This window comes from Cannabis sativa, chromosome 5 (genome assembly GCF_029168945.1).
Source record: "Cannabis sativa cultivar Pink pepper isolate KNU-18-1 chromosome 5, ASM2916894v1, whole genome shotgun sequence".
NCBI lineage: Eukaryota > Viridiplantae > Streptophyta > Magnoliopsida > Rosales > Cannabaceae > Cannabis > Cannabis sativa.
Window position 1 is genome coordinate 69574387 of NC_083605.1, and position 72089 is coordinate 69646475.

General features: G+C 33.7%; 4 protein-coding genes across 5 annotated transcripts; 1 reads left to right on the forward strand and 3 right to left on the reverse strand.

Annotated features, from left to right (window-relative positions):
- Positions 1 to 7492: 7492 nt before the first annotated feature.
- LOC115715891 (uncharacterized) lies at positions 7493 to 10394 on the reverse strand. The gene is made up of 2 exons (XM_030644568.2): positions 9483 to 10394; positions 7493 to 8036 (listed from the first exon to the last, which is right to left on the reverse strand). The coding sequence occupies exons 1-2, from the start codon at positions 10108 to 10110 to the stop codon at positions 7831 to 7833; spliced, it is 834 nt and encodes a 277-aa protein (XP_030500428.2). The 5' UTR covers positions 10111 to 10394; the 3' UTR covers positions 7493 to 7830.
- Positions 10395 to 19723: 9329 nt separating this feature from the next.
- Positions 19724 to 23648, reverse strand: LOC115716970 (deSI-like protein At4g17486). The gene is made up of 4 exons (XM_030645898.2): positions 22929 to 23648; positions 21282 to 21569; positions 20821 to 20901; positions 19724 to 20171 (listed from the first exon to the last, which is right to left on the reverse strand). Exons 1-4 carry the CDS (start codon positions 23074 to 23076, stop codon positions 20023 to 20025), a joined length of 666 nt encoding a protein of 221 aa, XP_030501758.1. The 5' UTR covers positions 23077 to 23648; the 3' UTR covers positions 19724 to 20022.
- A 6072-nt stretch (positions 23649 to 29720) lies between these two features.
- Positions 29721 to 33759, reverse strand: LOC115716428 (nudix hydrolase 8). 2 transcript variants are annotated; one of them, XM_030645217.2, is made up of 10 exons: positions 32958 to 33755; positions 32665 to 32865; positions 32312 to 32553; positions 32033 to 32098; positions 31731 to 31868; positions 31362 to 31439; positions 31219 to 31269; positions 30884 to 30918; positions 30623 to 30731; positions 29721 to 30355 (listed from the first exon to the last, which is right to left on the reverse strand). In XM_030645217.2, exons 2-10 carry the CDS (start codon positions 32804 to 32806, stop codon positions 30149 to 30151), a joined length of 1068 nt encoding a protein of 355 aa, XP_030501077.2. In that variant the 5' UTR covers positions 32807 to 32865; positions 32958 to 33755; the 3' UTR covers positions 29721 to 30148. The 2 variants fall into 2 exon arrangements, with proteins under 2 accessions (XP_030501077.2, XP_030501076.2); XM_030645216.2 differs by having other exon boundaries at positions 32665 to 33759.
- A 32110-nt stretch (positions 33760 to 65869) lies between these two features.
- Positions 65870 to 66907, forward strand: LOC133038470 (uncharacterized). Its single transcript, XM_061116635.1, has one exon. It carries the CDS (start codon positions 65870 to 65872, stop codon positions 66905 to 66907), a length of 1038 nt encoding a protein of 345 aa, XP_060972618.1.
- Positions 66908 to 72089: the final 5182 nt, after the last annotated feature.

Sequence of the window (72089 nt, forward strand, 5' to 3'; positions counted from 1 at the left end):
TGCAAACTAGTCATAACTCAGCCTTGGTATTCAGATCTAAATGCCTTAAGGTTAGTAAAATCGTTCCTCTTTAAGTTAGATTGTATGATTTGGGATTGCATTATTGGGGGAATAATTGTCTAATTGTCTTAGTAAGCACAATTAGAAAACCATTTATGGCTGATAAAGTAACTAAAGAACGTTCAATGGTGAAATCTGCATCACTTTCCCAGCCTTGCTTCTGCGAGCGTCATTCGGTGTCACCTGCGTGACAATGGCAGTCATGCCATCAAAACTTCAAACTTTCATAACTTAGTTTTGTAAAAAGCAAACTTTCATAATTTTTCACCAACTTTCTTTATAATATAATTTTAGAAGCAAATTTAGCAATAAAGGTTCTATTAATGTCTTTAAATCTTCAAAAGTCTAAACCACCACAAGCTTTAGGCTGGCAAATGGAATCCCAGGCTTTAAAAACACATAAATCTCGACTGCTCATTGCCACCCGTCCACCAAAACTTTATAATTGAAGCATCCATCTATCTACATTTTTTCTTAGGAATTAAGTTTGAAGCCATAACATAAGATGGCAAGCTCTGGGCGACTGCCTTAATGAGAGTAGATCTTCCATCTTTAGTAAGTAACATCGCCTTCCAGCCTGATAATCGATTTGACATTTAGCTTGTCCAAAAGAAACTTGAAATCCTTACATCTTGGTGTAGACCTCAACAAAGGGTTGCCAAGGTAAATCTCATCAAAAGGTAAGATATTCATTTGAAGAGGTCTAGTCACCGAACGCTAATTGTAAAGAGTATTGTTGGAAGAGAAAAGAGCCCTAGATTTCTGGAAATTAGCCATGGCCTGACCACTGTTGATATCTCAAGATGCAATCTTTAAGAACCAAGGCTTCACCTCTATTTGCACAAAAAAAGAGAAGATTGTCATCTGCAAACATAAGATGAGACACAAGCAAGTTATGGCGGGAGATTTGGATGTCGTGGATGTTCCCATCAACTTTCTCTTTATGCAAAAGTTTAGACAGAACTTCACTACATAAAAGAAAAAGAAATGGGGATAAAGGATCACCTTGACGAAACCCTCTTTAAAGAAATAATCTTTTTAGCACATATCTATTAAGAAGGACTAATACACTAACTAAGCTAACACAAAACATAATCAATTTCATAAACTCCTCAGAGAAACCATTGCCCTTAAGCACATGAACAAGAAATGACCATTCAATGTAGTCATAAGCCTTACTCATATCTATTTTGATTGCCATCAGACCACCCAAAACTTTTTCCTCTTAAGGCAATGAATCACTTCTTGGGCAAGGACCAAACACTCTCCAATCCATCAGGCAGAGATAAAGGCAGCCTAAAATGACTTATAAGACGATACGTAATGCCTCTAAGATGGTTAGAGATATTTTTTACCAGGACCTTATAAAGCAAAGTTACATAGAGTTATGAGACGATAGTGATTAAAACTTTAGCATTATGCTTCTTAGGAATAAGGCATATAAAGGAATGATTTAAATCCTTGTGAAACTCGCCACTTTAAGAAGCCTCCTTAATGAAAGTAATTAAAGAACCACCCACAAATTCCCATTGAGATCTATGAAAATAACCATTCATATTGTCTAGCCTCAGGGATCTAGACATATTCAAAGCCCATACGACCTTCTTAATCTCCTCAGTAGGCATCACCATTAACTTCTCATTCTCAGCACTTGAAACAATTTCCAAGAAAGAGTCTCAAAATTATCAAGAATAATAGGACAGGAGGAAGTAAAAAGATATAAAAGTTTAAGATTGAAGTATTCCCATATGTCCACTCGATTGGAAATCCAAGACCCGTCATTTTTTTTGATCCCCCAAATATGATTTTTCTTGTGTCTAAAGGCATGGAAGAACTTCGTATTTTGATTACCAAGTCTGAGCCAAGAATCACGAGATTTCTGTCTCCACATTTTTTCTTGAGTTTCCCACAGCTCCTACAGTTTCTCTTTGATCACAAATTTCTCAAAGTCAAAGTCCAACAAACTAGAAGGACTTTGAATCGCTAAAAGACGATCTTCTAAAATGCAGATGGTCTCTCTATCTTTGTCGAAGGTGGCCCTGCTCCAAATTCTAAAAGCTTCTTTAGCGAATTTCAAACAAGAATTGAGTTGTTTCCCCTGATTATCATAAGCCCCTTTGCCCCCAAGAATCTGTAATGATCTTCCCACACTCTGAGTTCTCAGTCTAGAAAACAAAAAGCAATAGGGAGAACCCCTTTTATCTTTGTCCAGATGCGTATCTAGAATAATAGGGCCGTGATCAAAGCCCAGAATAGGAAGATTAGAGACACCCGCCTTGGGAAAGTCAGTACACCAAGCCGACAAGCAAATAGCCCGATAAATTTTTTCTCGCACCAAATTGTTATTTTGGCGGTTATTTTCCCACGTAAAGAGACCCCTAACACTCTTTAATTCCACACCACCTACTTTGAACATAAAAAATTTAAGGATCAAGTGACCCTTCTTCCTGCTCCCTATCTTATCGTTGTCATTGATGGTTTCATTAAGATCACCAATAAGAACCCAAGAAAGAAGACATATAATGATTCTAGATTGAAGAGAGTTCCAAAAAGACTTTTTGTGACTACTATAGGGAGAGTCATGAGCCAAGAAGAGACTCCAATCCTTAGAACCTTGTTCTCCAAAAATAATTGCTTCAATGACTGAAGAATCAACCTAAAGAACGCTTATTTGGATGCCAGCCTTCCCACACAAACAGAGGCCTCCGACCAAACAATTATTTGGAACAATAACTGAGTCAACCAAACCAAATCTCTTGACTTTAGAAAGCATCTGATAAAACTGAATTTTAGTGTCCATTAGAAAGAAAATATCACGATCTCTCTTTCTCAAAGTGAAAATAATAGCATTGATTGCACGAGACTAAGCCAAGCCTCGGTAATTCCACGCCAATATTTTCATGAGGACGGCGGGGGCATGTTGGGGGCTGCATCCTCACCCTTGCTAAAATTGGCTGGTATTCCACATTGACTTCCACTAAGTCTTTAAACTTTCCAGGTAAAGTCAAACTTGATCATTTCCTTTGACTAGTAGATGAAGAGCCTTTACGAGTACCCATCCATCTTTTAACTGTTAATTCATTAGCATTAGCCTCCATTGCACTTGGAGAGAAAGAATGTTCACTTATCTCCTCCGAAACTCCTTCAAGAACTACTGTCAAGTTGATTTGAGAAGAAAGGGAACATAGGTACAATTCACTCCTACCAAAAAGGGGCCTGAATCCAAAATAGGTAAGGGCTTTCCTTTTTTTGGAACCAAATTGATAAGAGATCTTATCCGATAGAGAGGTTGGGTTGTAAATTAGAGTGTGGTTGGGTCAATAAATAGGGACTTCATTTGGGCCGTAGACATTGGCCCAATCAATTGGGCCTATGAATGTTTCCAACTTAGTTCTAACAAAAGTAGTAACATGAATCGAAAGATCAACCATCTAAGGGAGAGATTGGGGCTTAGTGGATAAACAAAGATCTTTGTGGGGTAGGTCCACCATTTGAGCTAATGGGGGCCCAGTATTTGGAATAATTTATATTTCTTGATTATTATCCATTTCTTGAGTGCCAAGGACATCGTATAGGTTAGTAGAATTCCCACATTCTTGAATTTTGCCATTCTATACTTGATTGTCAGAGAATCGTGCTCCACTATATTGTCCTTGGTAGTACTATTCCCACTCTAGACCTAGCCACCGATAGGAGGCGCCGTCCCCAGCAAATGCACGGGGCCAGGAGCAGAAATATTTCTTAAATTCGACGAAGCAGGGGCCTTACCCTTCAAAGATCTAGAATTATCGGAATCCATAAGGCTACATTTGTTTCTTAGGAGACACTTCTTGTTTTTGTTCCAGTGAGAGAAGATGAAGGATTTACGCCGAGCAGTGGTATCCTCTAGTAATTAAGTCAAATGTTGAGCAAAATACGAGAAGCATAAGGAAATCGGACTCTCAACATTTATCCAGTCTTCATAAATTTTGACAGTATTGCCCACCGGAGGGTAGACCATGGCAATGACAGCTGTGCATCTACTGGACATGTGACCAACATCACCATAGTTGAAACACACTAAAGGAAGCTTTACAAATTTAAACTGAATCCATCTCTTTGGCTTGTCCTTCCTGTCAAGAAAAAACCCAATAATGATAGGTTTAGATATCATCATTATTTCAACAGTAAATTTCATGTAACCTTTCCTTTGCATCTCTTCATTAGAAGTTGGGTCTGTATCACGCAGCACCCCCACCTGCCACAAGAGGAAAGTTAGAATGATTAAGACAAGGGGGTGGTAAGCCATGAGCCTAAACCAAAAAAGACCAAAGTCAAACTCTTCCAGATCCCAGATACCATCCTTTGTCTATTCACGGATATTGAGAAGTTGACGATTCACAATCCAGGGCCTGAAATGCAAGACCTTAGCACCGTCCTGTTCAGAATTGAAATCGAATTATAAAATACCATTTTGGAGTTCTTTTACGTCCTAGGAATCGAGCATTTGCCATACCTCCACCAGAATATTTTTTAGAAGACCTTTAGAAAAGAACTTATGACCCATGAACTTTCCTAATACAATTTTTTAGAGTTAACTTCTTCTCCCACCTTGACTTCAACCAGTTCAATACATTCGAAAGGATCAAAAAAACCTGAAGGAGGCAGCGCAGAGGAAAAAGCATTCATAGAAAAGAAATATGAAAGAGAACACTACCAAGAGAAATAGAGAAATGAAGGAATCCTAAACCCTCAAATACGAGAGACTCCAACAGGGGAGAGAAAGCAATTCGTATTGGCCGACTCATTTATGAAATAGAATGACAATGGGAACAGGAATAAGAATAGAATGAAATTAAATTTAAAATGTATTAAAAAAATTGATAAAAAAATTATATAAAAAAAGGGTAAATGGCGGCAAAACCTCCAAAACTTTCATTTTGGTTTCACTTAACCTCCAAAACTCAAATTTGGGCGGTAAAATCCCCCATACTCGTGTTCTGTTAGCAATTTAACATTTCTATCCATTTTAGGTGTTAAGTGCCATGTTGGACTGGACACAGTGTACACACGACACAATTTTATTGGTCCACGTAAAAAATTATTTAAAAAAATTAAAATAAAATTAATTTAAAACTAAAAAAATTATAAATAAAAAAAATAATTTTTCTTGTTTTTTTCTTTCTTTTCCTTTTTCTTTCGTCTGTTCATCTCTCTCAATCTCCCTTTTCTCTCGCTCTATCACTCTCTCTCTCTCTCTCTTGATCTCCTCTCTCTGTCTCTCTTAGTCTCGATCTAGGGTTTTCAAAACCCTTGGGCAGCCACCACAGGCCACCCCAACAGTTCTCTGACCACCCCAAGCCACCTCAACATCTCTTCTCTCTCTCTCTCTCTCTCTCTCTCTCTCTCTCTCTCTCTCTCTCTCTCTCTCTCTCTCTCTCTCTCTCTCCCTCTTAGTCCCGATTTAGGGTTTTTAAAACCCTTCTGCAGCCACCACAGGCCACCTCGGTGGTTGTTCGACCACTCCAAGCTCTCGTGACCTCCTCTCTCTTTTAGTCTGACGGTTCTCCGACAACCCCCAGCCACTTCGACGACTCTCTCTCCCTCGGCGCTCTCGTAAGTCCTCTCCTCTCCTCATTTCTCTTATAAAAAATGTTGTTTTATTTTTCCAGATCTAGGTGTTTTGTGATTTGGAAAAACGCCTATTTTGGTTTGAGAAACTACATTTCGGTGTTTTGTAATTTACATTTTTTTCTGTTTCAGGTGAGCTTTGATTGGGTTTATGTGGTGCTGGTTTTAGTGAGGTGTTGGTGGTTTTGGTTAGGTGATGGTGGTTTTTGGGGGAGAGAGAGAGCTGTAAATGATAGATCGAGAGAGAGAGAGAGAGAGAGAGAGAGAGAGAGAGAGAGAGAGAGAGAGAGAGAGAGAGAGAGTGATAGAGGGAGAGAAAGGGGAGATTGAGAGAGATGAACAGACTAAAGAAAAAGGAAAAGAAAAAAAAAAGAAATAAAAGAAATAAAAGAAAAAGAAAGAAAGGAAAAAAAGAAACAAAAAAGATTATTTTTTTATTTATAATTTTTTTTTAAAAAAATTAAATTAATTTTATTTTAATTTTTTAATTTTTTTTAAATAATTTTTTTACGTAAACCAATAAAATTGTACCATGTATATACTGTGTTCAGTCCAACATGGCACTTAACACCTAAAATAGACGAAAATATTAAATTGCTAACAGTATTGGAGGTTTTACCGCCCAAATTTGAGTTTGGGGGTTAAGTGAAACCAGAATGAAAGTTTTGGAGGGTTTTGCCGTCATTTACCCACAAAAAACTTATCTTATATTAGAATGGTTTTTCTTTCCGTTTCAAACAATTTTTATCTTAGGACAGATCATCTTTTTTGTTAAAACAATTTAATTATTACTTCGTATTTAATTAATTAAGTTATTTAAAATAATCAATTAGATTGTGATTGGTTGATAGTAATGAAATAGAAAAACTTTTTCCACAGCCATTCATATGATCATGTCAACCAATCAAAACATATAATAATTTTGTAATAATTTATTTAATTTGTTGATATTGAAATCTGTAGTGGCGGAACTACTTGTATCTATGGAGTGGCCATGGCCCCCTAACTTTTTTTTTAAAAAAAAATATGCATAATATATTAATAAAATTACGATAATTAGATTTTAATTATTTGAAAAATGTGATAATTCTCTTATTGCTAAGCCTAATAATAAAGTGTGAAGTTGAAATTGAAAAAGAAGCCCAAACCCAATAGCACATTCAAATTAGTTATCTATTTTATGGTAAAAAGTGACAAAAAAAATTATTTGTATAATTTATTTTTGAAGAGTAATTTTGTATGATATATATTTATATGTCTTTATATATGTATTCTTATGGTATCTAATACAATATTAATATGACATTTTATAAGTGGTTAGCGGTTTCTTATATTATTTATTAAATCAAAATATTTAGGACTCGATATTATTTTACACCAATAACAATATATCACTTTTTATAGTACTTGGCATTATAAAGTGTCCTTTATTATTTCTCATTATTTTATATATGTTGTATAAAGCTAATTAACTTTTTATATTGATTTATAAAATACTACATATTAAAAAAAATTAGGTGAAAATACATTTTATTTGGCCCCTCCTTATTTCGTCGGTTCCGCCACTGGAAATCTGGATAAGTTTGATTCTTGATCTCTTCAAAATAGTTGCATAACTTGTTGTGAGTGCGGTGGTAGATTATTACTAATCACAAGATACATGTGATTGCATTTGCATTACAAATTTCCTATGGGGAGTTTAATCACGAGACTATTCTAAGTTTACAAAACATAGCTACATATGACCAATGACATTTCATGAGAATTCCATGCTTTTAGCCAAAAGAATTAATGAGAATTATAAATTGGAAAAGTTTAACAATTGATAATAAATTTAATTCTCTCTTCTTTTAAACCAACAAGTCTTTACATAAACTAAACAGTTGAACCATAGGAAAATTAAAAACAAAAAGCTATATGTAAATGTAATATGTATACCACAAAATTAATGCCAATATTTTCCCAAGCTAGCAACTTAAAACTATGTATTATGAGTGTATACATTCCATTGTTTGTGTCTTGATTTGAAGTTTTTCAATAGAATTCAAGTACTCTTCACAATCCATCCAAAATAATCATTTTGGGGTTTAAGAAAAGCTTGAATCTGAAAGTGTTATCAGTTCCTTTAATCTCTGGTTGGTACAATTATGGTAAGAAAAGTCAACATTGAATGCTGACTTGGTCAACTTGAGTTTCACCAGTTGAGAAAGCTTTATAATCTCCAAGAAATTTCTCAACCTCTACTGTTTGATTCCCTAATTTGTCTTGAGAAGCTAGTTTCTTCATGTCATGTGCTATTCTGCTCCTGATTAGTAATGCTGCTGCCACAATTGACATTGCCATAACAAAGATTCCTATGCTGAGAACTGAGAACAAGAAAACACAAGATAAATTAAATATTACTTATATGAAAAGGTAACAAATCCTTGAGTTAATTATGAAATATAATTCTGTTTACAGATAATAAATATATATATAATATAACTCGGCTACACAGGAGCAAGGTTGGACCAAAGCTAATATGGACTTAAATCAAAATGAATTTATGGAACCATTTTCTAAAACAAATTATGATATTTTTTAGGGGTAAGTTGAAAAATGCCTCTTTTATTCATCAATTAATCAAATTTACCTCTAATTTTATATTTATTTGAAACATACCTCTTTTTATATGTATTGTACCCAAAATACCCTTACATAAGAGAATCACATGGAGAGTATCTTGAAGTGGCAGGGGTAAAATTGGTACAATGTTTAAAAAAAGAGGTAAAAATGATAGATTTTAAAAAAGAAGGTAAAAATAAAATAGGACAATATAAAAAGGGTATAGAGTGTAATTTCCTCTATTTTTTAAATAAAACTAAAATAGTGTTATTTTTGAAAGTCAATTTTGTTTTTTGGGGGAATATTGAAGATAATTGAAGGCCCTAGATAAAGATTTAGCCCACCTAGGCCTATAGCCAGCCTTACATAGGAGTATGGGGCATCCTCGTTAACACATAGTAGGTCCATTGACTTTTGAGTCAATTTGCAAGTCATTAGAAATTTTGAACACATAGTCTAAAAGAATAATAATAAAAAAAAAATAGCTCATAAGTAGTATTAGCTAGATGTGGCTAAAGGATTTTAGATTTTAGTGGTTCTTTTTTAATTTGTGAAATATTCAAGAAATTAAATTGTAGGATGTGAATGAGACTTAGAATTATAGCAAGTTGGAGTAGGTCAAGTCTTCGTTGGTTTTCCTAATATTATATATGCTTATTGACAATGTCACCAAAAAAAACAAAAAAAATAACCTTGAATCTTTCATTTCTGATGACTAATTACATTAGAGAAAAAATAAAGAGAAGAATTTACAAATGAATTATTGAATTATTGGCAATCATACAATTTGAAAGAGAAAGAGCTTCATAATTTAAGAAAACAAGTTGTTCTTTCTAAATCTTTATGCCTAATTTTCTCTTTATCTAAAAAAGATACTTAAACTAAAATACACTCTTGTACTTAGATTGAGACTTTTGAGAGTTTTTAAAGTTTAAACTACGTGCCTACAACACCTCTCTAAAAAATGTAGTTAGTGTTAAGCTTAGGTTTAATTAGTTACTCTATAAAAGTACTTAAAATGTTCATTAAATTAATTTGCTTTTATGTTTTGATTGAGATTTGAACTATCTTTTTCATAGTCTTTCCACATTAAGATATCAACTACTACAACAAGAAAAGAATCTCATACCACAGATTACTTCCCTTAACAAACTAACCAAAAAAAAAAAATAAAGCACTAAAGATAAAGAGCCAAAAAAATCACATACCTTGAACATGTCTAACTCTGAAGCCATCTTTTTGATCAAAATCTTGGGCACTAAGAAAACCCCAAGTCAAACTCAAGCCAAAACTATTATCAGCCAAATAAGGACTGTATGCAAAAGGGATAGCTACGGTTTTGATGGGTTTGCAGAAGCTTGGGATGGCTGCCATGGCAGAAGGCTCAACAGTATAAACAAAATGATGTGAGCCACTCAAACAGGGGACCTCTGCCAAAACAGGGGAGAGTCTGTCCGTACAGTTGAGATAAGTGTAGTTTTTTAAAAGATAGTAATAATCGAATGTGGTTTTGGAAAGGTTAAGGTTGAGAAAGACTCTGTGGACACAGCTTTTGGGGTCAAGAAGATCGAGTCTTTTGGTGTCGTACGAGATTGATTTCACCACTAAATCACCATAACCATGGGATTGGAAGTTGATTATGGTGGATTTGTTTCTGCATACGACTTCAAAGAGGGTGTCGTTTTGTTGGGTTTGGCCTTCTATGTGGAAAGGAGATTGAATTTCAGGACCCCATTTGGAACAATACTTCGAAGGGTTGTTGTTGTGAGCTTCTATAAAGATTGTAGTGGAGGATAAGAAGAAGAAGAAGAAGATGAAGGTGAAAGAAGTAGCCATTTTTAAAGAATGCCCAGAAAATATTTTCTTGGTTTGTATAGATTATAGAGTGTTTGTATGTGTAGTTTTTTTTATATGTAAAGATTTGAAGAAAGAAAGGGTAGTTTGTGACTATATATATATATAGCACACCTATAAAGACCATCACGTAAAGAGAGTGAAAGTAGACCCTGCAAGCTAAGAAACTTCTTCAGTCTTGGTTTATGTAATTCGATTCTAAAAATAATAATAATAATAATAGTAATAGTAATAGAGTAATGAGATTCTTTAATCTACTTTTCCACGTTTTAGAGACAATGATTACAATTAAGAGTTTAAATATGAGTTTTTCTATTTCTTTTTTTTCCACTTGACATGAGAAGAAATGGCTTCTTTGAAGACTTGACTAGCAAGAGCAACTAGTGAATATGACAACTCAATTAAAATATTATTATCAGTAACACATTTGCTAACATTGTTCACCAACTAGTTTTGTTCGAATTTGTATTTTTTTTTTTCTAACCAAACTAGTTTTTTTTAATACTTATTCGAAGATGAGTACAAATGATAGAGGAATAATCTCCTATTATAAAAGAAAAATGTTAAAAGATATCAGTGATATCTAACACTACTTACAGTATTATATCGTTATTGGATTAATTAAACATCTAATTCTACATAATTTAATTTAATAATTATTATAAAATATATTAATTATTTACAAAACACTACATGATGCCTTATAACAATATTCTTTATAAAAACACATTGTCAATCAAGCTAAACAAAACTAATTTAATGCTCAAACTAAACTAAGTCAATCAACTTGACAAATAAATTGATTTGGTTTGATTCAAAACAATTTATACTCCATAATTACTCTAATATTTTTTCAAAAGAAAGTAACCGTTCTTTTTTTTTTTACATTTATAATTGTTAACTCTGAAATTTCACAAAGGTGCAATATCGAAATTATTTTAAGCGAAGTAATCTCTAATTATGAAGACGCCACTTGACAATGATATTTGAAGGCTAATGGTGCAATTTAAGTTATTTTGAGAATCTTTGACACTTATAGATAGGAACATGAAATGATTGATGACTCAAGTTATAAGGCATAACTTGTTGGTGGTCTTAAGTATCTTTAAATCAGAACTGGGTAACATAAAAAAAGAGTAGATTTATTTCTTAACTTTCCAAAATATCTAAAATCTTCAAAATTAGAGTAACATTGAACAAGTCATGATCAAAATACAAACAAATCTTGTAGCAAGTGCTCTCCCCCTCCCCCCTTCTCTCTTTACAACGGGGTATGCTCTCTGCCCCCCTTATGAGAAGGACTGTCACTCCTCACCCAAGAGAGCCTCCCCTCATCAAAGGGGGTCTCTCATTGCCTAAGGGAGGCTTTCCTCACAAAAGGGGAAAGTATGGACACTAAAATTTACTAAGTGTAAATTTCAAGACTCCCAAAATTTGCCAACTATAAATATTGACGCTCTTCCTAAAATATTTTGATACTTAAATACCCACTCTAAAAGACTTAAAGAAATGGCTCTCTCTCTCTATCTCTCTCTCTCTCTCTCGCTCTCTCTCTCTCTCTCTCTCTCTCTCTCTCTCTCTCTCTCTCTCTCTCTCTCTCTCTCTCTCTCTCTCTCTCTCTCTCTCTCTCTCTCTCTCTCTCTCTCCTCAAATTTTCAAGTGTTGCTCCATCTCCCAACACTTAGCAAAATTTTTAAGTGTTGCTCCATCTCCCAACACTTAGCCAAATTTCCAAGTGTTGCTCCCTCTCCCGATACTTAATTAGTCAAAGTTTAAAGCGTTGCTCCATCTCCCAACACTTAGCCAAATTTTTAGGTGTTGCTCCCTCTCCCAACGCTTAGCAAAATTTTCAAGTGTTGCTCCCTCTCCCAACACTTAGAAGTGTTGCTCCCTCTCCTAACACTTAGCAAGAGTTCCAAATGTTTCTCCCTCTCCCAACACTTAGCAAAATTTCCACGTGTTGCTCCCACTCCTAACACTAAGCCAAATTTCCAAGTGTTGCTCCATTGTTATAAGTATAGGCTATGATGAGAAAGATAGCAAAGGGATGTACAACCAAGAACGATCCGTTAAAGCTAGCACGCCTCTAATAAAGCTTGAAGAGATGAGGTGGTTGTACAATAGATACGACGAGTACAGGTAGTGGAAACACCATCTGCCTCACTCTAGGTACAAGCTGACATCCGACCAACACTCTTCCACTATTCCTCTGACACGCTGACCCTCATGGTACAAACAGAAATTTATCCCTTACTTTTGAGACCACTTGTATTTCAAAGCAATTAGAACTCAAGTATAAATTTAAATACGTATAAAAGGGTTAGAAAATCACTATTTTTAAGAGAGCTCCAATATTCAATACCCTCTCTCTCTATTATTGTTGTTGTCTCATGTTAAATTAGACCTCTATGTAATACTTGTTATTACAGTTTTACAAGAAGAGAAGAAAATACAAATAAATACAACTAAAGACCAGAACAGATCCTATGTGGCTTCGCCTCTAGTGGATCAAGATCTGGTTGTTAGTTACAACCGAAATTGTAACTAACTTCCAGATCTTTGATCAACCCTAATCTACAAGTATATAAAGGGACTAGAGCCTTACCAAATCCCTCAGTTGAGAGATACCAGAAAACTCGAGCCCTAGTTTCCAGATCTGGAAATATTCAGCTCCAAATTGATGTTCCAAGTTCATGCAAAGAAACAACAGAGAGTTAGTGAGTGAGAACAAGAAAAAAATATAGAGAGATAATCAGAAATACCAGTCAAAGTTTGTGACTTGGATTTCTCACCTGATGTAACTTTTCTTCAATATAGTGCAAGATCTGAGGTCGATCTTCAAGGCGAGCTCATCAGAGGACGTACCCCTAATTTCTAGGGCGAACCTCTATATTTCTGGTGTTTGTTTTTCTCTTAAACTCTACTATTTTTGGCTTTAACTTTGTGTGTGTGTTGTGTGGTATTTCTGGGAAGTTTTCTGGGTAAGATCGATTAAGAAATCGAGAAGAATCTCTGGTTCTAAGGTTTGAGAACCAGAGAGAAGGCAGAGAGAAAGAGAGAGAGAGTTTGAGGAACTCTCGAATGTTCGAAGGTGCAAATGAGCTAGGGTTAGCTCTGATTGAACTTAGTTTTTTTCAATGCAGAACGACAAATCGTTTGGTTTAAACGATTTGTCGTGCAGGTGAAAACGACAAGCTCCATTGTCGTGCAGGGAAGAAACGACTAAGGTTTCTTTATCGTTGGTTGTGTTTTAAGTTGAATTTTCTGGGACAAGTTTGTCTCTGTCGTTTTTGACATATTGCTTGAGTGGTGTAGGGCAATCTTGGAATTTCACCAAGAAATTTCCTACAGTGGTATCAGAGCTTTGGTTCAAGCTTAATCAACTCAAGAAAGGATCAAGAAAGTGACAAAGACTGGGAGAAGAAGGAGAAACACAACAAGAAGTTGTGGACAGTGGAAAACCTGTGGAAATTCCACAAACAGATATTCAATCAACTTTTCTAAACTCAACTCAATTTATTTATGTTTTTTTTTTTTTTGATTTTTTCTTAACATGAGTAATATCAAAGTTGATATTGACCGTTTTGATGGATCTGGTGATTACGGGATCTGGAGAAGAAAGATCAGATCTCTGTTGGCTCAACAGAAACTACTTAGGGTTCTTGAAGACCCTATTGAATGGCCAGACAACACATCCAAGATACAACAAGAGGCATTAGAAAGCCTACTGGAATCATAATTTTCAACCTTTCTGATGCCATTATCAGATTGGTTGATAAAGAAGAAACTCCTGCTAAGATTTGGAAGAAACTTAAAGAACAGTTTCAACAGAAGTCCCTAACTAATAAGATCTACCTAAAGGAGAGAATCTTTGGGTTCAAGATGAGCCATACTAAAACCCTAGATCAGAATCTTGATGAGTTTCTCAGAATGCATATTGAATTGGCAAATTCAGGAGAGAATGAAGCTCTAAGTGATGAAAATCAGGCAATAATCATTTTGAATTCTTTGCCTGATTCATACAGAGAGGTAAAGACAGCAATCAAGTATGGAAGGACTTCAATCACACTTGATGAAGTCATTTTATTTTAAAATCTAAAGACTTAGAGATGAAGAGTGAAAAATCAATTAGGACATGGTGAAATGAACCTAAGTAGAGGAAGGCCATCTCACAAGAAACCTACCGAACGAGGGTAGGAGTAATAGCACGCATCATCACGGAAACTCAAACAGGAGGAAGAGTAGATCACCATCAAAAGATTACGGTGATTACAGGGGTGTTTTATTGTGGAAAACTGGACATTACGAGAAAGATCGTTATTTCTACAACAACAAATACAAGAACAAGAAAGGGCGGATTTCAGAAGAACACGGTCAAAACAAACATCAAAGTGACAAACAACAAGAAGCTAACTACTCAGATGGTTATGACAGTGGTGAAGTTTATGTTGCTTCTACATCTTTCAAAGATGACTGGATTTTGGATTCTGGGTACACTTTTCACATGACAAACTCTAGGGAAATTCTAACAGACTACAGGGATTCTAAAGGTGGCAAAGTAATTTTGGGATACAACAATACATGCAATATAGAAGGTTCAGGTAATGTTAGTTTTAAAATGTTTGATGGAATTGTTAGAACCCTAACTGGTGTAAGGTATGTCCCTAATCTTGCTAGAAATTTAACTTCTATAAGTGTTCTAGATGATATGGGTATTGTTAGCAAAATTAAAGCAGGTTCAATGAAGCTAAGTAAGGGTGCTATGACAATCATTAAAGGCCACAAACATGAAGGGTTGTACTACTTAGATGGAGAACCAGTGACTCAATGTAACACTGCAGTCACTAGCAATCCAGAAGACTTAAAGGCAGTCCTATGGCATAGAAGATTGGGGCATATCAGTGAAAAAGGCCTACAGATCATGAGTGATCAAAGGCTACTGGGTAAGGACAGAGTAAGTAAAGTGGATTTCTGTGAATCCTGTGTCCTAGGTAAACATCATAGGTTAAAGTTTAAAACTGGCATTCATAAAACTAAGCATATATTGGAGTATGTCCACTCTGATCTTTGGGGACCAGAGAAAACTCCAACACATGGTGGAAATGTGTATTTTATGTCTATTGTAGATGACCATTCTAGAAAAGTTTGGGTATTTTTACTTAAACATAAAAGTGAGGCCTTATCTAAATTCATACAATGGAAAATCTAACTAATCAAAGGGTTAAAACCCTAAGAACTGACAATGGCTTGGAGTTTTGCAGTGATGAATTTAACAGGTATTGTGGCTCTGTTAGAATTCAAAGGCACAGGACTGTGAGAATCACTCCTCAACAGAATGGGGTAGCTGAGAGGATGAATAGGACCTTGATGAACAAGGTCAGATGCCTATTATTGCAATCTGGACTTACTAAAGGATTTTGGGGAGAAGAGCATGTTAACGACGGCCTACACAGTGAACAGAAGTCCATCCAGTGCCATTGAATTCAAGACACCAGAGGAGATCTGGTCAGGTAAGCCTCCTGATCTCTCAAATTTAAGAGTATTTGGATGTGCAGCCTATGCACATCAGAGTGTTGGTAAGTTGGAGCCTAGAGCTCTCAAATGTGTGTTCCTAGGCTATCCTGAAGGCACTAAAGGCTACAGATTATGGGTAAGAGAGAAACAAGGGTTTAAAGCTATAAACAGTAGGGATGTTATTTTTAAGGAAGACTTATTTCCTTGTATTACTAATAATAATGCTATATCTAGTCCTACTTTAGACACTAACCCTGCAGGCACATCTGTGGACATGCAAACAAGGAACACTCATTCCTAATCGGTGGAACCGGAACGGATGGAAAACACTCGGGGAGATGAACACTTGGAAGGAAATGACCAAGTTCGGGATGACAACATTCGAGGTGGAACCTGTGCGAAGAAGGACAAGAAAATGAGGCAATACAAGATTACCCAATTGAACGGAGCCCAGAAGGGTTCCTAGACCTACACAGAGATTCAGCTTCACTGCTTGGGAAGAAGTGCTAGCCTATGCATTCTTTTGTGCTATGGGAGTGGAAATGACAGAACCTAAAACCTATGAGGAAGCTATGCAGGACAAAGATGCCAAGAAATGGTCCAAGGCAATGGACACAGAGATGGAATCTCTGAGAAAGAACAGAACCTGGATACTAGTGAAGAAACCTAAGGGAAAGAGCATAGTTTCATGCAAATGGCTTTTCAAACACAAGGAAGGACTTACAGAGGCGGATCTAAGAAGTTTAAGGCAAGACTAGTGGCTAAAGGGTTTACACAGAAAGAGGGAATTGATTTTAATGAGATATTCTCACCTGTGGCTAAGTATAAAACTATCAGAATTATACTTACCATAGCTACTCAATTTGACCTAGAAGTTGATCAAATGGATGTAACTACTGCATTTCTACATGGGGAACTTGAGGAAGAGATCTACATGCAACAACCTAAGGGATATGAGGAAAAAGGCAAGGAAGACTTGGTTTGCAAACTGATTAAGTCCCTGTATGGACTTAAACAGTCACCAAGGCAATGGAACAAAAGGTTTGATAAGTTTATGATCAAGAAAGGGTTTTAGAATTACTATGATACCTGTCTATACTACAAAGGTACTAAAATTGATGAAGTCATCTACTTACTTCTGTATGTAGATGACATGCTCATTGTGAGCAAGGAAAGGACCAGAATTGACCTAATGAAGGGATGGCTAAGGGAAGAATTTGAGATGAAGGACTTAGGCAAGGCTGCTAAGATCCTAGGCATTAATATCTCTAGGGACAGGGAACATGGGACACTAAGACTACATCAGAAAAACTACATAAAGAAAGTCATAGAGAATTTCTCTATGGCTAATGCAAAGCATACTAAGCAACCTATGACTAATCAGTACTATCTAAGCAAAGATCAATGTCCTAAAACTACAGCTGAGAAAGAATCTATGAGTGAAGTGCCTTATTCAAGTGCAGTGGGATGCATGATGTACCTAATGGTCGATCTTAGACCAGATTTAGCTTATGCCATTAGTGTACTAAGTAAGTACATGGCTAACCCAGGTAAACAACACTGGGAGGCTATGAAGTGGCTGCTAAGATACCTATTGGGATCTTCAGAAGTGGGATTAAACTACAAGAGAAGGGATAATAGTAGAATGATCATGAAGGTACGATGATGCGGACTATGCGAGTGACGAGAGATAGTAGAAAATCTACCTCTGCCTATTTCTTTACACTATGGGGGAATTGTATCATTTGGAAAGTACAAGCTGCATTTGTTGTAGCATTATCTACAACGGAGATGCGAGAATATGTAGGCATTACGGAGGCTATTAAAGAGGCTATTTGGCTTAAGGGATTACTAGAAGAAATTAAACTACTAGATGAAGAACCTATAATCTACTCAGACAGCCAGAGTTGTATCCACTTGTGTAAGAATCATGTCTTTCACGACAGAACCAAACATGTGGAAATCAAGTACCACTTTATACGAGATAAAGTGACACAAAAGGTTGTACAGATAGAGAAAGTTTCCACTGAAGAGAATCCTTCTGATATCGGTACTAAGGTGCTACCCTTAACTAAGTTCGAAGACCTTGGACTTGTTGGAGTTGGTAATGGTGGATGACCATTACCACTATGTAATTTAAGACCATGAAGAACGAAGCACTATAATAATAAGCATTACAGGAGAGATCTAAGGTGGAAATTGTTAAATTAGACCTCTCTGTAATACTTGTTATTACAGTTTTACAAGAAGAGAAGAAAATACAAATAAATACAACTAAAGACCAGAACAGATCCTATGTGGCTTCGCCTCTAGTGGATCAAGATCTGGTTGTTAGTTACAACCGAAATTGTAACTAACTTCCAGATCTTTGATCAACCCTAATCTACAAGTATATAAAGGGACTAGAGCCTTACCAAATCCCTCAGTTGAGAGATACCAGAAAACTCGAGCCCTAGTTTCCAGATCTGGAAATATTCAGCTCCAAATCGATGTTCCAAGTTCATGCAAAGAAACAACAGAGAGTTAGTGAGTGAGAACAAGAAAAAAAAATATAGAGAGATAATCAGAAATATCAGTCAAAGTTTGTGACTTGGATTTCTCACCTGATGTAACTTTTCTTCAATATAGTGCAAGATCTGAGGTCGATCTTCAAGGCGAGCTCATCAGAGGACGTACCCCTAATTTCTAGGGCGAACCTCTATATTTCTGGTGTTTGTTTTTCTCTAAAACTCTACTATTTCTGGCTTTAACTTTGTGTGTGTGTTGTGTGGTATTTCTGGGAAGTTTTCTGGGTAAGATCGATCAAGAGATCGAGAAGAATCTCTGGTTCTAAGGTTTGAGAACCAGAGAGAAGGCAGAGAGAAAGAGAGAGAGAGTTTGAGGAACTCTCGAATGTTCGAAGGTGCAAATGTAGCTCTGATTGAACTTAGTTTTGTTCAATGCAGAACGACAAATCGTTTGGTTTAAACGATTTGTCGTGCAGGTGAAAACGACAAGCTCCATTGTCGTGCAGGGAAGAAACGACTAAGGTTTCTTTATCGTTGGTTGTGTTTTAAGTTGAATTTTCTGGGACAAGTTTGTCTCTGTCGTTTTTGACATATTGCTTGAGTGGTGTAGGGCAATCTTGGAATTTCACCAAGAAATTTCCTACATCTCATATTTTATTTTGCTGTATAATTGTTGTTGGTAGTGTGGATCTAATATTGTTTTTAATGCATTATTATTGTTTATTGATGTGGAAGATATATCTCAGATCTATATAATTTTTTTTTTCCATGTGTCAGTTTAAAATCGAGGTAATTGTGAAAAAAAAAAAAAAATTCAACTATTGTCATCAATTATAAATGGTCACACAATTTTAATACCGACTGTTAAGAATTAATGTCTATTCTATTCCATTTTGCGTTGGTGAAATAGGCTAATGCCTTTTTTTAGTAGTGTTCCAATAGGAGTACCACTCCCTAATGCCTGTTGCTTGCATTAGTCTATAAAATTCTTTTACTGCATGAGGGAATCTAAGAGTAGGTTTTGTATCATTTTTTCAGTTTTTTAACTATTTGTATATATTTTTTTCCATGCCGGTCAATTTTTTGAAGCATCTTTGTTAACGTCTATGTGAATTTGGACAAGTGCGATACAAAATCGCATAGGTAACTAACAATTCCAAGGACTTGAGTCTTTGTGAGACCTTCATTTGAGAATTTGAGCAACTTTGGGACTATATGTTGTTGGGTCTCGTATTTACCATAATGTAGCTTTGATTGGCCTTCAACCATCTTCTTTTCATAGAGCATTATTCTGTATTTTGCGGTGATGTCTGCAAATTGGCTCAGAATGTTAGCATGAGCTTTAATATCAGATGAGAACAATAGTTATCGCCGATGTCGATTAGGACCTGATTTAAGAATGGGTTGTAGATCTTGCTCATTACCTTTTGGAATAGTTATCGCCGATGTCGATTAGGACTTCTAATGTTGAACCATAACTCAATAATTAAAGCACGGACTTATGTAACTTTTGAGTTTATCTTTTGTCTAACTGGTTACAGAATATTTATAGAAGACTGAAAGTAGACCCATGCTTTAAATAAAAGGAATGAAGTAATTTACTATTTTATCTTTGCAAAGATTAGTAAAAACCTTCCAAAGCATTGTATATCTTCTTAACACTTGTAAAAAGCAATCAAACATAGTCAAATTTGACTTATCACACTCTAGAGACAAGGTGGCATACAAATCTGGAGCAATATTGCTATTATACCAACATTATACTGTATAATCTCAAACAGCTTAATTGAGACATTTTCCTCTACTCGTTCAGATCATATAAATACATAAAACAACAAGGAATGACCAATGTATTTAAGAATTTGTGATGAAATCAGAGTAGTTCCCTGGCTAACCTCACTGGTTTTTCCATTAAGAATGCCACTTCGCCATTGGGCGCAGACAGCAGCTGATGATCTGCCTGCTCATCACTGTCAGCCGTGCCAGATGATGGAAGAGATACCGATTCATCATTATCATCGTCTGCATTTGCATTATTGCATAATATAGTTATTTACAGATTAAAAGGTTTGTGAGCGAGTAAAAGCAGGTGTAAACAGCTGCATTTCCAACAGAGAATGGAACCAACTACTGACTCTGTATTTTCTAATGAGTTTGATATACTCATTAAATCAATCACTTAGACTACTTAACTTAAAGCCGAGTACAGAAGCTAGATAAAAAATATAAAAACAATGTAAAAGGCCCAAAATATACGGGACCTTCCCAAATGTGAGTTTGTCAACGATTTTCAAAGCAAGGTCAGAATTAACAACCCAGAGTCCCAAAATGATTTGAACTTTCAACCAGTTCGTGAAGATGAGAGGGGACGATCCAAAGTCATAAGAAGTGAGATAACAGTCTTAACAGATCCTATGCTTAGAAAAATGTTGCAATGCAATAGCGGATTAAAAAAGTTCCCACTATGTTAGATCATTTCCGACTCCCCTTTAGGGACAAATCACAATTTGATACCTATTTGTTGGACTTACAATAACCAAATAAACCTTTCTTACAAGATATAATCAGATTCTGTACTAGATATATTATTAGACTATCTTTGTTTCTCTTTCAATGAAATTGATGAATAGGCAGTTTGATATAACAAACATGATCGCCATTGCAAACTCACCTGAATAAGTTGGATGATCAGGAAGATGTCTTACTGCATTAATCTGAATGCTTTCTGGCAGAAGACAATTACAAAAAGAACCTGAAAAGTCAACCATCTTTTAATAAGATCAATGAAAATCTAAAACATATCTGTCGGGAAAGATCTAGCACATATTCCTACTTAAATGCATCCTAATCTACATCTGCTATATGCATAGGTAATATGATCATTTTAAGCACACAAGTAACCTGTTCTCATCATGAAAGAGCAGAGAAATACAGCACAGGTTGATATATACTACAGGACCAAGCATAAATGGAGCATGCTCAACCACAATTTACTGACTGAATTTAAATTTTTAACTAAGCAAATCTTTGCCATTTATTATTTCTGTCTTCCAGATATGATTATGAGCACAAACATGCTTATAACTTATAAGGCAACAACAAAACATTAGAGTAGATGATCTACTTTCTTACCTGCTCGGGCAAGCCGATTTACCCATCCAGGAATAGGCTTTCCAGTAAGCCGCATGCAAACCTCACTAGTAAAATGATTGCAATTTTTGGCAATTAAATGATAAGTGTCCCCATGGTATTCTCCTGAAAGGTGTTCCATAAATGATCGAAATTCTGAAGCAGACATATCAATGCTGCCCAACAACACTGAACGTCTAAAAATAAATCCAGGACAACTTTTGGGTTCAACCTCAAACACCCCACTAGAAGGGTACTCATGGGCTCCAAAGCCGAACTCCATACCATGTGCTGTTTATCCAGAAATATTACAATTGTATTAGGTTTAGGACAAGTAACAAAATAAAAGGAAGCCGTGAAGACACTATCAAAACATACAAGCATAGAATGAATAAAAAGCAAGAACTCAAAATTTCTGCATAATAAGTGCAAGTAAGAACCTAAGAATTGCAATTAACTACTTTCTAAACAGAATAAGACTAGCTGAGGCTTCATTCCTAACAATAGTAAGGAAAACAACAGTTTAATACTACCTTAGGCATGTATACCACATGTGAAAACTTTTCCTGAATCATGTAAAAGAAAGGAGTAACACATTATGGTTTAAGCTTAAGCTGGAGACTCATGGATCTGTTCGTATTCGATATATTCCCCACCTTTGTTCTAAAGTCTTTGACAGCTCAAACTTTTAGCTTTATGCTTGTGAACTAATCCATGTCCTGTAGAAAGCCCTAATGAGGGACAGGAGATCAAACATAAGTTTATTTCCTGTTGTTTTAACAAATTTCTCCAGAAACACCTACAAAACTGGAGCTCTTTTGTATAACCCCACCTATAGAAACGCCCATCAAAGTTTCCACCATAAAACAAACTCTAAAATGAATTCATCACCTATCCCTTTTTTTTTCTCCTTACAATAAATGCACAGTAGAATAATCCATACTCAAACCTCCATAATCGACCCAACCCTGATCGAAGTACAAGTGTCAACTCAAGAAAAGTCATGACAAGTATTGGTTTGGACAGTTCTAGGGTCTAACATCCACAAAACTTACTGACTTCCATAGCAAGGGAAGCCAGGCAGGAGTTGTACTAGACTCAAATAAAATTAATGACACACCAAGTTCAAGCCATATGAAGACACCTAAATTAATGCGTTGGATTTCAAATGTAAAAGCTTTAAAAACTCAAACCTAAAACTAGACAGAGGCTAGCACTACTTAAAATAGACCCATAGTTCAACTTAGTCCAAGTAATAAAACCAAGGAAACATAGCATTCACTATATACAACACAAGCCCACACATACATGCCCCAAGATAAGAAGAACATCAATTCAAATCTACTGCTGCTATCATCTTATCAACTATCAATGATCCAAAAATACAATTAGTAATTATAATTTCTTAGATCTTAACAGCAATATAGGCAAGACACCTGATACCGACATAAAATCTATACACAGTTTTACCAAATCAACTAGCATAAGATCTCTAGTTAAACATCTCAAACACGCTTAAGCTTTCAATATCAAGCCAATATTTGCATATTTAACATCAGTCGTATTAAGCAATTCACCATTTTACTAATAATATAAATTGAGAAACAAAAACGAAATCAAGAAGTCACATTGAGATGAGAACTTGCATACCTTCGATGCCCGAATGGTAGATCCCGAGCCCAAACCAGTAAAGGTAGTTATTTACAGGGGTTAGATCATAAATATTGAGGTACAACAAAGCTCGATTAGCTTTACCATTGGCCGAGCTCGAGCCTGAGCTCGAAGAAAATAACCGCATTGTACCGAATCCCCACCCTCAAATTCCCCCACTCTGCTCAAGAAATCACAACCTCATCGTCTTCCCAAAACTCAAGCTAAGACAATCTAATCGAATTCCAAATCAAACCCCAAGAGGAACCCAAAAAGCGAAAAATAAATAATTAAAAAAAAAAAGAGCACCCAATCAAAACAGAACCCAAAACCCTAGCTCAAATCCGTCAGGTTACCAAAAGGGGACCAGACAAAAATATCAAAATGGAAATGGAAAAAGATTGTTTTCTTCGTTACAAAAATGAAAGCTTTATTGGGTTCGTTAATGGAATATTCAGTAAAAAAAAAAGAATCATGAAAATTGAGGTGAATTATGGATTTGGGGAAGGAGTGGGGATGACGGTAATCAAGGTTTCTTCTGCTCTTTTTTCTTTTTCAATCAAAAGCAATTCAACTTTTTTTTTTATTATTATTATTCTTTTTTTAATTTTTTGAAAATTATTTCAAGTTTGTGTTCTGATTTAAAAATGACTGTTTTTGGAGATTATGATGATGTCCTGTCTTTGGTCATTTTCCCTGTAATACTCTCTTCTTGACCACTATGTCTAATCTTTTATTATTGTTATTTAATATTTGTGTGCTTTACATTTAAATGAATAGATTTCAATTATTTGTTTTATTTATTTATTTATTATTTATTATACTTCTATTCTAGTCATGGATGAATTGGATTTGTCAGAAGGGGAAAAAAAAGAAACATAGATGGTGTGGAGGGTCTGCCACGACTTTATAATAAATGCAACTTAAGATATCGTAGGGACTAGGGAGTGGAGTGATCTTCTCAATTTCCTCCAACAAGTTTCTTTGTCACATACATTAATACCAATTTAAAATTTTCTTTTTCAAAGGGATTAATGGGATTCCTAGAAATATGGAATAGAGATACATTAGCAAAATTAAATAAAAAGTACATAATTTTTTAGATGAACCTTGAGGTTGCTGAATGATCTTTCCATTTGTGCTTAATCTTCATTGTCAGCTGGAGGCAATCTGTCTTTATGTGTGTGATTAGCATCTTAATTAAGAAGGACCATCTGAGAACATAAAAAAAGGTTTGAGCTTCAGCGTAAAGAGGTGAGGCAAAACCGAGATGAAAAACATACTATTGGGTTTCCTTCCCAATCGGTAACAATCGCTCGTAACCATGTATAATGTCTTCGGTTGTCTAAGGCAGTGTCCACATTTAGTTTATATTGTGCTAGATGTATTGGAGGACCATTTGTAATGTTGGTAGCTGAAGTTAGGGGTAAAAATCGGTCGGTTATAGTCGGTTTTTACAATTTTATAACCGACCGGTCGGTTACGGTTTTTATTTTACGAAAATCGTAACCGACCGTTTAGAAATTATAACCATATAAAACCGACCGTACGATTTTTGGTAGTTTTTGGTTTGGCGGTTTTAGGCGGTTTTTGACAGTTTTGACGGTTTTGACAGTTTTTTGGTTAAACTATTTTTTTATTTCAAAAACCGAAACCGACCGCCATATCAAAAAAATTGAAACCGAAACCGACCACCAAATTTGGTGATGATGTGGAATCGAAAATTCGGTTACGGTTTGGTCGGTTTGATGGTCGGTTTCGGTTTTTCGGTTTTTATGAACACCCCTAGCTGAAGTACTTCTTGCTTGCAATCAAACTTTGTCTTGCGGATGCTGATTGGATATTCTTATATTCCTGCAGAAGATTGTTAGTTATATCTTCTATATATGATAAAAGTGTGAACCTCTTTTCAAAGAGGCAGTCATTTCTTCTAAACCAGGTCAGCCAAATAATAAGAAGGAAAATGTTGAAATCATCCATATTAAGAGTGTCAAAACTCCTAAGAAAATATTCTTTAATGCCACAATATTTATTTTGAACATAAAAGTGATGAAGTGAAGAGTTCTTCCACGCAGATTTAGCTCGGGAACATCCTAAAAGGGCATGAGTAACAGTCTCCTCTCTATTACCACCGAAGGAGCAGTGAGGACTATCAATAATACCTCTCCTAAATAGATTAAAAGCACAAAGTAAAACATGGTTAAAAGCTTTCCAAACAAAGTGTGTGATTTTAGGAGGGATTTTGATAGTCCAAACTGTCTTCCACCAAGTTTTAAAACAATCACGTGAAGAAGGAGGAGGAGGAGGAGGAGAACCTAAAACAGCTATGGAATTAGCAAAATGATAGGGAGAGTTTACCGTGAAGTTGCTAGAAGGATGATGCCCCCAAATGAGGCAATCGTCACCTAAAGGGTCGAGAGGTACATGGAGCATAGTGTCTATCTGATAAGAAGGGGGATACTGTTGAAGCTTGCTTCTGCTCCAACACCCAAGATCATCAATGAAAAAAGAGACAGTGAGGTTGTGGGGAAAAGTTTCATGTAAAGGAGTTAGAGTGTTCAAACCTGGAACCCAGCGAGGATCAACCAATAAGATGGAATTCCTTTTTCACACTTTCTAAACCAGCCCTTTCATGAGGAGATCTCTACCCCAAAGAAGACTTCTCCAGGAATAGAAGAGCAGTGACCCTTAGAAGCCTCAAGAAAAGCATTGCTTTTAAAGTATCGAGCTTTGAGGAGACAAAGCAAAAGTGAGAAGGAGTTTGTGCAGACTCTCCAGGCCTGCTTAGCAAGAAGGGCTTGGTTGTGACTAGTAAGAGATATAAACCCCAACCCCCCATAGAACTTTGAGACACAAGGACTAGGCCAATTCTTCCAATGGATCTTATTTTTTGTTATTTGAGGTACCCCACTAGAATTTTAATATAAGTTTTTGGAGATTTTTACATGTGCTACTGGGCAGCCTAAAACAAGACATAGCATAAGAGGGGACAACTTGGACCACAACTTTGATAAGTGTTTCTTTACTAGCTTTGGAAAAGAACTTAGCATTCCACACATTCATTTTAGACGAGACATTTTGAACCAAATAATGGAAGACCGAGTTGTTAACCTTACCAACACATTGGGGAACTCCCAAACACTTACTAACAAAACCCTCATTGGTAAGCCCCAAAGGGTTGTAAAAACTTTCTTTGGCTTCAGAATTGGTATTAGGGGAGAACAGAATGGAAGATTTGGTAAATTTAACCAATTAACATGTAGCTCGATTATAGGTGTGTAAGATGTCCCTGATGGTTATGCTAGATTGAACATTGATACGAGAAAAAACAATGATGTCATCGGCAAAAAGTAAATGGAAAATAACAGGGGCATTTCTACATATAGAGACCTTAAAATTCCTTGTTTGACTCTTCAACACGAATGGCAGCCGAGAGCCCTTTAGCCACTAGGAGAAACAGATAAAGGGATAAAGGGTCCCCTTACCTTATCCCTTTCGTAGGATGAAACACCTCTGAAAAACAACCATTGACCAGAATTTTGGAAGAGACAGAAGAGACACACTTAAGCACAAGGGAGACAAATCTGGGGGGAGGCCAACATGCTTGAGAAGAGCCACCACAAAGTTCTATTCCACTTTGTCAAAGGCTTTCTCCATATGCAGCTTAAGAGCGGTCCACCCCAATTTTCTAGTCTTCCTACAATTGATTGCATGTACAATCTCATTAGTAATGAAAATGTTATCAAAGATCAACCTATCAGACAGAAAGATACTTTGGTTGTTGGAAATGATAGAATCAAGCACCCTTTTGATTCTATTGGCTAGGACTTTAGCTACCACTTTCTAAAGGGTAGAACATAGACTGATGGGTCTGAAATCCTTAAGTTTAGAAGCATTCTTTTTCTTAGGGATAAGAACAATAACAATGTTGTTGATGAGAGATATGTTAGAGTTATTATTGAGGACAGCCAAAATGGCTTTGCGAAAATCAGTCCTAAGAGTGGTCCAATTTTTCTAGTAAAAATAGGCATTAAAACCATCCAGACCAGGAGCCTTATCCCCAAAGAGATGAAAAAGAGCTTTCCTAACCTCATTCTCAGTGAAGGTGCTATCAAAGGAGATAACCTGAGAATGGGAGAGAATATTATTGATACCAGCGAGGATCTCAGAAACGACCACATTGTAAAAGTTAACAAAGTGAGAAACTATAGTGTTGGTTTCCCTAACTACCAGGCTATCCTCACGGGTGGTAAATCTAATGAAGTTTTCCTCTTGCTAGAGGCTTTATGGTCAAAAAAAATTTGTATTTTTGTCCCTTGCTCTAAGCCATTCAACTCTCAATCTTTGTTTCCAAAAAATTTCATCTCTGTAAAGAAAAGTGTCAAGAGAGGCTGGAGAGTTTTGGCCTTGTCCATGTCATTGTAGCTTAAGGTAGTGGAGTTAGAGATGTTGTCCAAGTTTTTGTAGCTTAAGGTAGTGGAGTTAGAGATGTTGTCCAAGTTTTTTTGGGTGGCCCTAATCTTATTCCTAAGATTGCCATGATTATTGCTCCAAGACTGTATGCTATTAATGTAAGTAGTTTGCTTTTGGAGAAAAAGTTTGAGGTTGTTAGCCTCAGAGTCAGTCTCATTAGCAAACCAGGAAGATTGAACAATGTCATAAAAATGGGTATCCTCAAGCCAATGGTTCTCAAAGAATAAACGTTTATTCCCATTTTGGTGCCCAAGATCATACTCGAGGATAACCTTAAAGGCCTTGTGGTCAGAACCATAGAAAGGGAGATGCAACAAGGAGGCATTAGGGAGAAGATTCTTCCATTCATTATTAACAACACACCAGTCAAGGCGCTCAAGGATGTGCTCATGTTTCCAAGTGAAATTACTACTAGTATGTACCATGGGAAGCATATCATACTTATTCAAGAAAGATTGAAAGTTGGTGATAGCATGTGTGGGGAGTTTGGAAGAAGTATTCTTATCATGCAAAGACAAATAATTATTAAAATCTCTAATAATCATCCAAGGCATCAAGAGATCAACATCAAAAAGTCTATTAAGTAAAGTCCAAGTATCAGATTTGTAGAAATAAGTAATATGCCAATTTACTTCATCATTAAACTTTACAAAATAGTCGATATGATTGGTAGAGTAAGATAAAATATTAACAACAACATGATTTTTTCACAAAAGTAAAAGACCTCCCCCTAAATCTCTTCTAGGGACCTCAAAAGAATTATTAAAAAGCAGTCTATTCTTAAAGTTTTTACCCTGACTAAGTTGAAGTTTAGACTCCATAATGAAACAGAAAATAGGCAGATGTTGTTTCACCAGCTGGGAGAGGTTTTGGAATGCTCGAGGACTCCCTAAACCTCGAGCATTCCAACTTAAGAAACTCATTTTTCTAGGCGGGGTTGCATAGCAACACTCGCCTCTTTGCATTGAAAAGTAAACACAGGAACCACTGCAAAATTAGCTTGACCAGCCCTGACTCTCTTGAGCATGCTTCTGACAGAGCCACCCACATGGACGTTTTGTTTGGAAAAGGACCATTTGACACCAGCCACCGTAACAGGGACAAACTTAGTAGGACTAGGGATAGACAAGCCTCTTGGTGGGCCTATGACAATGGATGGATTTGGCCTTGAAGGCTCGCTAAGAGCCAAACCATTCCCCTTATCACATTGGGCACGATCCTTCCCCTTAATAACATGGGTTATAACAAAAGTGGTCACAACAGGGGGAAAAGGCATTGTGGAGAGAGCACTATAGGTATCAGCATAGCCAAATTGTGATCTAGGTTGTTTAGATTGAGCACGCTGAGTGCCTGGTTGGGGAACTAGGTTAGCAGCAAAACCACTAGAGTCAGAGCCAATGTTAAGGAATTGGTTAATGACTTGTTGCAAGCCTTAATCAAATCCATATCCCTACCCAAAAAAAATCCTCTAAGGGCACAAAATTGGACACTTCAAAAGGATCCTTTTTTAAGATAGCTTGAGATGGAGCACGAAGGGAATCTTTGTACCCAAGAAGTGGGGGAACAACGTACTTATCACAACACTGCAGGTACTTACCACATTTATTGTATCCTTCAAACTTAAACATAACCACTTGATAATAGTAATTTTCCTGAAACGAACATTCATTTCCCTCCTTAGGGGTTTGCTTATGTCCAATAGGATCTTATTCTTAGATAAGGACCAAATCAAGTGGAGATAGAGGGTGAGTTTCAATGAGGTCACCAACCTCGTTAGAAATAATTTGGGCCAACTAGGGGGACTTTTGGCCAAAGGGGATGTTATGGGCTTGGAGCCAAAAAGGAACATAATATTGCTCAGGAGTGAGGGTGTCAAAACCCTCAAGATTGGCAAATATTATGAGGGATTTATCAAAATGCCAAGACTGTTCTTCGAGAACACGATGACAATCACCTTCGCAACCAAAAGTAGTTGCAATAGACAAAAACAAACAAACATGAAAAGTTGCAATGAAATGCTGCTATATACTGTAAAATATTTATAAAGAAACACGACCAAATAAACTAATAGGAAAAAGAAAAACTATATTCGAGTTGAAATCTTGTTTGTAAGTCTTGTCTTATTAGTTGGTAGCTTTTTTTTTTGCATCATTTTTTATTGTGACACACAATATTGTCTTTATATTATTATATATGCAATATTTATAGAAGGAAAAAGATATCTTATAACGTGGTCACATAGTAGTTGCTCTTAAACCAGTTTATGAAATTACAGCAACTCATAATCATAATGACAAGAAATAGTCTGAAAAATGTAAGTTCAGTCCACAAAAATACATAAAGGTTTTATCATTGGGAGTTGAGTAACACAAGATAATTTGTTCAATAACACATATGCTGGCCACAAAAATAAAATAGCCCAACTCCACACTTGGAAAGATAAATACAGAGATATACAAACAGAGCAACAAAATTCTATGCCTTTTTTCTTATGGGAATGACCAAGGATGATACTATATGATGATAGAAGCCTATATATACATTAGATATAGAGAAGTCATTGTTATTGTAATTACAAGTTAAATGTATGTTCAAGATGGTTTGAGTACTCCTTACGTGGAAACCAATGTATCAGCACTTTGGTCACTCAAAATCAGAACTCAAGGAGATCCAAGGATAAGAATCTGCTGCTATAACAACAGGATATGAATCTTTTTGCATGTTTTTCTGGGTGAATTTGAATAACCTTAATTGCCTATACAGTTGGTATTGTGAGTCTCCATAACATTGTAGTACAATGTTGATGGTTTCCCATCAAATTTTGAGATCAATTGATGAGAAGCTAACCCACAGTAACGCTTTCCTAGCCGAGCTAAGCATATATCCATTATTTTCTTGAACATGGAGTCTTCTTGTATAAGGGGTTGCTCCACAAACTCAACTAAAGGCATCCACTGCATTTTTATGTAACGAAAAAAGAAAAACAATTTCAAGTCAGCAATAAGGAATGACAGCAGATGAGACAACAACCATGGATAAGAAAGCAAACAAGTCAGAGAGTACTAAAGAGTGTTTAGAACTTCCAATTCAAGTCTTTGTTCTATGATTGCTCATCTTAGTTATTCTAAAAGTGATGATAACAGTACCAATTTTGTTGATAGCAGTAGCAATAAGATTAAAAACTACAAGTCAATGTACTCTGGTGGAGACCAAACATGTACCTTGGCTGCTTGAATTTCAAGATCATCAATTATTATCTGAGTTGATAGGGGTCTCATCATGCAAATGAAGAATAAATCTGATTTTTCAAAAGCCACATTGTGAACATGCCTGGTATCAAAAGATGTACACAACTACTTTTCAGTATAAAATTAGTGAAAAGGATATTTAGGAACTAAAGAGTGGAATTTTACAGACAAAGATTGAATAGAAAATATTCACAACAACCAATGCAAGCTTAAATTATAGCAAGTCGTCGATACCTGAATGCTATGACTTCAATGAACTCGGTGTCGATCTGCAATAAAAAGAATTACAACTTCTATAAATGGAATAGCCTGGTAAGATGTTATTGTGGACATTGTCCCACATAGAATAAATGGTAGAGAATTGAACCATATATAAGAACATGGGTTACTCCATGATTCTCAACATGGTATCAGAGCCATATTCATTCCGTACTTATACAGGAGAATATTGTGAACATTGTCCCACATAGAATAAAGAAAAAATAACCCCATGATTCTCAACTACTACCTTATAAAGAAAAAATTAGTATATTACAATATGGAATAGAAAAAAGAAATATGAAAATTACCCCAGTTTCCTCCTTAACTTCTCTCACAGCTCCTGTGAAGATCTCCTCTGACTGATACAAAAGCAATAATTAATGAAGAATATACAAAATGGACAATCTAGATGGCTTTAATGGTAAGAAAATAGAAAATTGTTTCTATATACCTCAAGAATGAATCCAGTTGGTATTTTCCATAGACCAATGAATGCAGGATCACAATGTTTCTCTTGTACTACAAGAACCTGTAGTAAGGCACTTTAACATCACCTTTCATACAAAAGACTTTAACAGTCTACACCTAATCACTTTATAGAACACTAAGGTGAAATGCAAAGATTAAAACAGAAAAAAGACATAAACATAGATGATGATTTAGATGAAGCATATAAGAACCACAAAGGAAATGCTTAAGGAAACAAGTATTTTGGAATAAAACAGAATCTAAAGTGAATAAGTTAATATCAGTAAAGATGGGTTGCTTTGATTTTCTCCTCAGTTTCAGTCTTTTACATTATTAGGACAAGTAATCATACCTCATTTTGGTCATTGATGACAAATCCCCCGACCCCAACTTGGTGTGAAGCATTACTAGGAAGCATAGAAGGGCCTTCAGGAATCCAGTATGTCAACATAACATATCCTCTTTCAGCATGGTGGTATTCGAACCCCTCCTGCAACCAAATGATTTGTCTCAGAAATTTTACATCTTTATTAACACATAAGTGAAAAAGATAACCCAATCCAAAAGTTGAACTTATTAGACATTATGGGTTCAATTCAGATTCCTCTTGTATCAAAATTGACAGTCTTTTAGATTGGTGAAATTGAAACTCACCTTCACAGCAATTGGAACAAACTCAGATTGTTCAACTGGAAGCTTAAGCCAAACTCCTTTCTTTCCCTACACTCAAACAAGTTCCCATTGTCAAAATCCTGAAACCTCAACTTCCTTCAAAGAATTAACAAATGGTGAGTCTGTAACCACAAATAGTTCAGCAGGTATTGCTAGACACCTTCTATCTACATAAATCTTGGTCCTAGTCATAAATTATTGAGAAATATGAGCAAAATGACAGGAATGAAAGTTGCCTAAGCTAAACATGGTTGAAATTACCTTCATTGTCCAATGGGAAAGAGATGAACGAAGCACATAAGCAAAAGCATTGGGGTTTGATGGCAATTTTTCAGGATCAACAACCACCCCACCATACTCATCATCAACAGCTTCAAGTACTCTCATTTGGGTCACCCCATTTGCTCCATTAAAACGAGATAAATACGTTTCTGTTGATAATTTCTCCCGATTAACTGAGCTAATAACTTCTTTCGATAGATATCTGTTATTCGGAGAAACCCCTGAACATGAAAAACAAACAAACAAACAAGAAAGATCATGTCAAGTATAACTTCCACAAGCTCATTTCTAGCTCAAATGTTAATTTAGATCAAAGGGTATTTTTTTTTTACCTGGGCAAGAACAGAGCCTTTGAGAAAATTTAAGACCAGGTTGGTTCCTGTAACAAGAAAATGAGCTCGAATAGAGTCTCTCCATGTGTACTCCAATTTCAGAAACTGACATAGCTTTCTGATTAAACAATTTCATCTCCATTTTGTAAATCACTATCCGTATCCCAACTAACAACCTCACACTGACCACGACCACTACAGCTATTGAGTAAATCAAAATCTTAAATATACAGACACTCTCTTATATAACGAATCAACTTTTTAAAAAACACATAGATTTCATTAACACTTACAGCTCAAAGCACAAAACGACAGATTAAAACTATGGGATTCATCGTCGCTCAGAGTGAACTCTTTATATGGTTTTGATGAACAGAGAGATGGGAATAGTAACAAGCCAACACTTAATGACTGTATTTAGCATAAACCCACATAGAAACAAAGCACTAAAGACATATTTAAGAAAATATCTTATCCTAATAACAAGATTTAGCTGGTGGGTATTTTGATTAATCTGTGGTCTGAGACTCTGAACTGAAATCCAAATCTTGATAATGACAATTAAGAAAGAAACCCATATGAGGAAAAAAAAAATATCTTCAAACTTAATTACAGCTAATTAGAAAAAAGAAAAGTTGCATTTCAATTTAACTGTGATAACACAACTTGAACTCATTTCATGAACAGAGACCTTTTTTTTTTTTGAAATTTTAACGAAAGCCCATTTGATTACAAGCCAAAAACACCATAGCCATACAGATAAATGTTGTCATTACGATTCTCTAACTTTATAATGGCAAATGGGTATGCAAGAAAATGACAAAAGAGGAAGGAATCAGTTGATAAAATAAATCTTAATCCATAATCGAATATAGCTAAAATGAAGAAAACGAGGGAATTAAACTGAAACGTTAAAACAAAAGCAAGTAAGTAAGAGCCAGCATCCGCGTTAGTGGGAGTGAGTCAGAGACCGTGTTCTTCATGACTCGGATTTTGTACCCCACGCGCCATATTGTGTTTGGAGTTTTATATTAGAAAATTATTATCTAATTCTCTTGTTTAGATATAAAGCATAAGTTTTAATTGGAAGGCATATACTTGCATCAAAATAACAATATTTTTCATATAAAGAAAGAAAAATGATATGGTCATGAGTCATTTACCTGTCAAGTTCATTAATTATTAAAAGAAAAATATTTATTTATTATATTAGTGCAAGTACAATCTGAAATTAGTGGTGCCTAATTCGATATTGGTATATTGGTGTAAAGTATTTCACTTTTAAAATTGCTAGAGGCACTATAATAATTAGTAAGGTTTTATTAATGATTATCAGTTATTGATAATAATTATTAAAGTAAAATAAGTGAGATTTAATATTAAATTGCACTAATAATATATCTTATCAGAGTGTTAGGTGTCTTTTTTAGCATTTTTTGGTCTTTTTAATTTAAAAATTATCATTTGACATTTTATAGTGTTTAATATTATGATGTGATATTTTATAATTTGTTAGTAATTTTTTTATATTATTTATTAAATTAAAATATATAAGATCTAATATTAAAATGTATCAATAATAATATATTATTTTAATAATATTTATTTTTAATTTTAGGAGAGGAAATTCGAACTTAAAATTTCCTCTTTTGAGAAGAAATATAGATTACTAAGCCATGTGGATGATCACATTATTTTTATTATGTTTGGCACTTAGTATTTATATTTTAATCATAAGAAACAAAAGAAGAACAAAGTTTTCAATTTTTCTAAGCTTTTAGTTTTTATCAAATGTTACTATGATAGAATATGGTATATGCTAAGGTTCATTTGTGTTATCCAAGAGGAAAATAAGTTTGTTAATGATTATCAAAGAAATATGAGGTTTGAGCTCTCGAAAACTCCTATAAGATACCTAAATTTACATTATAAAATGTATATTCTCGTAATAAAGGCATTAACTTATAAAAGTGATCACTTTCTATAAATGATGTGTAAACAGAAAAATATGGAGGAATGTTATTGGGCATTAGTAGTGTCTTGTACCTTTTATAAATGACATATCCTAAAATTATTAGTTAGCGATATTCTTGAAAGTTATTTTCTTAATTATATGAAACTCGATACTTATTTGTACTAATAACGATATGACACCGATGAGGGTTCTAGGAATCGGTAATATCTTTTAGCATTTCTAAACAATATAAGGACATGTGAAAAATATGTGAATATCATTGCGAAAATGGGGAGTGAATTGTAACACACATTACATTTGTTAATAGGGTAAATATTATTTTGGACATTGTGTTTTGTAAAAGTTATAAATTGGATTATCTGTTTTGTTAAATGATAAAATAGACTATTATTTTTTAAAATTGTACAAATAGGACCCTAAGTTTAAATTGTGACAATTTTTTTTTTTTAATATAATCAACTTGAAGATAATTCTTAACACAAATAGATGCAAAAAATTTAACCAGTTTTTTCATAACACCTCTAGGTCAGATTATTATTAAGTTTTATTTAGACAAAAAAATCAATTTAAAATCCTATTTGTACCTTTTTAAAAAATACAAAGTCTATTTTATCATTTAACAAAATAAAAAGTCCAATCTATAACTTTTATAAAACACAATATTTACACTTATTAATATTGTATCAAAAGGTAAATTTAATATGAAATGAATGTTAGCCAACTTTAGTGTCTATATATAAAAAATTTGAAGGGGCACATTTCTTTGAAAAGCACATAGTTAATGCGTGTATAAGTATTGCTTTTTAACAACAATTATGGCTTTGAACATACATTATTGTTACAATATATTTTCATCATATTCATATACATATTCATAAGGTGGAAAAATATATACTTCATCATACAATAACATGATTAGGAAATAATACAAAATTAATGAATTTTGGTTTAGATTAAACAAATATGGATTAAAATAGGTTAAACAAATGTAAATTTACTAAATTCGAAATAGATACGTTTAACACGATTAAATTACTGTGTTTAGCTCCGTTCTTTCACTTTGTTGGGCTACTATCTTATCTTAACTCTTAATGATATTGTTCGTTTTGGGCTTAATCTCTCATGGTTTTATTTTTGAGCACCTTCTCAAAGTACCTAATACTAATGGAGTAGGTAGAACACTTATATATCCAAAGCAGCTCATGCCTAATCTCCCGATGTGAGACTTAGGTTGATACTCCAACAATCCTCCTCTCAAACCAACAACCGCGTATTCGTGGCCTACCCTCCAATAATACCACCTTGTGTCACTGCTGTCATTGATAGAAATTGCAGCCTGATTGTCAAGAAGACTTTTGACACAAGACCCTAAACATCGATCTCCATCTTGTACCACCGTAATCATCAAAGGGACACGCCACTTGACCAACACAATACCCGGTAGACTTTCGATACAAGGCACCATATAGATTTTCAATTGCGAGGTCATCACATTGATATTTTCTCCCACACATCGCAAATACAACCTAGTATCCCAACGCTCCTGAACTATTGGCTCTTATACCACTTGTTGGGTTCTGTTCTTCCATTTTGACTTCCACATTAGTATGATATTATTTTCTTTGTACCTAACCCTCACGGTTTATTTTTGGGCACATTTCTAAAAGGCCTCATACTAATAAAGTAAGTAGAACACTTATACTCAAAATAATTCTTTCCTAATCTTCTAGTGTAGGACTTGGGCTGATACCCAACAACATAAAATTAGTCAATATACATTAATTAAACTATGATAGTTTTTTTTTTTTGCTCAAAAATTAAACTATGATAAGTTATGCACATCAAAATAACAAATTTGAACATATTTATTTATTTGTTTATTTATGTGGAAAAAATAAGTATTAAATAGATAAAAAAAATAATGACAGTAATACTACTTAAACTATATAACTTGTTACACTTAACTCCACAAACTAAATTTTAGGGGACAAAATCCTCCAAACTTCAATTTTGTTATGGTATTCACTATCTCATCTAAAAAATTCTGTTAAATGCCGAATAGGCATGTCAGTATATAAACAGTGTACACATGACAAGTTTTTAGGGGTCCATATAATTTTAATCATTTAAATATTATAAAAAATATATTTTTTTTTAAAAAATAAATATCCTGTGCCCGATTTTTTTCTCCGAAAACCCTAGCCGCCTCCACCCCATACTCCTCTATCCAGTCTTCGCCTAAGCCAATCTCAAATCTTCCTCTGTTTGTCCCCTGCGCTGGTTTGCTTCATTCAACCCATTGTGCAGATCTGCCTCCGTCTACCTCTCTCCCTCTCTCCCTCTCTGTCTCGCATCTATCCTCTCACTTTCTTATTACCCATATCGTGTTGCCGACTCCCATCACCATCGACCAAATGGAGGCCACCATTGTGTTTGTCAACTCTCCAAACCTAAAATTCTGAAGCTATATAGATCTGCCTCTCGTTTTCCCTCTTTCTCTCTCTCTCTCTCTCACTGCTCCCTCTCTTGGTCTTTAATTGGTCTCTCGTCCTCCTCCAAATTTGAGAATTATATTTGGGTTTTTTTTTTGTCTTCTCTTGATTTGGATTTGAGATTGTTTTTTAATTTTATTTTTGTTTTGGGTTCAAATTTGAGATTGGGATTAAGATTGATTATATATGATTTTTTTTGTTGTTTGAATTTTATTGATGTTTATTTTGATTATGTTGGTGTTGATTGGCATTTGAGAAATAGATTGTGGTAGTTGTGGTTAGAGCGGTGGCGTTGGTATGATAGTTATGGTGGTAGTGGTTTCAGGCTGGTGGTGTGTTGAAGAAATGGGTTGAGGTGGTGGTGGTGGTGGTTTCTATCGGGATTTGAGAAATTGATTGTGGTGGTTGTGGTTGGAGTGGTGGTGGTAGTTGTGATATGATAGTTGTTGTGGCAGTGGTTTCAGGCTGGTGGGTGTGTTAAAGAAATGGGTTAAGGCAGTGGTGGTGGTGGTGGTTTCTGTTGGGAATTCGATAATGTAATTGAGTGTGAGCAGATATGGAATCTATAGCTTTTATCCCTATTTAAAAGTGAAACGATGATTTCTTTTGAGCTTGGCTAAACACGACAAATAATAGAGCACTCATTTCGATAATTACATTAGTTTACTGAAATTTTATTTACAAGTAGCAAGTATTTTAAAGATAAAATACATTGAAGTGTAAAACTATAAATTTATCCCCACTCGATATAAATCGTCTATAGAAGATCATTAATTATTTAGATTGTAATAATAGATAATTCATAGCGTATTTATATTTAGTATATAGAGCATTATATATAATTAAGAGTGTAATTCTGAATTTATAGTGGAGTGATGAGGAATTAATAAGCTAGAAAATTTACTTGATAAATTTCGGATCTACTTATTAGGAGCTTGATAATTATTTATAATTATTAAATTAAAATTAGTATTTAAATAATTAGATGAGATATGTGACAAAATTAGAAAAGACACATTAATTTCATTAGTTGAAATAAAGTCGCAAAAATCTAACTCTATGGCCCATAAGGAAATTCGACCTTGGGTTAGATTTGAAGTCCGATTGTCTTTATTTTAAGTCCATCTCATCTAATCTAACCCTAGTGTGAATGTTATAAATAGAAAGAGATGAGAGCTTTGTTAAATAGATGATTCCAAGCAATTCAACCTTAGAATTCTTCTCTCTTTAATTTTTGAAAGTTACTATTTCCCTCTCTCTCAAAATATGTTCCAAAGTTGAATTGAATATCAACCCATACTATTCAATGTGATACTCAGACCTTTGTGAAAAATCATGTACAATGTTACATGTTGCTCATTAAAGGAAAAGAAATTTCGGGTTCATTACTCGGCAATACTCTGATACAGAACGGGAATCAAAGGTTAGAGTAATTGAACCGAATGAGACATTTAATTCTGCTACAACTAATGTAAGGATTTCTAATCTCTTATGTGTTATTTGATTGTTTTAAGTATTTCATATTTTAGGATGTAAGATTATTATGTGATAATAAAACATACATGATTAGTAAATTAAGATCCTGCTAAAATAAGTTCCAACAGTTTCTCGATGATTCTAGAGATAGACGAGAGAACAAGAAGGGGAAAAATTATTTTGTAACTTTTATTATTTAATTTCTTTTTTTTAATTATTTTACATTTTAAAATACTTTTAATAATATAAAAATAATTAATATTATGTAGATCAATAAAAATCAGTCATGTATACACTGTGTACACAACAAATAGTACAAGTTGGTATTTAAAAACAACACACTAACAAAATAGTGAATACCTAAATAAATTGTGAGTTTGGAGAGTTTTATCATCAAAAAATTAGTTTGAGAAATTAAGTGACACAAATCGTATTAAATAGTATTCTCGTCAATATTCTTAAATAATTAATATATTAATGTCCAATGTAAGATTAACATGATCTTTAACATGTATTAAATATTATATTATTGTGTGTATCATGAATTTATCTATTTATAACTATAGTAATTAATATTCTTGTTTACATTTTATAACATTGATGTTGAATCAGTGTTAAATATAATCATAACGTGTCAAAAAAACATAAAAATTGCCAGCCTTATATCTTTGTATGTATATATTCTTATTTATTAATTTATTATAAACAATATTTACGTTAGTATTAGTAGTATTTGCAATTCTCACACAACTAACACAATTGTTTTAACTAATTATTCAAAAACAATTTCTTGGTTAGTCAGTTTGTTTTAACTGATCACAACTAGTTATTAGATGTTGAGTTTATGTTTTGTCTGTTACAACTTCACTTGTACTTTTGGTAGTTGTTACTTATTTTGTATTTGCAATCTATTAAACTAGAGTTTCATGTCTTTTTTGTAAGAGGATCTCCAATTAAATTTTTATAAGAGGTGGTGTATAGGTATATTTTAGTCTAAATTGGTCATATATGCTAAAAATTACCTTAAATTTGACACAATAAAAAATAATATAAGTCAAATTTATAGTATAAAAATATTATATTTTTTATTTACTCTTTTGTCACTTGTTAATGTACTTAATAATTTTTTATATTTTATTTATTTATATACTTTTAAAATTTTTGTTGAGTTTATAAGTTAATTTTTGCACATAACATAATAAAGCATAATTATAAAATTTGGATCAAATATAATATAAACTCAATTTTTGAGCCAAAATTAACTTAAAATTTACAACATGAATTGAAGATGGTTTAACATGTTATGTAAACACAAATTTAAATATAGATCATTTTGAAAAATATTTACTCTGATGGTTGTGTGCCGAAAGTTAATCTAAATTTATCACATAACAAAAGTTGTCCAAATTTAAAACATGATAAAAATTTTATACTGCAATAAATGTACTATTTTTATATTTCTTTTTATGTCATTTTTTAAATTTTTATTATTAATTAAATTTCGTTATTGCATTAAATTATAAACATTTAATATTTATTTTTTATTATTTTACATAATAAAATTAATACTTTTAATAATTTTGATGAAAATATTTACATTAAATTTTACAATTATGTATTGAAATACACTATTAAAAATTAATACAAATATATCATACATTTATTTTTTATATTAAATATAACACAAATTTTACCCCTCTCTCTGTAAGCAGATCTTATATAAGGGTGCCATGAAAGAGAGAGAAGGGTTGTGATGAGATGTAGTAAAAGTATTCCTACATTCGTGCTCAAGCGAATATCTATGTTGGTTGTTCCTGAACGACTTAACTCATAGTGGAACATAAGTAGGAACTGGAGTAGACCAATTTATCTGAACCAATCAAACACTGGTTGCATTGTTCTTCACGTTTGACAATCATAATTTCAATTTTCATGTTTGACAATCATACTAACTCAATTGTAACATCTTTTGCTAAAAGGTAACACTTTTTTATGTGTTAATATTACTTGGTTTAACTAAGTATCGAATCCCATATATAGTTTAATATAATAATTTTTAAGGAGCATCGCTAGCCAATCGTAAGACGACATGTTTAGAGGTGTTAGGTACTACTGGTGTCCAATAACAATGCTCATCTGTTTAAGGTGATCCACTCTTCTCACTTTGTCAGTATGTCACGTACATTGATAGCTCGGATTGGCTTCTATTTTAAAATTCTATTTTGTTAGTTGGATTCACGGCTTTCAACTATGCTGACAGAGTGAGTTGATTCATTATTGTTACCGAAAGAATTAGAGAGCTAAAGCTAAACATTTGTCAGGAAAAGACTTAGAGAGAAATTCTTGTAACTCAATTGTGTTCTTGTTGCACTCAATTGCTTTTTCTGTAATTCTGTGGTGACATTTCTAATGGTAATGGTAGCATCTTTTAATCATATATGTTAAAAATTTACACATTATTTAAAAAATATAATATTTTATTTTATCTCTCTACTACATTAATTTTGACACTTTTATTTCTAAAAATACTCTAATGTATAACACTCTTTAAAAATAGGGAAACTTACAAAAATACTGAAATTCTGGTTAACTTTTACAAAAATACTGTCACACAGAAATCTTTTCAAAAATACTGTGTTTTTATAAAACACCAGTAAAACACAAAGCAGAATAACTCAAAACAACAATAGAACACCAGTAAAATACTAGTAGAACACCAGTGAAAACTTAACACTGTATACTGCAGTATGAAACTTATAAAAAAACACAGTAAAAAAGTAAAAAATACCGCCTAGCAGTATTTTTGTAAAAAAATAGCAAAAGTTAGTATACCATGTAAATTTCCCTTAAAAATATTAGCTCACACATTATTATTTAATATATATCCTAATTTTTAGCTACAATAACTTTTTGGTTTCAATTTTTTATTAAAAAAAATGAATAGCATTAATGCTAGAACATAACATTCATGCAAATTTCTAAAATAACATCATTTTCTCTCTAATGGTATAATATCTCAATATTTTGCCACATAATATATTCACCTCACCAAGCATTCTCTACTTTCTTATAATATAAAGCATTGATACTAGGGTTAAAGTTATATTCTTGTCCCTAGTTTCATGCATTTTAAGTTTTTTTAATTATTAAAGCTAGCTAGTTTATGATAATTGATTTTGTTCTCGATCATTAGTAGTTGCATCTATGATTGTGTTGGGGAAAAATGATCAACCATAAGCACAACGAAATAATAGAGAAACAGAACAAAAAATATTACTTAGGTAAAATTACCAAACTCATAAAGAAAGTTATATTTCACTTAAGTACATATATTCAGTATTCACTATATCACTCACTATCACTTAAGTACATTTTGCTTCTTATTTACTCTCACCACACTACAAGCTCACATTCTCTCTCTCTCTCTCTCTCTCTCTCTCTCTCTCTCTCTCTCTCTCTCTCTCTCTCTCTCTCTCTCTCTCTCAAAATAAACTTGTGTACCAAGATCACATTTCAAAGCTTCATCAAGAAGACTTTCTGAACTTAGCCAAACTTATTTTTCACATTCTTCAATCTCTCATTGATGCTTTCTTTCTTCAAACAACCTCTAATTGAAATTTGAGTCTTCTCCACCTTGTCGCATTCCTTCACTCTAACTGAATGCCTTTTATGAATTAACTCCACCTTCATATATAGTTATTGAGTCTATTTTTATATTGTTAAAGAGTCTATTTTAGTATGTGTTTTTAGTAATTTTTATGTTTTATTGTTCGGGCTTACGTTTATTTTCTTCTTATTTTAAGCTTTAATGGTCAAGTACATCATATAAGTTAAAATGAGATAAAAATATGTTAAATAAGATGAATTTGAAGGATTTATCATGGATTTTTGGAGCTTTATGATACAATGCGTGAAAAATTGTAAGTTTTAGAAACTCAACACACTCCGTTTGTAATTAAAAATCAAATTTGAAGCTTCAAGTAAATTTTGACTATGATCTGTTCACTTTCAAGAAGATATTGTGAATAAAAGTTTTAAATATTTCTTTCAATTTTCCAAAACATTTTAAATCATCTAATTCTAAGTTATATTGTGAGAGATATTACCAAAATACCATCGGTTGTCGCAGCAAGATTTCAAAATTGCAATAGCTCTGTAAAATTGAGTAAAGTTGTGGCTCTCTAAAGTAGGGTTGCGACGCTTGTTTAAAATCACGAAAAAATGAAAGTTTTTTCTAAGTCGAAAGTGGCTTAGGTTTTATGCAATTGAAGGTCGAAAATAGGTCATTCAGACTGTGGAAAGCAACTGGAACAAGGCAAAACACCATTAAAAGCTATCTCAATTATTTTTTCCTTCATCTTATTTATATATACATATATATATTTATATTTAATTTTCATATATATATATATATGTCTTTGAATTCCTTTATGTTTAGAATGTTTACTATGAACTAACTTTTTGCTTAGGGTTATTAAATGAAATGCCTATTATTGAATTAATGCAATTTTTTGTTATTCTTCATCCTTATTTTAATTCCTTTCAGTCTAGGCTTAATTATTGATTGTCCATATTTAGTAAATATCTATATATTTTTTGAATTAAAATTTAAAAAGTGCAATTTGAATATGCTTTGATTATTAAAACACAATTTTATATTCTAGGATGAAAGTATTTAGATTAATTGTTTTTTTGAGTTATTTTTCTTAATGCTACCTTTGTGATTAAATTTTTTCATAGAAATATTGTAACATCCCCGCTTCAAGCTTCCATTGGACATTATCCCACGAATTTATGACTTGTATACACGAGTACATCACTATGGCTGCTTCCTAGACTGATGAGTGGTCCTACAGACCAACACGAGTATTTCCAATGTGTTTTGTCCTCACTTGCATGCTTCCAAGGAAAACTTTCTAAGAGGTCACCAATCCTAAAATTACCCTAGATCAAGCATGCTTAACTGTGGAGTTCTTTCGTGATGAGCTACCAGAAAACAAGATGTCCCTTGTTGATATAGGTAGAATCAATCAATCTATTTCAACACAGTTTTGTGTAGTCTCATACCTACACAGTCTTAGATTCATTACACTTGACCTTCCCCAGGCGGTGTGGGATTACACAACCTATCTGGTATTTTTCCTTACAGATCACGGGAACTAACTATCACAAATATTGGGAATTTTTACCTAGGTTGTATTTGTAATTCATAACATGATAATAAATTGCCATTGTCCATTTGTTAATTGAATAGGATGAGGAATAATTGGAAAATTCTATTACGGGTTAATAGGAATGATGATTTATAATTTATCTGCTTAATTGTTTACTCATTGTTAAAATTCTAAGTTTTATTTTTTTTCATTATTAATTGTATTGCTAGCATTTCATTATCATTTATATGTAATTATATTTTTCATGTTACACAAAATCTAAAATTTTATTTAATCAGAGACTAAAGATTAATTGACTAGTAATTGGTAAGTTAGTCTTCGTGGGATGATACTTAGTCTTACCAAGAATTTATTACTGAAAGAAATATGTATACTTGCGTAGCATAAATTTGCAACAACAACCCACCTAAAATATCATTCTTGACTAATATACAAATCCTACTCTTTTTGACCATTAATTCATAACTATCAACCCACATTTATTGATATTTATTCAACTATTTTTTGCAAAATAATCATAGCCACGAATATTCAAAGCTTTAAAAGAGATTAAGCTTTTCCTTAATGTCTCACGCTAGTCAGTATTCTCATAACACCACCAAACATTTTCACCTTAATAGTTTATATTTTAACAACTTTAGAGCTAAAATTATTGTCCATCAAACAGTACATCCATCATATACCTTATAAGTATCACAAGACTCCTTATATGGATTTATGTGGAATGAACAAGTAGAATTCAAAACCCAAGAGTCAAAAAAAAAAAAAATCATAAGCTATGACAGAGAGAACATCAATCACTTTCAAAATCTTCACCAAAACATTAGTGGAATCTAATGTGTCTTTGCATTCTTGATTTCTCATTCCTTTAATAAGTTATTTGGTCAATTCTTCACATCTCTTCCTAACATGTATTTTTTTATGACACTAGTAGCATTCCATTTCTCTTTAAGAATGTGAATGGGGTGATTTTCTCTTCTGTCTGTTAGACTTTTTATTTGGGTTTACATTAAATTTTATTGGTTTTATTAAAACTTGGGTTGATTTGATAGTTCTTTGTTGTGTTAGCCCATGTTGTTGGTGATCAATTGTTAATGGGCTTAGCATTTGTGTGTAAAGTCTAGGTGAAGCAGAAGTGTGGGCTTTTCTAGTTAACTGAAGCCTTTGATGAGCAGGCCCAGTCCAACTAGGGTTATGTAGCTAAGTCCCATCACTAACTCTATAAATACATATTGTCTCATCACAATTGTATACCTTTTGATAATCAGATAAATAAACTGCTTCTGATTTAGAGATCTAGGGAGGAAGACTTAGTTGATAGTATTGCACTATCAAAGTGGAGTAACTGCTATGGATCAAACTGAGATAATTGCTATGGATTAATCAGGTACGCATACCTAATTATTATATATTATTATTGTGTTCTATGTTATATACAAATTAATCTTGGGTTTATTATTAATTTATATAACATGTGGTATCAGATTGCCTATTGTATATGATTTAGAACCTATAATTTATATAACAATTAATATGTATATGTTACTTTTTTTTTTCCAATTACATGTTAATTTTGTTATTATTTTATGTTGAATTTTTTATTTTTCAACCTTAAAAGTTTAGGGGTTTTATTCCTCATTAAATTCTCTTTCTTTTGATATATTACTTGCATAAAATCATTGAGTAAATTAGGAGAATTTTAAGATTAAATTTTTAGGGTTTATGAATTTTTTTCTTTATGAAATTCAATTTGGGATTTTTGATTCTATAGTTTATACACTAAAATTGATGGTGCAAATTGTTGGAATATTTATTTTACCAGGATCTTAGATCTACTCACAAGTATGTTGTTTAAACACCCTAAATATGAACTTTCTAAAACGATAAATTAAACACATATAAAGTTAAGAAAACCTTACATTGATGCAGCGGAATTAATGTCTCCTTCCACTCAGATCTCTAACCCTTGTATCCTTTCTGTAGCAGAGTATAATCAAGATTTGAGCCCGAATGTCCTTCTTCTTCAAGTTTGATCCTTCACAGTCTTCTAATCTATGATTGAGTTACTGCTTGCTGTGTGTGGGCACTTACTCTTTCACTAGGGTCGAAATTGATGAAGGAGAAAAGAGGAGAGAGGATTTCGGCCAGGTATAGAAAGTGGGAAAGGCTCAGTTTTTCTAAAGAGAGAAATTTCTATCAGAAAGGCTTGTGAAAACTTATGAAAGCATATTATCTGACTGAGCCATCACTTTCTATTTATAGGCAACTACTAGGTTTAGGTTAGGAATTATTTGGCATTAAAATAATAAAAATATTAATTTGAAATCCCACAATAAGTGGCCGGCCATGGTGTTATAATGGGCCTCACTTGATTTTGCAGTTTTATCAAATTTTATCTCTATTTTCTCAAAAATGCCAATTTTCCAATTCTAACCTTTTAAATGCCAAAACTAATTATTTAATAACTAAAATAGATTATTAAATAATATTGTCATTTAATTTAATTATTAGTTAGACATATATAGTCCATTAATGAATAAATAAACCTAGAAACTCTTTTCTTTACAATTTCGCCCCTGCTTAGTGAAAATTCATAAAATTAGACATAGTCTAACTTTAGAATTATAATTGATCAATCACGAATCAATTAATGAGTCTTACAAGCAGAATGTTCTCAACTAGAATGGGGACCATGGATCTATATGCTGAGCTTCCAATAAGTGAACCAAATTTACCAAGTAAATTTCTACTTATTAATTCTGCGTTGAATCCACTCTTAGAACTTAGAATTGCACTCTCAGACTTATATAGAGCATATTGTATGTTCCACGATATCAATATACTATCTCATTTAACCATTGTTATAATCTTATTGTGATTTAAAGATCCTCTACATAGATGATCTACATCGAGATGGGATTTCTTTACCGTTCTCACCCCTCAATGTATTTTGCCCCTTAAAACACTTAGCTACCTGTAAATGGTGTTTAGTGATCTAATAATTAGTCAGTTAAACAAGAGCTCATCCATTTACTTCTATTTGCTAAGCTCGAAGGGAATCATCACTTGACTTCTATACACCAGTAGAAGCTATAGATTCCATATTTATGTTCAGCACTCCCACTCAATCATACTATCATGTTTCCAAAATATACGTATCACCCTGACCCAAAAGTAGGCTTAACTAATAAATCAAGGAACATGAATAGCACTCCTGAGTTGAGCCAAAGCATATCAGGATTTAGATTCTTTTAATCTTAAGATCAACTACTGATATTGACTTGGAAAGATATGTATAACGGTAAGTTTGTAATATCTTAACTTAGTTGCAATATCGGTCCAGTCCAATATATACTCCATACATTCGAAACTAGTATACTTTACTAATGTCCTGGAAAGAACATAACACTTACTCCAAGTGTAAGTACACATCATCGCTGATTATCACATTAGTGTAAATCCAATAACACTGATGAAACAGGGACCAAGTCATTTGATTCATATGATCACAATCACATTCCACTGTGTTGACGATACTATAATTGTGAATAAACATATAATCTGGATTTAACTGATTTTGTGTGTGTGAATGTAATAAACATATTAAACCATTAGCATGTAAAATTCTTGCAAACATCAATCACTTCTAATTTCTTATATTGATAACTAATCAGATTGTAAAGAGTTTTATTTAGGGCATAAAACCCAACACAAATCTCATTACCAACTAATTTACAATGTTTCTACCCGTTTAATTTTTCGAATTGGATAACACACATGGTAAAATTGGATTGTTGTTTGTTCTTAATTTTTCGGATTGTTTTTGCCATGAGATCTAGACATTGAGCCTTAAAAACTCGAAATTAGTAGTCTAGATGGACTAGAAATCCAATACCGATCGAAACCCCTCAAAATCCCAAAGTTTTCCGTCAATTTTTCGCCGGTTTTTCAGAGCAGACCCGAACTGGACGAAGCGGGTCGCGTGACCCGTTTGCAGACCCGGCTGGAGGAAGGAGGAGACTCCCAGCCGCAAATCCCACTCGCGCAGGTGGCGCGTGGGGGCGCGTGGAGCCACTCCGTTCATCGTTTTTCGACGTTTTTTTTTTCCAGCATGCTTAGAATTTAATTTCTGATTTTTTTATGATTTTTAAATAATTTTTTGACTCCGTTTAATAATTATTATTGTTATTTTAATGATAATTTTGCAGTTAAAAAATTATTAAAAATATTTTTTGATGATTTTTCGAAATCTGTCGATCATAGAAAATTTTTTGGGTTTCTTCTCGTTCCGTATGGCATAGTCACTCTCTTATTTGATTTATCTTGACTATGTAATCTCCACCAATATTCTTTATTTCACATTTTTCCATTATTTGTTGTTCTAAAATTTTAAAACTTGATTGTTTGATGTAAAAATTATGTGTTATGGTGGACACTTTATTTTTTATTATTAATATATTACAAGCAATTTATATATAACTTTTTAGAAATTTGGTTGAAAATTATTAAATTTTTAATGATTATTTATTTATTTTTAATGATTATTTTATTATCAATATATTACAAGCAATTTATATAGAGAATATTTATTTTGGTTAGCTATATGTGTAATTACTTGCCCAAAGGTAGTAGTTATATATATTAGTTCACATTCCATGAAGTGAGTTAATATTAAATGTGTATATTTTAATTATTTGCCCAAAGGTAATAATTTAAATATATATATTTCTTATTATTTTTTGTTTGAATTAATATATATTATTTAAGAAATTTATTTGCCCAAAGGTAATAAATTCTTAATTGATCTGTATTTTTTCTTTATTGTTAACTTCATGAAGGTAGATCATGTGTGTGTTATATTCTCACCCCAAAGGGGAGTTTATAATGACCAGTTGACTCTACAATATTTTTTAATTGCTTGGCTTATATGGCTTGATCAAGTTTTAATTATTGGATTTTTTGGTCTCCTTTTTTGAGAACAACAATAACATTTTTATTTGAATTCTGAATGCTTCCAACTTTAAGACATGGAAACGAGATGTGAAAATTACTTTAGGCATAATAGATTTGGACTTATGCCTTCGGAAGAAAAATCTGTTGATCTTACTAATATCAGCATTGTTGCCTAGAAAATTCTTAATGCACAATGGAAAAATTCAAATCATCTTAGTCTCATTGCTATGAAAGTTCAATTCCATAACATTCATTTAATGCTTTGCCAAACACCTCAAATGCAAAAGAGTTTTTCAATGCTGTAGAAAAACTATATGACATTGGTGAAAACGCTGAAGCTGGACATCTTATGGATGAAATGACAACCATTAAGTATGATGAATTAAACAAAGTGCGAGATTTTATTCTGAAATTATTAATGTTCAGTACAAATTGAAAGATCATAATATTCCTCTTCCCGACTTTTACACCATTCTTAAAGTTCTTCATGAACTTCCTACTTCTTTTAGCTTTACCAAGACAACCTAAAAACTTATAGTAAAATATGGAGTGTTAGTAACCTTATTTCTCAGTATATAGTTTAGAAAAGCAAGCTGTAAAAAGAGAAGAATACATCTTCTCACTATGTTTCTCAACTCAAGCTCAACAAAGGATAAAGAAAATATTAAAAGAAGCAACCACAACCAGGGGCTAAGGGATCTCAGAAAGTCAAGTGAGAGGGAGTCATTGCTTACAGTGGGCACTTATATTGGAGTTGACGTTATTTATGTTGGCACATTAATTTTTGAATTACAATTTAGTGTTCAAATTTTTTTGAACAATACTTTCTTGATACCTACTTTTAAAGTAATTCAGTTTCGCTTCCGCTTTTAGTTCAATAATGATTTTCTTTTCGTCTTGCCAATTATAGTGTTGACATTATGTTTGACTCCGAATAATTGGAAACTATTTTTACTCTGATATTTTTTTTTTCAAATTATCATTGACTTCCTTAGCTTCCTTTTTCAATGTTGTGAATATTGTGGGTAAGAAATATTATATTAAGATAACATCCTTATTATTATGGTACGATATATCGAGTCATATTTCTAAAGAAAAAGTTGATCGATTACTTTTAGCTAAAATTCTTCCTCCTGTTGATGTTTCTGGTTGGGATACATGTGCTGATTGTACTTGTGGAAGATTGACTAAAATAAGAAATCAAACTACTAACTGTAGTCAATCTTTATTAGAGATTTTCCACACTGATATTAGTGGATCTTTTTCCACTATGTTAAGTATGTCATAACTTCAATAAATGATATTTCTCTATATGGCGTCACTTAATTCAAGAAAAATCAAATGCTCTTGATAAAGTCAAAATCTTTTGAAATGTTCTTGAGAAACAATTAGAAAGAGTCATCAAAGTTGTTCTTTCAGATCGTGGCGGAGAATATTATGGTCGTTATTCAGAATATGGACTACGCATGAGGCCTTTTACTGAATATTTTCTCGAAAATAGTGTAGTTTCTCAATACACTATGTTAGCTTCACCTGAGCAAAATGGCGTTGCTGAAAGGAGAAATCGCACTCTCATGGATATGGTTAGAAGCATGATAAGTAGATCAAATCTTCCAGAGGTTTTATGGGGTGAAGCACTTATGACTGCAACAAATCGTGTTCCCAGTAAATCTATTCCCAAAACCCCTTTTGAGTTGTGGACTGGGCGAAAGCCTAGTCTGAATCATCTTTGTGTATGGGGTTGTCCAGCTGAAGTAAGGATTTGTGTTCCTAATTTGAAAAATTAGATCCGACAACAGTTTGTTGTTATTTCATTAGTTATCCAATGCACTCAAAGGCTATCGCTTTTGCTGTCCTACTCGTGATACACAAATTTTTGAATCTCAGACTGCTAAATTTCTAAAATTCATTGTTGCTTAAAATATTCCTTCAACATCTCTTGAAATGGGGAGTCATCTAAAGGAATTTTTATTCCTATGTCTTTTTCAAGAGATGATAATAATAACAGTCTTATTCTTACTCTAGTTGATAACACTCCCATTGCTGATGAATATATTGCTCCTAATATCTTAGAAGACGAGGGTCCTATTGTTGATTAGGAACCTATTATTGAAGAAGGTTTTTGTTGTTAATGAGGGTCTTATTATCGGAGAAATCCAATTGTGGAATATATCATTCAAAATGATAATCAACAAATAGAGGTTATTCCAGAAGTATCTCCTATATGGAGATCTCAAAAACAAAAAATGTCAATAAGGTGTGATGATAATTTTATTTATCTTGGAGAAGGTGAATGTGATCTTGGTCATTTTATGGAACCTCTCACTTATAGTGAAGCACCTAATTGTCCACATTCTTCAAAATGGATAGAAGCTATGGATGATGAGATTAAGTTCATGGACAAAAATAATGTATATGTGTAAGTTAGTTCTATTACCTGATGGTTTCAAACCAATAGGTTGCAAATGAATTTTTTAAGAACTAAAAGGATAAAATTGGACATATTGAAATGTATAAATTACGTTTAGTGACAAAAGACTTTACTCAAAGAGTGTATTGATTACACTGAAACTTTCTCACCTGTTTCCACTAAAGATTCATTCAGAATTATTATGGCCTTAGTTGCACATTTTGATTTAGAGTTGCATCAAATGGATGTTAAAACTGCTTTTCTGAATGGAGAATTGAATGAGGAAGTCTATATGTCTCAACCTGAAGGCTACAAGGAGAATGGAAAAGAACACTTAGTTTGCAAGTAAAAAGAACCATTTATGGTCTCAAACAGGCATCTCGCTAGTGGTACTTGAAGTTTGACAAGGTTGTGACATCGTTTGGTTTCGTAGAGAACAAGTTTGATCAGTGTATTTATATGAAGATCAGTGGGAGTCGTTATATTTTTTTCTTGTTCTTTATGTAGACGATATTTTACTTGCCAGCTGTGATTTGTCATTACTAAATGAGACCAAAAATTTTCTGTCTTCCAATTTTGATATGAAAGATCTTGGAAAGGCATCTTATGTTTTGGGGATTGAGATCCATCGTGACAGAAATCGAAAAGTTCTTGGCTTATCTCAAGAAGCTTACATTAATCGTGTGCTGAAAATATTCAATATAAAATTTTTGTAAGCCTGGTTCTGTTCCTATTCTGAAAGGGACAAATTTACTAAGCAACATTGTCCCAAGAACGACTTAAAAAGAGAAGCAATGAAGAATATCCCATATGCAAGTGCAGTAGGGAATTTGATGTATGCTCAGGTTTGCACTCGACCTGACATAGCTTTCGTAGTCAATGTTCTTGGGAGATATTTATCTGATCCTGGCCATGATCATTGGGTTGCAGCCAATAAAGTTTTGAGATATTTGCAAAGAACGAAGAGTTTTATGCTTGTGTATAAGCATGTTGACAATCTTCGAGTTGTTGGTTATTCAAATTCAGACTTTGGTGGTTGTGTAGATGATTTAAAGTCAACTTCTAGCTATATTTTCACTTTTGTTGATACTGCTATTTCTTGAAAAAAAAAAGTGTTAAATAGACTTTAATCACATCATCTACTATATATGTTGAATTTGTTGTATGTTATGGTGCATCTTTGCAAGCTCTATGGTTAAAGAATTTTGTTTTTAGAGATACGACTAGTTGATTCTATTTCCTCTCCTATACTAATCTATTGTGATAATAATATTGTTGTTTTCTTTTCAAAGAATAATGAGATTAGTAGTGCTTCCAAACATATGGAAATAAAGTATCTCACTATTAGAGACTTGCTCTAGAAAGGAGACATTGTGATAGAATATTGAAAGACCAAGTTGGTGTTTGTAGATCCTCTAACCAAAGGATTAAGTGTCATATTGTTTGATAAATATGTTTTTAATATGAGCATTTTATAATCTTTTGTTCCTTTGGGTTAGTGGGAGTTTCTTGTTTTATCTTTTGAGATTACATTTATATGTAGTTTATGTTGGATATTTATTTTACCAGGATCTTAGATCTACTCACAAGTATGTTGTTTAAACACCCTAAATATGAACTTTCTAAAACGATAAATTAAACACATATAAAGTTAAGAAAACCTTACATTGATGCAGCGGAATTAATGTCTCCTTCCACTCAGATCTCTAACCCTTGTATCCTTTACGTAGCGAGTATAATCAAGATACGAGCCGAATGTCCTTCTTCTTCAAGTTTGATCCTTCACAGTCTTCCAATCTATGATTGAGTTACTGCTTGCTGTGTGTGGGCACTTACTCTTTCACTAGGGTCGAAATAGATGAAGGAGAAAAGAGGAGAGAGGGTTTCGGCCAGGTATAGAAAGTGGGGAAGGCTCAGTTTTTCTGAAGAGAGAAATTTCTGTCAGAAAGGCTTGTGAAAACTTATGAAAGCATGTTTTGTGACTGAGCCATCACTTTCTATTTATAGGCAACTACTAGGTTTAGGTTAGGAATTATTTGGCATTAAAATAATGAAAATATTAATTTGAAAAACCTCATTAAGTGGCCGGCCAAGGTGTAGTATTGGGCCTCACTTGATTTTGCAGTTTTATCAAATTTTATCTCTATTTTCTCAAAAACGCCAATTTTCCAATTCTAACCTTTTAAATGCCAAAACTAATTATTTAATAACTAAAATAGATTATTAAATAATATTGTCATTTAATTTAATTATTAGTTAGACATATAAAGTCCATTAATAAATAAATAAACCTAGAAACTCTTTTCTTTACAATTTCGCCCCTGCTTAGTGAAAATTCATAAAATTAGACATAGTCTAACTTTAGAATTATAATTGATCAATCACGAATCAATTAATGAGTCTTACAAGCAGAATGTTCTCAACTAGAATGGGGACCATGGATCTATATGCTGAGCTTCCAATAAGTGAACCAAATTTACCAAGTAAATTTCTACTTATTAATTCTGCGTTGAATCCACTCTTAGAACTTAGAATTGCACTCTCAGACTTATATAGAGCATATTGTATGTTCCACGATATCAATATACTATCTCATTTAACCATTGTTATAATCTTATTGTGATTTAAAGATCCTCTACATAGATGATCTACATCGAGATGGGATTTCTTTACCGTTCTCACCCCTCAATGTATTTTGCCCCTTAAAACACTTAGCTACCTGTAAATGGTGTTTAGTGATCTAATAATTAGTCAGTTAAACAAGAGCTCATCCATTTACTTCTATTTGCTAAGCTCGAAGGGAATCATCACTTGACTTCTATACACCAGTAGAAGCTATAGATTCCATATTTATGTTCAGCATTCCCACTCAATCATACTATCATGTTCCCAAAATATACGTATCACCCTGACCCAAAAGTAGGCTTAACTAATAAATTAAAGAACATGAATAGCACTCTTGAGTTGAGCCCAAGCATATCAGGATTTAGATTCTTTTAATCTTAAGATCAACTACTGATATTGACTTGGAAAGATATGTATAACGGTAAGTTTGTAATATCTTAACTTAGTTGCAATATCGGTCCAGTCCAATGTATACTCCATACATTCGAAACTAGTATACTTTACTAATGTCCTGGAAAGAACATAACACTTACTCCAAGTGTAAGTACACATCATCGCTGATTATCACATTAGTGTAAATCCAATAACACTGATGAAAGAGGGATCAAGTCTTTTGATTCATATGATCACAATCACATTCCACTGTGTTGACGATACTATAATTGTGAATAAACATATGATCTGGATTTAACTGATTTTGTGTGTAAATGTAATAAACATATTTAAACCATTAGCATGTAAAATTCATGCAAACATCAATCACTTCTAATTTCTTATATTGATAACTAATCAGATTGTAAAGAGTTTTATTTAGGGCATAAAACTCAACAGTTTACTTGTTGATGTTATGAACTACTTTGTGGGCCAATAATTTTTATTATTGGATGTTTATGCTTTCAGTTAGGCTTTGTTATATTCTCGAGAATAATTGAATTGAAAGCATGTAGTTCATATCTTGTTGTGATCATTGTATTTTAAATATATTTGCTTAATAACAATGATATTTTGTTGGCTTAATATTTTAAGCAAGTTTAGTGACACTTACTTATTTATTAAGTAGTGTATGTTTAATTTCACTGGCTTATTTATTAAGCATCACGGTATCAGTGAAATTGAGGACTGATAAGGATATTATGTTATTTTAAATTGATCACATGTTGAACATAAATCCTTACCACACTACTAGACTTATTGACCATGTCGATTTAATACTTTGGTATTTGTGATTATAAATGTCTTTTGTTGAGTTAAAAACAATATGGTTGTCATAGTTCATTATCAAAGGTTAAATTGGACCGGTATGTTGAGATGCTATCAGAGAACTATCATTTTTTTAAAGTGGCCACAAATGTTTTCTTGTTGTTCAACCCATGAGTCGTTTTCAAACAAAATTATTTTGATATATAATATATATGTATTAAAATTAATGTAGCCCAAGTGGGAGAATGTTAGACTTTTTATTTGGGCTTACATTAAATTTTATTAGTTTTATTAAAACTTGGGTTGATTTGATAGTTCTTTGCTGTGTTAGCCCATGTTGTTGGTGATCAATTGTTAATGGGCTTAGCATTTGTGTGTAAATTCTAGGTGAAGCAGAAGTGTGGGCTTTTCTAGTTAACTGAAGCCTTTGATGAGCAGGCCCAGTCCAACTAGGGTTATGTAGCTAAGTCCCCTCCCTAACTCTATAAATACATATTGTCTCATCACAATTGTATACCTTTTGATAATCAGATAAATAAACTGCTTCTGATTTAGAGATCTAGGGAGGACGACTTAGTTGATAGTATTGCACTATCAAAGTGGAGTAACTGCTATGGATCAAACTGAGATAATTGCTATGGATTAATCAGGTACGCATACCTAATTATTATATATTATTATTGTGTTCTATGTTATATACAAATTAATCTTGGGTTTATTATTAATTTATATAACACTGTCATCATACTTTTTTCTTGACGTACTCCTACCACGAAATTCTGATCTTGTTACAAGAACTTGATCAGTATGAGATATACTAATCAGTTGCTTGATACTATTTGTCTCCAAAAGAGCAGTTGACCTCTCATCCACAGTTAAAGTAGTCTTTTCAACAAAAAGTATAGTCACTAGTGTTTCATATGATTTTGGTAAAGAAGCTAACAAAATAATAAATTTATCTTCTTCATCAATTTTGACATCTACACTTAATAATAAAATTATGCACTTATAAATCTATTTATATGATGCCTAACATTATCTCCTTTAATCATCTTCAACTCATATAAGTATTTCTTTAAATATAATCTATTTGTTAAAAAAATTCACAAATAATTTTTTTTTTTTTACTTTTTTCAAAAGTCATAGTAACATATTTCGTTCATTACACTACTTTAATTTAATTAGGAGCTAAATTTAAATGAATAGTGTTTATCGCTTTCATTTGCAACTACTTTCAATCTTCATCAGTCATACTCTTATGATTTTTATTTTATAGTGTTTTTATGAGCTTTTGTTGTACGTGCTCTGCCATAAATTGAAATTGTTATTTCCATCAAAAAACTCAATCTCAAATTTTGTAGAAGACATCATCTTTGACATTTTCTATATTGCTCTGAACGTTGACTATGATACCACTTGTTGGAAAAAAAATGATAAAATTCAGGCACAACAAAATAATAAAGAAATGAAATAAAGAAATTTTACTCAATTTGGTAAAATTACCAAACTCGGAAACAGAGATATATTTTACTTATAACTTCAAAAGTATATCTACTCACTATCTCAATCTCTCCACCCAAATCCAATACATACTTTGATTTTTTCTCACTCTTACCACACTACAAACTCACACTCACACTCACACTCATTTTTCTTTCACAACTCACTAATTTTCCACATCTTCTTTCTCACACACAAAACACATATATAGGAAAAAATAAACTTTTGCATACATTCTAAAGCTTTTTTTAAAAAGATTCTTCAAAATTAGCTGACAAAAATATTTTACACATATTAATTATCTAAAATTAGTAAAGTAAAACTAATCTAAGTCAAACTATTCACTATATTTTTTTAGATGTGTGGCTTTTTTAGCAGTGTCTGACCAGTATGAGTGTGGTCTATTTTATCAATAAAAATTATTTTCCCTTAAGAAAAACCAATTTTATTATAATCAAAGATAAGATATCACTGAACATGTCAAATTTTTCAATAGAAGATATTATGATTTTTCTTAAAGTATTTAGATTTGTAGGACATTATTATTACTTTTTATTGTTTTTTTTTACCACTACCACATCAACATACAAAAATAATAATAAAAAAACACAAAATATCAGTAATAAAACAGCTGATTAGGATTTTCCCTTCTAAATTTTGACATGTATCAAATCATGTCCTCTAAACTTTTTTAGCCGTTAAAAATTCCCCATGAACTATTGAGATTGTTAGATTTAAGAATTTTTGTCTAATTTCATTCAATTTTACTGTTTTAGTGATTGTTTATTTACTAAATCATGCTCCCCAAATTTTGATATCTACAAAATCATGTCCCTCAAACTTTGATATGTACTAAATCATGCCCCCTGAACTTTCATCTATGTTAAATTTTTTTTAATAAAATTAGACAAAAGTTTTTAAATCTAACAATCTCAATAGTTCAGTAAGAATTTTAACCACCTTAAGAGTTCAGGAGACATAATTCCTAATTAGCCTAAAAAACATTCAAAGAAAATGGCTGCCACCTAGATTAATAGGAATTTGTACAGAATTAGCCTCATTAAAAAATTGTAAGTTTGGTGTAATTTTTTTTTTTAAAAAAAATGGTTAAGATATAAAATTGTCATCTCTTATTAAGTCTTTCGAGGCTCGGGGAGAGTTGCATGGATGTAGGGTGTGTAATGGAGCTCCGGTTATTTTTCACATGCTCTTTGCGGATGATAGCTACCTATATTGTAAAGCTATCGATAAGGAAGCTTTGAATGTCATTAGATTGTTGCAGTTATTTGAACAAGCATCTGGTCAGCAGGTGAATTTTGCCAAATCCACCATCTTTTTTAGTTCGAATACTACAGAATCTATCAAAGCTAGAATGTGTTCTCTTTTGGGTATGATTGAGGCCCCGCCAAATAGTCTTTATCTGGGTCTTCCTTGCACTATGGGTCGGAATAAAAATGCTATCCTTGGTTTTCTTAAGGATAAGATGGAAAAGAGAATTTTGAGTTGGGAGGGTCGTCTTTTATCTAAGGCTGGCAAAGAAGTTCTTGTGAAGACGGTTGCTCAAGCTCTTCCCTCATATGTTATGTCGGTTTTTCTTCTTCCTGTTGATACTTGCAACAAGCTTGAAGGGATGATGGCCAAGTTTTGGTGGCGGTCTGATAGTTCAAAGTCACATGGTGTTCATTGGAAGAGTTGGCAACATTTGACAAAGCATAAGCATTTTGGTGGTCTGGGCTTTAGAGACTTAAGAGATTTTAATCTCTCCATGTTGGGTAAGCAAGCTTGGCGCTTGATTGTTAATGAGTCTTCTCTTGTTAGTCGCTTATACAAGGCTCAGTATTTTCCCCGAGGCTCTTTCTTCAACGCTGAACTTGGTCACAATCCAAGTTTCATTTGGAATAGCATCTTTGATACCCAGAAGCTTGTCTTATCGGGTGTGCGTTGCAATATTGGGCCTGGAACTTCAATTAATATTTAACGGGATCCCTGGTTACTTGACGCATCCAATCCCTTTGTAACGACTCAGCTGGTGGGGTTAGATGATTGTCCAGTGGCTAGCCTGATGGAGAGTCATAATAGAAGCTGGGATTTGGAAGTGCTGAATGATTTGTTTAACATCCGTGATAGAGATTTGATTTGTAAGCTCCCTATTTCTTCAGCTCCTTCTGACTTCTGGTGTGACAGTCAGTAGTCCCGTGATCTGTAAGGGGAAATACCGGGTAAGCTGTGCAATCCCACATCGCCTAGGGAAGGTCAAGTGGGATGATTCTGAGATTGTGTAGGTATGGGACTACACAGTTGAAGAGAGCTTAAATGGATTGATTGGTACTACCTATATCAACAAGGTGCATCTTGTTTTTCGGTAGCCCATCTCGAAAGAACTCCACAGTTAAGCGTGCTTGGCCTGGAGCAATTTCAAGGATGGGTGACCTCCTGGGAAGTTTTCCCAGGATGCGTGTGAGTGAGGACAAAGCACGCTGAAAACACTCGTGTTGGTCTGTAGGGTCAGTCATCAATCCAGGAAGCAGCCAGAGTGGCGTACCCGTGTATAAGAGCCATTATTCCGTGGGTGTAAGGACCTAATGGAGGCTTGAAGCGGGGACGTTACAAATGGTATCAGAGCCTTGACCCAGCTAGAAGTGTGGTCGACGAGGACGTCGGACCCCGTAAGGGGGGGTGATTGTGACAGTCAGTAGTCCTGTGATCTGTAAGGGGAAATACCGGGTAAGTTGTGCAATCTCACATCGCCTAGGGAAGGTCAAGTGGGATGATTTTGAGACTGTGTAGGTATGGGACTACACAGTTGAAGAAAGCTTAAATGGATTGATTGGTACTACCTATATCAACAAGGTGCATCTTGTTTTTCGGTAGCCCATCTCGAAATAACTCCACAGTTAAGCGTGCTTGTCCTGGAGCAATTTCAAGGATGGGTGACCTCCTGGGAAGTTTTCCCAAGATGCGTGTGAGTGAGGACAAAGCACGCTGAAAACACTCATGTTGGTCTGTAGGGTCAGTCATCAATCCAAGAAGCAGCCAGAGTGGCGTACCCGTGTATAAGAGCCATTATTCTGTGGGTGTAAGGACGTAATGGAGGCTTGAAGCGGGGACGTTACATCTGGTATTGGTCTCTTAATTCTCCTGGTGTGTATAAAGTGAAAGATGCCTATAACTTGTTACACAAGGAAGATGGTTTGCTTTTGTCAGCTGATGAGAAGAGACTGTGGAAGATAGCTTGGAACATCAATGTCCCGCCAAAGGTGCTTCATTTTTTGTGGCGTTCTCTCTCTGAAACTCTTCCCACGAAGGTTCAGCTGGTCTCGAGACATGTCCCCCTTGATCTGCGATGTCCCATGTGTAATTTTGAGGATGAATCGATTGTGCACTTGTTGATAGAATGCTCTTTTGCTCAAAGTTGTTGGCATAGATCATCCTTAAGTGCGGCTGTCTTGTTGGGTGGTAATTTCTCAAACTGGTTCGAATCGTTTGTCTTGCCCTCTAGTGCCGATGTAAGAGAGGAAACAGTCATGATTTGTTGGGCCATTTGGAATGCCCGTAATGCGTTCACATGGAAAGGCAAGAGCACTTCAGCTTCAGATGTAATTTTGTCTGCTAGAGTCAACCTTAATCAATGGAAAAATGCTCAATTGAAAAAAGAAGGGTCCTTTATTTTTGGCTTCGGGTGAAAGTGAAGGAAGTGAGCATTGGTCTAAACTGGTTACTGATAAGATTAAGGTCAACGTAGACGGAGCTATCTTTGAGGCAGAAGGTTGGTATGGGACTGGTTTGGTGGCTCGAAATTGTCATGGCCACCTTCTTGAAGCTCGTTCTTGTAGTAAACCGGGCTATTTAGAGGCTGCAGTGGTGGAGGCGATTGGCATCAAGGAGGCTCTTAGCTGGATCAAAGACAAGCAGTGGCATGATGTACAGCTGGAAACCGATTGTCTTGTGGCTGTTCAAGCTGTACATTCTTCGGTTCTTCTGCGTTCTCCCTTTGGCGTGGTGATTCAAGAGTGCAAAGAGTTGCTTGATTCTTTAAAATCTGTTCAGATTCATTTTGTTAAACGTTCTGCTAACAAGACTGCCTATTATATGGCTCGCAGTTCTTGTTTTCACTCAGTTCGTATGTTCACCGAGAGTACTGCTCCGGATGATCTTTTAAATATTGTAATGGTTGATTCAGTTTGCCAATAAAATGTCACTATTTTATCTCAAAAAAAATATATAAAATTGAGTTTAAATGAGATTAATTAGTTTAAGTGACGAATAAATAAGAATATTATTATTAGATATTAGTAATATTTAGTACTTTTTAAACAAATTATTTTATAATTGGTTTTATTAATAGTGATATTCACACGTACAAAAAATATTAAATACTATTCATATCTTTTATTATTTTTTAATAAATAAATCAAATTAATAAGATGTGAATTAATATTGTTCATAAATGTAATTTAATTGTAATATACTTGTCTATATGTGAAGAAGGTGTTCATTGGCCAGATTTTGAGTACTTGGACACTCACTCACGCTCATTACAGTGCGCGTGGATTAAATATGTTTTTGGTTTTATTAGTTGAGAAGATTATTACGCGGATGGCATTACAGCACGTGAGTGACTACATGTCAACACCATTAATTTGTCTACTGCTCACATTACACTAATTGACATATTTTTGGAAAGAGGCATTGATATTAGACATGTTACTCTTCTCCATTGTGGTATGTCCATTTTGTGATGCTTGTATGGTACTTAAGACTATTTTTAATAGATGGTCTATATTTTGAGTTAAATTTTATTTAAAATATACTTTAAAATTATATTTACTTCAATTTTTATATTTGTGTTCTAATGTAGAGGTATAAATTAGTTATAAAAGTTAATAATACCATTAATACTCATTAAAAATATATAAACAATTAACTTTATTTATATTATTTTAATAACTTATAAATGTAAAAACATTTTTTTATTAATGAATAGTATTAATGAGTGGCAAATATATAATAAAAAAAGTAGTATTTATTGTGGGCTAAAATTTGGCAATCTTATCTTTTGTGTCAAATTTGACACAATTTTTAGCTTGGGCCAAATTTGACACGTATTTTACATCACTATTGGAATTAACTTTTAGCAAAATATTTTAAAACATTTATAGCTCTCTATTGGAGATGCTCTAAGGTTAGCATTTCTCTTTTGTATACCCTAAACCCATTCAATCGTACATCCAATTTGTAATTTGCATTTTTGAACGCTAATCAATCCGACCAAATTATTCAAGATCGGACTAAATAAATTATTTTAGCTCACCAAGATCCTTCAACTTGAATCTGTTATTCAAGTTGAGCTTTAACTTTTCTAATGTTGTTGTGTCATTGCTAGCAAGGATCACATCATCCACATACACCAAGAGTAGTATAATGGTTGAGCCTTTATGTTGGATGAACAAGGAGTGATCAGATGTTGAGTGTTAGAAGCCTTCTTCAATCAAAGTTGTGGAAAACTTTTCGAACTATTGCCTAGAGGGTTGATTAAGTCCATAGAGGGATTTCTTGAGTTTACAAACAGCATCAGGTGGAAACTCTCCCTTAGGACTATACCTAGGTGGTAGAGTCATAAACACATTCTCATGTAAGTCACCATGAAGGAATGTATTATTGACATCAAGTTGGTGAAGAACCCAACCTTGAATGGTTGCCAATGCAAGTATGAGTTTGACAGAAACCAGCTTGGTAACAGGGGAAAATGTCTCATTATAATCAACTCCCTCTTGTTGATTGTATATCATCTGGCAACAAGTCGAGCCTTGAACCTTTCAACTGAACCATCAACATCATACTTGATTTTATACACCCATTTTAGCCTATAGCATGCTGTCCAGCAGGTAGAGTAACAACATTTCAAGTGTCATTAGCTTCAAGAGGTTCAATTTCATTGTCCATAGCATGATCCCAAACAGGTATGCCATGAGCTTGATGAAAGTATTCTGGTTCATAATGGCTTGAAATTGTTAACACAATAGCTCTAAACTGTGGTAACAACCTGTTGTAATCAACAATCTCAGAAGTAGAATGATTAGTATTTAGTAGAAGCTTTTAGTTCTTGTGTGTGGACAGAATTGGTGGACAAATAGTAATGATAATCCTCTAAATAGGATGGCCTGTGAACATTTCGAGTAGGTTTGTTATTAACAACCTACTGAGGCAAATCAAGGATATCATTATGAGGTACACATGAGGAATAGGTCTGCTATGGACAGTCTGTTGGGTTGAATTAAGATCATCATTGTCAAGTGTAGGAGGAGTTGACAATGGATATGAAACATATTGTCTAGCAGGACTGGTTTGGGAAGCATCAGCAGGAAAAAAATCAAGAAAACCAAATGAAACCTGACCATTCAAAACAAAAGGAAAAATCTGTTCATGGAATATAACATCCCTAGAACAGAATATCCTATTAGTGTTAAGATCAAGCAATTTGTATGCTTTCATTCCCATAGGATAACCTAGAAAAACACATGGAATAGCTCTAGGTGAGAATTTGGATCTAGCAGCTCCAAGTGTGGAAGCATAGGCTAGGCATCCAAAGGTCTTTAAGTGGTCATAGTTGGGGACTCTAGAATTAAGAATTTCAAAAAGAGATTTATGTTTGAGATCTGCATTTCATGAATCTGAAAATTAAAGTTGGAACATTAGTTTTATGCAAATTAAACTGGATTTTCGGTTGAAGTTTAGTTTCGTAGTAGTTTTTCTACACTTTTTTTTTCATGAATTCAAAACAGCCTCAGTTTTGATTGATTCTGGTTGTCTTCTCAGGTGAAGTCGTCGAAATTAATGGTAGTTTTATTTTTGGTTGAATTTTCATTTTGGTTGCGTTGGGTTGCTGCGTGGTTGCGCGATAGTTGCCCAAGAAGCATGGATCCTAGGTTAAAGGTGTGCGTAAGTGGTATTTGTGTAATATTTTTTTTTATTTGGGTTGTATATTTGTTTATTTAGCCAGCTAGAAGTATTTTTGTAATATTATTACTTTTTTTTAATTAAAACTGAAAAAATCCTTAAAATAATTATTAGTAATTTAAATATTTACAAATTTTACTAATAAATTATGTGACTTTTGTTTTTTTACTTTATTGTAACTTATTAATTTATTAATTAAATGTTACTTATTGGGACTTATTAATTTATTAGTTGTGTGAGGTTTTTTTTAGTTTATTGTAATTTGTTGTACCATAAAAATTGTTACAAAAGGAAAATAAAAAAGGAACGTATAAGTATTTAAAACAACAAAACAATATAATTTAATCTAAAAATAAATACATACATTTTAAAGTAATAAAAGTATATAAAAAATAATTGGTATATAAAAATAGTAACTTATTATATTGCATGATAACTCATTAGCTTCGAAAATAAACTTTAAGACTAGCCAAATATATTTTAAATAATAAGACACCATAATATAACTTAAAAATAACTATTTTATTATTATTATGATATTTACAACTATGCTTTGTAAACAACTTAAATTATATGATATAAAAATTTTAAAAAAAAAATATATGATGATATAAAGATAAAAGCAATCATTTTGATAATAAGGAGCGTTGTCTGCCCTTTATGTCGCTCTGTGGCAGTTTATTCTGTTTTTTTCTTTTTAACTGTTCTTCCCATTATCTTCTTTCTTAACTATATCATAACTACTCCCGCCTTCATCTGTTTTTTGAATTCTTTCATGTTCTTCTTCCCCATCACCAGTTTTGTCTGATTGCTTTTGATTGATTATTCACCATGGATAATTTTATTCCAACTATGTCTAGTGCTTTATCTGTGAGAGAGAAAGAAGTTATTAATCTCTCTGGTCTTAATACTCCACCACCGAGACCTGTTGTTCATCGACTTCTCTGTCGAATTTTTTCTAAGAGAGGGTATAATCCTAAACAGTTTAAGAATTTCATCATATCTCAATGATTGGGTCGATTTGAAGTGTCTATCTCTGATTATGATTCTAACACTGATTCATATACTGTTTCCTTCGGCTGTGAAGGTGATTTAAGAAGGGTCCTCTCTAAGGAACCTTGGCACTTCCACAATCAACACATGATCTTATGCCAACCAAGTGTTCTGCAAAATGCCTCAATGGACTCCTACACTATAACTCCCTTTTGGATACAAGTATATCGTCTGCCTTTTCTTAGTAAATCTGAAGCTTTGGCAAAAATCCTGGGTAACATGGTTGGTACTTTCTTAGAAGTACATGAAGACTCGCTTAACGAAGGTTGGGGACCTTTTCTTAGAATGAGAGTGGGTATTGATGTGTCTAAGCCTTTGCTCCGTGGTCAACTAGTTTCCTTCCCTTGGATGGCTGATGAGATGTGGTTGGATTACCGCTATGAACGACTGCCGGACTTTTGTTATGAATGTGGTATAATTGGTCATGTTTTTGACAAATGCCCTTCATTTTTGGAAAAATTAGATGAAGGACTTCATCCCGATCTTCCTTATGGTCCCTGGATGGAAGGATCGTCTTTGCCCAAGTCTAGTTATGACAGATATCGTCAAGATTTCTCAAAGGAGGGGCCATGGCCTTTCATAACTCGTCTTGCTCGAAATACTATCAATCCCATAATCATTATCCGAGACACTTGCCTGCTACTCCTGTTCGTGTTACTAATACTGAAAAAGGCAAAGGAGTTTTGGAGTCTACTCAGATCTTTGAAACTGCTAATAAGAGTTTCCAACATTTGCAATTGATTAGCCCTCTTACATCGGTTGGTGACTACAAATCTGATCTGGCTTCCTCTTCTGGATCGAGAGACACTGTTATTGATAAGCATGATACCCATAATTCCACTAATCATTCCTTAAAGCAGCCCATTCATTGCACTAAATCGTGCAATATTGTGTCTCAAACCAAAAAAGTCATGGATTTACATTCCACTACCATCCCTCCCCATACTCTTTCTCAAGAATTACCACCAGTAGCCCCTACTCCACTTATCCCTATTGCCACTTATCCTCCTCCCACTATTCCTATATCAAATACTTCCGTCCCTATCCCCATGAATATACCACCAGCTTACTTACACATATCCAACTCATCACCACTTATGTCCCACATGTCTGATGCTCCTGCTGCCATGACAGTCACTGCTGATCCAACTCTGCTAACAGAAAATCGGCTCTCATCCATCTTCAACAAAAGACAGCTTACTACTTCGGGAGGTAATGTCCGTACCATTCTGAAGAGATGTCGCACCAGAGTTTCACCTTTAGCAGATACTACTAATTTTCCTATGCACCAGCAACCGGACCCTTCTTCTGAATTTCCCAGCAATTCTTTGAAGGCTGATGGCGATGATGCTTCTTTGGCGAAGGCTGTTGCTCAGCCTCGCCAATCGCCATGAATATTATTTGCTGGAATGCTCGGGGCTTGAGCAATCCAAGAGCATTCCGTCAACTTCGCATGCTCGTTTCTCATCATAGTCCTGATGTTGTTTTTATTATGGAGTCAAAGCTTAGAATAGGGTCTCTTTCTAAATTCCGTAATGTATTAAAGTTTCCTAATGGTATTGAAGTTCCTAGAGTTGGTCTTAGTGGGGGTCTTTTATTTCTTTGGAAATCTAATGTAAATGTATCTATGATTAATTATGGTATAAACTTTGTTGATTGTTACATGGGTTTTGTTGATGGTCCTTCTTGGCACTTTTCGGGTTTCTATGGTGCTCCCTCTATTTCTCAGAGGCAATTCACTTGGGAATTGCTAAAAAAATTAAAAGATACTGCTCCTTTATACCCGTGGCTTGTCATGGGCGATTTTAATGAAGTCCTCTCTCAAAGTGATAAACTTGGTGGTCCATTACGTTGTGAAAACCAGATTGATGCTTTCCGAGATGCCATTGATTTTTGTGAACTTCATGATCTACCTTACAATGGTGATAGATTTACTTGGCACAATAACCATTCTCAAACTTCAAATGTTAAGGAAAGACTTGACTATGGGTTCACTAATACTTTCTGGGCTGATTCTTTTATTACTCAACCTGTTTCTCATTTGGATTTCTTTGGTTCGGATCACAGAGCCTTGTTGTTTTCGGTTGCCATCCCCAATGTGCAATCACAGCCGAGATTCAAGTCAAGATTCAGGTTTGAACAAATCTGGTTGCAGGAGGAAAAATGTCATGATATTATACTGGAACAGTGGAAGAATTCGGCTACTGACCCTACTAATCAGGTGCTGCAGAATATTTCTAATTGTGCATCTCAGCTTCAGCGTTGGCACCATTCAAAGTTCAGTTATATGCCGAAAAAAATCAAGATTTCCCAAGATAAAGTGGCTGCTCTTAATAATAAGCATGACACGAGTATTGAACATTTTGAAGAGCTTCGCATGAGTGAATCAATCCTTGATGAGTTACTAACTAAAGAAGAGGAATACTAGAAGCAAAGATCAAGAATTTCATGGTTGCAATCTGGTGATTCTAACACCAAATTTTTTCATCAAAAGGCTTCTAGCAGGCGGTCCAATAATACTATTCGTATGCTGATTGACGAACATGGAATTGAACATTCATCTCCTGCTGATATTGCTCACATTGTTCAGAGTTATTTTCATAATATATTCTCCACAGAGGGTTACGATGCTGCTGCTATTGATCATGTGATGTCTGCTGTTCCTCATATTATTTCTGCTGAAACTAACCAAGCTCTTCTTCGTCCTTACACAGTTTCTGATGTGTATGATGCTCTTTCTTCCATGAAATCGGATGGTAGCCCAGGTATAGATGGTATGTCTGTCATGTTTTACATCAACTATTGGGAGATTGTTGGCGATCTTGTTTCTCGTACAGTTCTCAAAGTTCTAAATGATGGGGGAGATCCTTCAAGCTTCAATCAAACTGTTATCACCTTAATTCCTAAGGTTAAGAAACCGACTTCAATGTCCCAGCTGCGCCCAATTAGTCTTTGTAACGTTCTATACAAGTTGGTTTCGAAGTCAATAGTGCTACGATTGAAGCCTTTTATTGGTGAAGCAATTTCAGATTCTCAAAGTGCATTTATTCCATCTCGTCTAATCACTGATAACGTACTTATTGCCTTTGAACTGCTACACTCTCTTAAACATTTAAAAAGAGGCAAGGAAGGTTATGCAGCCATCAAATTAGACATGAGCAAAGCCTTTGATAGGGTCGAATGGCATTTTATTCAGCATATGATGTTAGCTTTGGGTTTTCATCCAGCAGTGGTCGACCTTGTTCAGCGATGTATTCAAAGTGTATCTTACTCATTTCTTATCAATGGTTCGGTGCAAGGGACTGTTCATCCAAGTCGTGGTATTAGACAAGGGGATCCCTTATCCCCTTATCTTTTCATTATTTGTGCGGAAGGTTTATCACGACTTCTCCAACATGAGGAGGCTATTGGTAATTTACAAGGTCTACGGGTCTCACGTTCTGCTCCAAGTGTCTCTCACTTGTTCTTCGCGGACGATAGTTTGGTTCTATGCCGTGCTAATCGACGTTCTGCAGCTGCCATTAAATCATCCATTGATATCTATTGCCGAGCTTCGGGCCAAAAACTGAATGTGGACAAGTCAGTTTTATCTTTCTCCCCAAATACTCTCCCTTCAATCCAAACGTGTCTACAACAGATTTTGTTAATGCCAATACAACCGTGTCATGAGCGCTATTTGGGTCTTCCATCATATTCAGGAAGGGATAAAAAAGTCTTGTTTGCTGAGATTAAGGAAAAGCTATGGAAAAATCTTTCGGCTTGGCAAGAGCAATTATTTTCTATTGGTGGTAAGGAAGTCCTCTTAAAAGCTGTTGCCCAATCTATTCCGACATATGCAATGAGTTGCTTCCGCCTCTCTAAGTCACTAATTAACCAAATTGAAGTGATGATGAATAAATTCTGGTGGGGTTCGAATTCCTCTGGTTCGGGCATTCATTGGAAGACTTGGTCTCTACTTTGTGCTCCAAAGGTGGAAGGAGGTTTAGGTTTTAAGAGCTTCATTCATTTTAATCAAGCTTTACTAGCGAAGCAGGCTTGGCGCATCTTCTCCAATCCTTCTTCCCTGTTAAGCCGCATTCTCAAAGCTCGATATTACTCACATTCCTCCTTTTTGGATGCTGGTCATGGCTCATATCCCTCCCTTACTTGGCAAGGGATTCATTGGGGCAAAGCTTTGCTTTCAAAAGGTCTTAGATGGAAAGTGGGAGATGGTCAAGGCATCTTGTGCAAAAGTGATCCTTGGCTGCCTGGTGTCACCAACTTTCGTCCTTTGGTTGTGACTGGAATTGAGGATCATATTAAGGTTTCTTCTCTAATTACAGCTGAAAGGTCTTGGAATTTAAACTTGCTGAACTCTTATTTTATTCCTGCTGATGTTGAGCGAATCCTTAGCATTCCATTGACCCTAACTCCATATTCGGATGCACTTATCTGGCACCATGAGCATAATGGCTGCTACACGGTGAAATCGGGTTATTTTTTGGCTACTAATTTGGAGGAACAACAGCCTAGTATATCAGGTACACAATCGCATCAATGGTGGAAAAAATTCTGGCGGTTGTCCTTGCCTTCCAAGGTTCGTATTTTTTTATGGCGTGCGATAAATGATTGTATACCGGCTACTGCTGTTCTGTTTCACAGGCATATAGCTCAGTCCCCAATTTGTCCACTATGTCAACAAGATAGTGAATCAATTATGCATGCTTTGTTCTATTGCCACAGGCCTAGGAAAATTTGGAAAGATTCCTCTTTCTCACTTGATAATATACTCTTTAGCAGTATGACTTTAAAGGAATGTTTTCTTTATTTTTCCACCATCTGGTCTGATTCTACAATTGAACAATTTATCACAATCTTGTGGTATATTTGGAATGAAAGGAATAGAGAAAAGCATGGAAATAGAACCAAGCCATATGATATGGTTCTCTATTTTGCTCTGTCTTATATTGAGGAATATCAAGCTGCCCAGAAGCCGAAGACTACTCCAACATTGTCTTCTCCCTCACGGTCGAAATCTGCTACAGAGACTCCTTGGCTTAATCCTCCTTCGGGCAAGCTTAAGTTGAATACAGATGCGGCAGTCGACAAATCCAACCAACGTACTGGTTGTGGAGCTGTATTAAGGGACTCTAATGGAGATATTGTGGCTGCTTTTTCAAAGTCAATTCCGGGTGTTTTTCGGCCTGAAATAATGGAAGCTTTGGCTCTTTTGAATGCTTTAAAATGGCTGATGGACAATCAATTGACTGCTCACATCTTAGAAACAGACTCTCTTTTAGTGGTCAAAGGTTTACACACATCTACTACTACTGTTTCTGATTTCCATTGTCTGTTATCAGACATTACACATCTAGTGTCCAATTTCCCAGGAGTGCAGATTTCTCATGTTTATAGATCTGCGAATACGGCTGCTCATTTGTTAGCGAAGTATGCTCTTTCGGTGGACTCTGTTTGTTTTTGGTTGGAGGAAATACCTCCCCCGTTAAATGCTTATTGTATTATGGATGATTAATATAATATAATTGGCATTTTTATCTCAAAAAAAAAAAAAGATAAAGTTTTTTTAATATAAAAGTAATTAATTTGTTTCTTATGGGTATTATAAATAATCAAAAAGCTAGCTACTTTTAAAACACATAAAAATTACAAAAAAAAAAAAAAAAAATTAAGGATGAAAAAGTTGATTATATTATAAATGTTAGTTGCTTGATGTTATTTATAGTATATTGTTATAAAAAATAACACGAAAAGGTAGAACAGTAACAACAACAATAAACAGATAACAAGATTAGGATTAACATGTAATTTGTAGTATACAAAGCAAGTAATTACAATTTTAGTGGTTTATAGTATATGAAGCAGGAACAGTAATAATAAAAACGACTAAAAATATATCATTTTTCAAAGTAAGACTCTATTTCAAATTAGGAATTAGATCATATAATTTTTCAACATACGAAGAAATGATACTATTTTTGTTAGGTTATCTATTCAACAATATATGATCGATATTACGATGTAAGAGATACAATGGTGTATCCAATAATAGGGCTCTGTTTTTTTTTTTTTTTTTTTTTTTTGTGATGGTAATTAAATTTTTCACAATGGATTGGTCGAGATGATAATCGGCCTACTCTTTAACACAACAATGATTTCAAATGCAATTTTCATTTTTAGGATTTGAAATAGATCGATTTTTTTTTTTTTTTCTAAGTTTGTTTAGGTTTTTTTTCGACAATGGAGTTTTCTGATTCAGTAACAGAAATTTCCTTGAAATTAATTAATCAGATTGAATTGATGCATGCACTGATTAAAAAGGAGATTGAGTTAATTGTGGAGGAGTTGGCGAAAACAATTTCTTCTTTTGATTATAGAAATTATTTTGATTGGACGGTATAAAACTTACGTGACATGTTATGTACACTCATTTAATTGATTAATGATAATGATGTAAATTTAATTATTAGATAAAAGATTCCCAAAAGTACAAGTATTTTTTGTCCTTTTTTTAAAAAAATATTTACGTATATACATACATACTATTTTTGTAAAAAGAAAATGTCTTTCTTATCATTATATACAATTAGTCATAATAATTGAGGTTAAAATAATTGAAAATAAGACAGAGTAACAAAATTTATGTAATAAAGGGAAATATTAAAATTAACTTAAAAATTTATCTAAATGTCTATAATATGACACTTTTGTTGGTAAACAATAGATGCCCAGCAAATAGTTAGTAGATTTCTTATACAAAATTTTCCTAAACAATTTATATATTACGATCCCTCAAAAAAATATTACATATTACAAAAATAAAATATCATATTAATATATCATGTTGTTAATCACGCAAAAAGTGTCATATTATTTAAAATAAAAAATATTTAAAATTTTTAATGTAATTTTTAGGACTTGGGTTGTCCCTCCCTCCCACACAATATAAGGTGAGTCACATGATATATAAATGTAATATTTAAAATACACAATGTAATAATTAAAATAATGTTTCAAAATATTGTTTTAAGAATAATTTAAATTTTTCTAAGTAAATTTAACTTATTTTTTAATTAATTTAATATTTTATTAGGTTTTTAAATATTTTTTATAATTTTTTTTTAAATTAATTTTTATTAATAGTACATTGTAATTTTTAAAATTATTGTTTTAAAAAAAAGAAAGAGAACAAAATTTTGTATTGGTCATAAGAGTAAAAAAACGAAATCTAACGAAAAGAACATATAATTATATAACTGTTTTTAATTAAGGACAAAAAATACTAATGGGTGATTCTACCCTCTAAAAAGGGATGTATTAATACACTATTTATTTGTTTCAGCATCTCGAAAAAAATTTTGGTCTAATTTTTTTTCGTATTCATGTACGTTATAGCTATTTAAAATATCTTACAAAATTTTGAGAAATTCATAATAATTTACAATATAAAAAATAATATTCAAACAGTCCATTTTATGCTCGTATAAAATAAAATAGTAGTCACGCGTGCAACACATTATTTGAATGTAGTTTTCGGCGTGTTAAACCTTTTCGAATTTCTTAAAACTTTGCTGGATGTCTTAAATAACTATAATTTACATGACCATGAGAAA

What these genes read in the sequence shown, in the direction of transcription:
- LOC115715891 (XM_030644568.2), bottom strand. Translation starts at nt 10,110, where the DNA reads ATGGCTACTTCTTTCACCTTCATCTTCTTCTTCTTCTTCTTATCCTCC. An exon ending in CAGAGTTAGACATGTTCAAG is followed by an intron (nt 8,037 to 9,482) that starts GTATGTGATTTT and finishes TCTTGTTCTCAG; the next exon opens with TTCTCAGCATAGGAATCTTT.
- LOC115716970 (XM_030645898.2), bottom strand. Translation starts at nt 23,076, where the DNA reads ATGCGGTTATTTTCTTCGAGCTCAGGCTCGAGCTCGGCCAATGGTAAA. An exon ending in AAATCGGCTTGCCCGAGCAG is followed by an intron (nt 20,902 to 21,281) that starts GTAAGAAAGTAG and finishes TTGACTTTTCAG; the next exon opens with GTTCTTTTTGTAATTGTCTT. An exon ending in TGATCATCCAACTTATTCAG is followed by an intron (nt 20,172 to 20,820) that starts GTGAGTTTGCAA and finishes ATGCAAATGCAG; the next exon opens with ACGATGATAATGATGAATCG.
- LOC115716428 (XM_030645216.2), bottom strand. Translation starts at nt 32,806, where the DNA reads ATGGAGATGAAATTGTTTAATCAGAAAGCTATGTCAGTTTCTGAAATT. An exon ending in TTTCCCATTGGACAATGAAG is followed by an intron (nt 32,099 to 32,311) that starts GTAATTTCAACC and finishes GTTTGAGTGTAG; the next exon opens with GGAAAGAAAGGAGTTTGGCT. An exon ending in CAACTGGATTCATTCTTGAG is followed by an intron (nt 31,270 to 31,361) that starts GTATATAGAAAC and finishes CTTTTGTATCAG; the next exon opens with TCAGAGGAGATCTTCACAGG.
- LOC133038470 (XM_061116635.1), top strand. Translation starts at nt 65,870, where the DNA reads ATGAATATTATTTGCTGGAATGCTCGGGGCTTGAGCAATCCAAGAGCA.